This window comes from Monodelphis domestica, chromosome 5 (genome assembly GCF_027887165.1).
Source record: "Monodelphis domestica isolate mMonDom1 chromosome 5, mMonDom1.pri, whole genome shotgun sequence".
NCBI classification, from domain to species: Eukaryota; Metazoa; Chordata; class Mammalia; order Didelphimorphia; family Didelphidae; genus Monodelphis; species Monodelphis domestica.
The window spans coordinates 193,623,436-193,692,717 of NC_077231.1; the positions used below are offsets into that span (position 1 = coordinate 193,623,436).

General features: G+C 36.3%; 1 long non-coding RNA gene across 1 annotated transcript; it reads left to right on the top strand.

The window, feature by feature from the left end:
• Nucleotides 1-41,997: 41,997 nt before the first annotated feature.
• Nucleotides 41,998-59,488, top strand: LOC103104811 (uncharacterized). The gene is made up of 3 exons (XR_008912286.1): nucleotides 41,998-43,084; nucleotides 43,498-43,675; nucleotides 56,594-59,488. It is a non-coding gene; the product is annotated as an uncharacterized LOC103104811 (long non-coding RNA).
• Nucleotides 59,489-69,282: the final 9,794 nt, after the last annotated feature.

A 69,282-nucleotide genomic window follows, 5' to 3' on the forward strand; every position in this document is an offset into this window, starting at 1 on the left:
AGATTTACCTTTCAAATTCTAGGTGGTGGGTTATTTTTGGAAAATTTGTAGCTTTTCTGATTTTGAAAATTTTAAAGTATAAAACGACTTCTATGAACTGATGTAAAGTAAAAAGAGCAGAACCAAGATAACAATGTATACAATGACTGAAACATATAAGCATCAACTAAGAAGGACTAAACCTTTATCAGCAAAACACATTTCTAATATAACCTCAAAGAACTCATGATGAAAACACTATCCATAGCCAAAGAAGAAACTATTGGAGTCTGATTATAGATCAAAACATGCCATCTTTCATTTTATTGCCTTCATGAGTTTTTTATTGTATATGTGATATGTGTCTTCTATCACAACATAAAAAATGTGGTGCATGAAAATACTTGTATAACCTACATCAGACTTTACTGCTAAGGGAAAGAGGGGGAAAAGGAGGAAGGAAGAAAATAATTTGTTCCTACATGTAACTGAAAAAAAATAAATAAAATTTTAATAAATAAAGTTTAAAACTTCAATAAGACTTTTGAGACACCCTGTAAGATCATCAAAGAAGAATTTGTATCAATTCCTTCCCTCTTCTTCCGCCAATCTATTTTCCCTACCTAGGTTGGAAGGCTGGGGCATTTGTAGCCATCTTCTTGTTTTCTCTGGATTCTGCATGAATTGTGCCCACAGCATTATCTCACTTCCTTTACCTCAGGCTCTCTGCAAGAATTACTTTCAGAAGATTCTGCTGTGCCTCTCTCCCATATGGCCACAAGGCCCACATTTCCTTCTCCCCTTTCCTGGTTTAAGGAGCACTACCTTCATTTACAGAAGAGTAAATATAAGGTCTTATATGTTCTTTTAGTTTGTTTTCTAACCTCTGATATTTTGCTACTGTCTAGGCAAGTCTAATTATTTCCAGATTATTTTATATCATATGTATCTTGTGTACAATAATTTGAGCACTATTCCCCATCTCACTTGATGTCAAAGGATGCAGTCACAGATGACTGAAGGAGCAATGTGACTGGTTAAGCTGGAAATTGGCATTAACCCTGAGGGATTTAACTAGCTAAACCTTGGGATCAGTCAGAGGCTTGAGAACACTTCCCTGCTCCCGCAAAAGATACAGAAATCATTCCCTTTGCACATCTCTGCCTGTGTCTTTGCAAGTTCAAAAGACTGAAGAGCTTCTGTAAATAGGAGAAAAGCGAATCCTTATGGATTTAGATTCCTTCTTCTCCGTGCCCTCTTTTTCTGTTAGGTAAACTGCCTCTGCTATGTCAAGATATAATAACACTTAATTTGAGGGGGAAGGAGGGATCAGGACCTGTGATTTCATTGATGTGGAAATTGCCTCCATTGGTGCTGAGCAGCAACTTATCTGAAATATATACTTCTTAGAGTGCTTCCTGGAATACTAAGAGGCTCAAAGCCATGGTCCCACAGCTAGTAATCTGTTAGAATCATGAGATAAACTCTGTTTGCATGTTGTCCCTCATTAGAATGTGAGCTCCTTGAGGGCAAGCACTGTTTTGTGCCTTTCTTTGTATGTCCAGCACTTAGCACAGTGCATGGCATATAATAAAAATTTAATAGTTGACTGTGACCAACTTGAAGACTTCTTGATTCCAAATCTGATTCTCTAACCACTATGGCATGCTGTCTCTTGGCTGACAAATAAGTAAACACATGTTGTATTGTCTCTTGCCCAGAAATGTGGACAGCTCAAAAGTAGGATTAAGAGGATTTTTTTTCCTCTTCAATTAAGTTCAATTGTGTTGGCCAAAATTCTTTCCAGTTTTAATTTCAATTTCAATGCTTTACTAGCTGCTAATTGAGAAAGGAGAGGAGAAAAAGCAAAATGCTTTTGGATGGAAAAGAATTTTTTAAAATGTGTCCTTTAAGAAACCTCATTTCTTCAGCAAATGCAAATAACAATCTGATTACATATGTAGTCACTGATCCCATGAGCACAAACAATTGGTAATGTAGCTGAACAAATGTAATACCTTGAAATGTCTTTTAAGATTATCATCTGATCAAACTCTTACCATTTAGGCTCTACCTTGAACTACATGCATGTGTTTAAAGACCTCAGCTATTAAATATGAATATGTTCCACTAAAGTCCATGTGTTCTTGTGGTAAAAAAGTATATATCTCTTGATCACTGAATGCTACAACCAAAGAGTAGTCTGGTGAGTCCCACCAAACTGAAATAAGCTCAGGTATGAGTTGGTAATAGACTGCACATTTGTTTTCTGAGCTCCAGCTCAGGTTCAAAGACTCACTGATAAACTGACCAAAGCAACTCCCAAGCACCATATATGAAGAAGTAGACGGGATCCAACTCTATCAGTATGTATATTACATACATATTGAGCTTGCAATTGTTTGCATGGAGGTTTTTTCATATGTACTTCAGTTTTTTTTAATTGTTGCTAGAAGGAATTTCTCACAACTACTGCCTCGAGCTTATTAAGATCTCAAACTAATTGTGGAATCACTAGTGACTGAATTAGCAAAAGATTAGAGGGTTTAGGGAAGGCACTGAGAGATTCCCAAAAAGACATTCCCTTTGGTCCCAGGAGAACAGAACTAGAAATAATGGGTAGAAATTGCCAAGAAGACAATTTCATCCAGATGTAAATAAAAACTTCCTAATAATTGTTGTTTTTCAGTCATGTCCAACTCTTCATGGCCCCATGGACTCTACTGTCCATAAAGTTTTCTAATAAAAGATACAGAGTGGTTTGCCATTTCCTTTACTAAGGGACTGAGGCATCAGTGGTTAATAATAAAGTGGCAGAAATGATTTCTCACGTGGCTGTATAGACTATATACTATATCTGATCTCTAAAGAAACTTACTAGTGTTGCTTTTCCTTAAGTATAATTCAGTCTTTTTTTTCTTCTTTTTAAAAAGTAGTAAATTGGGAGAGATAATGGTTTGGGGAACCTTCTGAAAAATACAAAGATGAAATTGTATTATTTGGTCAAAATAACTTTTGTTTGAAATATGAAAATAAAAAGACTCAGGGTCACACAACTAGTAAGTGTCCGAGTCTGGATTCAACCTAGAATTAGAGTTCTTTTATGAGCAAAACAAGCTGCCTAAAGACCAAGTAGCTTCCCCCTACTGGAGGTCTTCAAACAAAGCCTAGCTGGCCACTAGCTACAAGATAGGATTTATTTGTCAGTTATGGTTTGGCCAAGATTTTCACTGAAATTTCCAACACAGATTCCATGATTCTGTCTTTGGGCATTGATCCCAGAAGACTGTCATTAGAACTATAGTATAAGGCTCTAACTATTTAAAGTGCTATGGTAATGAGGCAGACGGAAATTTCAAAGAAAAAGCATACATACACAAATGTATCGGAGGAAAGACATTCAAAGAAAGATTTTTAACTTCTATTTATTTCATCCCTAGGGAAAAGGTAGGGGGAGAATATAATTTTAAAGCAAATTATAGTCCCTAGTTAAATGCCTCTGGACTATCAGTCAAATGCATTATTAATATTCTTGGGCATTGAAATTCACATGGCAGAAGCAAATTGTAAAAATGATAGAGAAACTTTACACTTTCACTGATATTATTTAGTGGAGATAGTTTTCTGCAAGCCTGGGCTTTATAGAATAGCATCAGATTGCTTTGCATTGTTTCTCTGCTATGGAAAAAAAAAAGAAAAAGAAACCCTTTTTAAAATTTTTCAAAATAGGTGATTCAGAGAGTTCCTTTAAAACAGATAGGAAAAAAATGGATTAAATATCTTCTGTTATATTTCATTTTTAGATCTTTTTAATAGGTATAGCTAATCCAGCCCCTTGGTATAAATTTGTTTTTTTTAAAGTATTTTCACTTGGAATGCTTTCAGTTTCATGGGTTTTCTGTCAAGAAAATTCTATATTTAAAAACTTTATTTTAGGATCAACACACAATTGTTGAAATTATTTATTCAATTTCATCCAACAAGTATTTTTGTGATTGTCTGTTATGGAACTGCTCTGTGCTAACAAGGTCCAGGGGATACAAAGACAATAACAAAACATTCCCTGCCTTTCAGGAGCTTATGTTCTCCTAAGAAGGGGGTAAAGGGAAGTTGCAAGTTGTAAGGATGATATTAGAAAATAAGTACTGTTTTATTAGTTTAGGGATAAAAAGTAAAGTGGCTGCTTGAGAAAAGAACTGGAGTTTGAAGCAGAGCTGACAGAGCATGTTAATTTCAGATGTGACAGCTATAGACATTTTTCCATGTCAATTCTCTCTCTGGAAGTTGGCAGAGACACACATTCAGAGACTCTCTCAGGGCTGGAGGAGGTAACATCTTTGCCTCTTTCTCTTTCTGAGGGAAAGATCTGAAGGAGCTCAGTGTTTTTCTTTCCCAACTTAGGAAACACTATTGAATATCTATTGTGGTTTTTATAGTTCGTTTAACTCTGAGAAGACCAAAGAAAAACCTAACTTGATTCTTGTTGAGACTCAACCAGCTAGCCTTTGCTATTTTATCATTTGAAGGCAAAGTTAAGATTTATAAGGATAATAGTGGTTGTTTTTATTTAAATAGTATAAATCTGGGTTAGTCAGATCAGGGAGGATTAATGTAGCCTATGAAACACAGGAGAAGAGGTTCCTTGCAGAACCTGGGAGATTATTTGGATGGATTTAGAATCCCTTAGAATTAGAAACTCTTTATTTATCCTTCTCTATTTCAATAAATATTTTAGGTTTATAATAAGAATCTCTTTAGTGTCCTTGAGCCTGGCTCTGAAGGGAAGTTCACATTTGAGCTTCACTTCATCACTGAGGATACTTTTGCTTACCTCTATCAAAAGTATCTGAACAGTTTGAAACTGATTGGTGAGTTAAAAAGTTTTGAACCTATAGTGGAACTGTTTTTCCATCTAAATGTTTTATTTTTTATAACTCACCAAATTTTATTTTTAAAGTTTGGTGAGCTAAATAGGACAAAGAACCTAACTGTCTGATTTTAAGGGTCCAATTGTCAATTTAGGCAACCTTTATCACAGCAGGGAGTCTGTGGAAGCCGCTAGAGCTGAACTCTAGGTGGATACAAAATCCATCTCCCACTCAACTTGATACAAAGAATCTGTACTCTCAGAAAACCTGGTGAATTAGCTACATAAAATACCCATGGGATTTTCTCCATTAGATATGACTTCTCTTACTTTCACTATTGTACCAGAATTTATACAAAATGTAATTGCCTATGACTTTTTAATGCCATTACTCTCATTGACTCTTCTACAACTAATCTCTTATGTCCCTGTGCTACTATTATTTATCATGTGCTTTTACATGATGATCAAATCTTTGGCAGTTGTGTTTAAACATTTAAAAGTAAGCATCAAGCAAGCTACTACAAAGAGTGATCTAATGTTAAAAGTGAACTATCTAGAGACTAAACTAGATAGAATGCAAACTCTATATGAGAAATTACTTAAGGCTAAAGGGACAATGGAAGAAACTAAAGAATATGAAGCAACTAAATTAGAGAATGCAACTAAATCAGATAATCCAACTAAATTAGAAATGGAAACAGAAGCATTAGAAAGCAAACCAGCTCATATGTTTCCTCTATGGGAAGTACCCATAGTGTCCCCAGAGTGTGGTATAGTGAATCTCATGTGCCACAAAAAGTTTATACAGGCTGATATAGACAGTTCTAAGAAAAATACTCCATCATATGAAGAAGAACCCATGGGTGTTGTAAAGCAGTTCAAGCATTTAGTTAAGCCTTACAGTCCTTCTTATGTGGACTTTGACATACTTATGAATGAATTATTAACAAAAAAGGAGAAACAGCAGATTATATAGGACACTAAAAATAACCTCCTAATTGCTGATTGGCCAACTCTGGATCCTGCTTGGGACTATAACTCTTTTGCGGGGTAGAGAGACTTAACTACAGCCAAGGAGGCAATAATTGAAACTATGAGGCAAAATTCCAGGTGCCCAGGAACCTGGTCTAAATTTGAGTGCCTAAAGCAGGAAGTGGGAGCAACTCCCTCCACTTTCCTTGATAGGATTATTAACTGTGCAGAAAAATGGATTGGGTTGAATACTTCAACAGATGAGAATGTAAATCACATTTGCAGGCAGTTTGTGAAAAATGCATGCCCTGTGGTCCGAAATTATTGTCGGAGTAACTGTCCAAATTGCTTTGACATGGGTCTTGATGAAATTCGGAGGACTGCTAACTATGTTTTCCAAGATGATTAAGATAGGCAATCAGAAGAGAAAAACAATATAATTGATAACTTAACCAAAGAAATCAGAGAGATTAAACAAAAACTGAAATCCAGTGAAGTTCAGGAAAAAACAATAGCTGCACTAAGAACTTATAGACAACCCAGAAATAATTACAAGCCCAGACAATACAGACAAACCCCAAGATGTTTTCTTTGTAACAGACCTGGTCATCTCATGAGACAGTGCAGATTTAGGGGATAGTTCTTTTGACAAAGCTTTAGGGGAAACCTAGGCAATAGATTTAATCACTTGAATGGATTCAGGCAAAATGAATATAGAAATTATGGGTTTAATAATGGATTTAATAATGCATTCCAGTATGGGAGGCCAAACTACCCAAATTATTTTGATACTGGATGCTACCATAATTCACAACAAGTGCCAGACCTGAATACCATGCAAGAATATATCAAAGCAGGTGCTTGTCCAAAATATTCCCAAGTAGCTAGTGGGAATCCCCCAAAACTTGATATGCAAAAAGGTGTAACTTCATTATAAAGGTGTGCCAAGGTCTGGGCAGTTAAAAATATAGTATATGGAGAGAATGGACTAGGAAGTATGGGCAATGGAATGAAAATGACAAAGATTTTAAAAACATGGGAAATTAGTGCAGGAGAAATCAATGAAGAATTAAAGAATGAGGAACAGGAACAAGTGTTGAGTTTTCCTGATCCTAGTGTGTTAGCTACTGTGATACCTGTCCCTTCTCCAGAAAATAGCACAGAACCCCATGTAACCCTAAAAATAGGAGTTTATGATTGTCTCTTGATACAGGTGTTGCCAAATCTGTGTTGCAGAAATCCCCTGAAGTGAGCAAAGCAGTAGGTTACATGGAAGTTGTAGGTGTGATAGGTATCTATTAGATTATACCCTCCATATGATAAAACCAGGGTATTTGGTTTACATAAAAAAAACTTTAAGTATTAAGTGTGTTAGAGAAAGAATCATGACTGCATTGCTCACATGTTGAAAAAGCAGCAGCATCAAAAGAAAAGATTACTTCAGATAACATGGCTACAGTCAAAAAGATTTCAAAAGAACAAATTATTCAAGAAGACAAAGAATAAAATGAAGACAGAGATCAAGATCAAGACAAAGGAGAAGACAACATAGAAGAAACACAGATGACAGTAAGGACAATTGAACTGTAACAAAGACATTGCAGAAAAATCAACACAGAGAAGAGGAACACAGGCTGATTATGGACATGAACTGTAAGATTTTTGCGCCATTCTAACACTACACACTTTCACTATTGTAAAGGATAATTTTAGAGTTGTGACCTAAATTATATTAATTATTGGTCACCATGGATATCCCAAATAATAAAATAAAAATACCCAAGTCAGTCTGAAATTTTATGGTGATTTAATTAATATAGTGGAAAGAAATTAAGAAGAAGGGAAAAGGAAAAGGTGTAGGACTTTCTCCTGCCTGGCTTATACCAGGTGGGAAGATTAGGGGATCTAGAAAGTAAGGGTTCGAAGTGTGAAAGAGGAAGGAATCAGCCTGAACTCCAAAGGGCTCAGCCAAGTTGCCTGAACCTGAATTAGCTCAAGGGAAAACTCACCACCAAAACCCAGACAAATAGCTGCCACCACACCAAAATGCCAGAGCGCTTAGCACAGTCAGCCAGAGACACCTCTCTGGGAAAAGAGACCAAAGAGAGCAAATGACTTGCCCTATATAGATGGTTTTACACCACTTTCCTGCATCTCATCTGTACCAATGTTAGCTTAGCTTGACTTAGGACAGCCCAGGGGTCTGTCTGCTATTTCTGCACATGTCTGCTGAAGGTCATTTTCTCAAATACTTAATCCTTGAGTATGGTGCAATTGTTAAACTAAGTAGGGTGGAGAAATGTAGAGTTACCAAGACTTGATTCTATTAAACCAAGTGTCTCCATTGTTACTAATCAGGAGATAGCTAAATCAGATCTTCTAAAGTACGGTCTGAGTAGGGTGGAGTAGTTTTAAAATTCACACTATACTTGCAAACAAACACTATATAGTAACAACACGTAGACAGAAGACAGTAGCAGAGTAGATAACTTTAAAAATTTAGTAAGTATTCACTACAAAATAACATACACATATAGGACACATTTCTCACAAACCGCAACATCATAACCAGGTGATGAGTATCCATAGAAATAAATAAATACAGATAAATTACCTTGGGAAAATAATGATTGTATACATTAAAATAATAAGATCTTATCTCACAGGAAGACTTTATGTGTTCCTTGGAGATAAAATCAAGAAAACATACATAACTTTCTAAAGAAAATCTTTAAGGTTTTCTTGGACTATCTTAAGGGGGGGGTTATTTTCCTCCTTCAATATATAAATGGTTTATACATAACATATAGAGAGCTATAGAAATTGTACAGATCTGTATATTTATGTATGTGTGTATATAGTTAAATTATCACAGTGTTGATGTTATTAGTATAGTAAGTAGATTTTGAGTTTTCATGTAGTTAGTTTTGGTTTTCTATATTAATGATAGGATGAGGTTTAACATAGTAAAAAGTTTCATTTGAATTGTTCAAATAGGATTTGTAAAATGAAATTTGCTTGAGTTTTACATAGTTATTATTTTAGGTAGACTTTAGTTTTTTGTAAAACATAAGTTAGTTTGTAACTGTATTTTATTGTTTCTAAAGTTTTTCAAAAGCTTACATTTTGTATTTATATTTTGAATTTCTGTTTTGTACGTGCATTTGTACAAATATGTTTTAATTGATTATTTGTTTTCATTGAAATTTTCTTTTCTTTCATTTATATCCCTAGTACAGGATAGCATAGATAAAGTGTAGCAATAAGAATAGGATAAGATAAACATAAGATTAAGACTATTTTTAGGAAATATAATAATAATGTTAGGTATAGCTTTAGAATTACATAGAATAGTGAGCATACTGGAGAGATTTTTCATCTTTCCATATGCTCAAAGGGGGAATATTGTAAGGATAATATTAGAAAATAAGTACTGTTTTATTAGTTTAGGATAAGAAGTAAAGTGACTGGCTTGAGAAAAGAACTGGAGTTTGAAGCAGAGCTGACAGAACATGTTAATTTCAGATGTGACCATTATAACCATTTTTCTATGTCAATTCTCTCTCTGGCAGTTGAGAGTTGGTCTCTGGAAGTTGATAGAGACACTCACTCTCTGAGATTCTCTCTCAGAGCTGGAGGAGGTAACATCTTTGCCTCTCTCTGTCTGAGGGAAAGATCTGAAGGTGCTCAGTGTTTTCCTTTCCCAACATGGGAAACACTATTGAATATCTATTGTGGTTTTTATAGATTGTTTAACTCTAAGAAGACCCAAGAAAAACCTGGTGTGTTAAGACTCAAAGTCCTAACTTGATTCTTGTTGAGACTCAACCAGCTAGCCTTTGCTATTTTATCATTTGAAGGCAAAGTTAAGATTTATAAGGATATTAGTGGTAGTTTTTATTTATATAGTATAAATTTGAGTTAGTCAAATCAGGGAGGATTAGTGTAGCCTGTGAAACACAAGAGAAGCAGTTTCTTGCAGAACATGGGAGTTTATCTGGGTAGATTTAGAATCCCTTAAAATAGGAAACCCTTTATTTATCTTTATAGATTTCAATAAATATTTTATGCTTATAATAAGAGTCTCTTTAACATCCTTGTGCCTGGCCCTGAAGGGAAGTTCACATTTGAGCTTCACTTCATCACTTAGGATACTTTTGATCACCTCTATATATTACCTCTAAATAAGGGGAAAGGGTCTATTTGTACAGAAATATTTCTTGAAGCTCTCTTTGTGGAAGCAAAGAATTGGAAATTGGGGGATTATCCATCAATAGAAGAATGGCGGAGCAAGCTGTGGTATATGATAGTTTGGGAATACTTTTGTGCTATAAGAAATGACAAGCAGGATGATTTCAGAAAAATCTGGAAAAACTAACACAAGCTGATTCAAAGTGGAATAGAACCAGAAAAACACTATATGTAGTGACAGCAATACTTGATGAAAGTCTGTGAATGACCTAATTATTCTCAGAAATGCAAAAATGTTCACTATCCGATGAAAAATGCTATCTGCCCTCTAAGAAAGAATTGATGGAGTCTGAATGTAGACTGAAACACACCATATTTTATTTTCTTCTTCCTCTTCTTTTTATTTGAGATTTCTTCCATAAAATATCTAATAAAGAAGAATATTTTACATTAGATATGTAAAATCTAAATAGGATCGCTTTCTATCTCAGGGAGGCGGAGGATAGAGAAGGGGGAAAGTCAAAGAAAGGAGAGAATTTGTAACTCAAAACTTTTTTTAAAAAGTTTCTTGAGTTGTTTTTACATATGAAAAGGAAAAATAAAACATGATTTCAAAAAAGAACATTTCAGTCAGAAAGATCCTAGAGAATTCTCCTTGTTGCACAAAGGAGTAGGCAAAGGTTGATAAAACTTCAAGACCAGGATTCCTACCCCTACAACCTCAATGCCAAGCAAAAGACATATTATGGGTACTTCCAAGCACTGTATAAGCTTCTTTCCTATAGTGAGGAATCTGAGTTAAGCATGATTAAGTAGACCTCAAAAGATTTTCTGGTACTGTGGAAATTTTACTAGTGGTAAAAGTATAAGGATGAGAATGAGACACTTGTGGCTACATTCACAAGAGATTCAAAATATTTGTTTGATTTTTATAGTGATTAATAAACTATGGTCCACTGAAAATTCACATTTTAAAGGAAAACCATTAAAGTCCTTCTTTTGAGCTATCACTTCACTTCCTTGTTACAACGTGAGCTAAGCACCTTACTTAATTTAACAATTAGATAACTTCTTCAGGACCATGCTGGAAAACACAAGTTCAGGAAATAATTCCAACCAAATCTGAAAACTGCAATTGAAATAAGAAAAATATTAATCTATTTTGATAATTACTTAATAATAAATAAATAATATAAATAATTTCACTAATATTGAAAATCATTATTAAAACTGATCTTCTGGAGATGAAAGCTAGACTTCCTAATAGCTTCCCCCTAATTGACTGAACTAATAAAAATTGAAACCTGAAGTCCGTATTTAAATATATGGTCTTTCATGAAAAGCAATGTGGCCTAATAAGTAAAAGCCTGAAAGGTCCAGGTTCAATTCCTACTTCTAATAACTTCCTGATGGGCTTACTGTAGGCAAATTAATTAATCTCTCAGTGGTCTAGCAATTTTATTTGCATCAATGGAATGAATATCTACACCAAGAGTTCCTAGACTGATGAAATCAAAGGTTCAGACCAAAATCAAAATCATCTACATGCTGATAGTATTCATTAACATAAGATCCTTGGGATTAATTAAAATGCCAATTTGTTTGGTAGCATCATCAGAAAGAATTCTTAAGAATATTACCATATCTTTTGATTTCTTTTAGATTCAGTATAATACCACTTCTTGAGTCACTTAGAGTTTTAAGCTTCGCATTTTCACAAATGCAAGATGACCTCTGAGGAAAATGAAACATAACTGGAAAAATACTTTTTTTGTCATTTTTGAGTGATGAAACCTTTTACTCCTTCTCTTTTGATTTCCTGAGCATCACAGTTTTTTTAGCAGTGCTTGAAAGGGTATACAAAACTAGATTTTAAATGTGTGTCTAAAAACCATATTTCATACCACTGAATTAATTCATTTTAAAATCTACTCATTATTAAAAATTATACAAAGGTACACAATAAGTGTCCCTAATATAGGAGCTAACTAAAACATTAAGGTATTGGAAAATTGGGTGCTGTGATAGAGTTTCTTCCTTACAATAGTTTTTTTAAATATTTTTTCAATCTCTTTAAAAACATTTTTTAATATTTTTCTATGGTTAGATGATTCATTCTCTTTCTCTCTCCCCCTCTTCCCTCCACCCCTCTTGGAGCAGATAAGCAATTCAACTGGGTTATACATGTGTGTGCGTGTATATATATACACATATATTATATATACATACATATATATAATCATTGGGACAGTTATTTAGCCATGCCTAGAGTCAAGAAGTCTCATCTTTCTGAATTCAAATCTGGCCTTAGACACTTACTAGCTTTGTGACCCTGAGAAAATAATTTAGCCCTGTTTGCCTCAGTTTCCTCATTTGAAAAATGAGCTAGAAAAGAAAGGGGAAAACTACTTCAGCATCTTTGCAAGATAACCCTAAAGAGGATCACAAAGAGTTGGACAAAATTGAAAAATTACTGAACAACAAATAGCTATTATACAACTAGAAGAATTAGAATTAGAATTTAAAAAAGTATGGGGACAGGAATTTACATATTTTGTTAAATTTCTAATACAGTTTTCTATTTTCCTCCTGCTTACATTATTAGTGGGTTAGGCAAATGGTGAAGTATTTGGGCTGTCTCCAGAGAAATAATCTGACCACATCTAATTTAAATATAGCCAAGATACCAGATCATGACGCTATGCTGTTGTCCCAGCCCAGCAGGGAAGGAAAAAAACATAAAAATAGCATAAATGTCAGTATTACTCAAATTTAAAGGTACTAAAGCATCATATTAAGATGAACCCAGGCAGTTGATTAATTTAATTACAGATAAATACATTTGAAATGATAGCTCTAAAGTGATCTGAAAGAAAATATCTTCAAATTTTCCTCCTCTCACTCTTCTCAACCCTTTTCTCTAGGAAGCATAAAATGAAGCACTGTACAAGTATGAATCATTAACATTTATATAAAAATTACCTACTATGTGCCAAGAACTGTATTAAGTACAGAATGACTTTACCAAGAGAGAATGACTTTACCAAGCTCAAGTCCAAGGATCATGCTATGAGAAATTTGAAGGAGAGATCACTTTCACTCTTGTCTGGGGAAGAGAAGAGAATCAGAGAAAACTTCATGAAACATATCATTTACGTCTGATCTTAGAAGAATAAAGGAACTTAAATAAATGAATGTCAGGATCTCAAAGGGAAAGGATGGCTTATTCCAGAGCATGGGGGATGGTAGGAGCTGTTAAATGTATTGGTTTTATGGTTGAATTGAACTATTTAATTGGTGGTTGCCAGGGATTTAATTTCTAAATCCCAAAATTCATTACTCCAATAAATGAAATTTATGGTAGTTTATTTTACAATAGAGAGAATATATTAAGGAAGAAAAGGGGAGAGAGAGCGAGAGAAAGTTCCAGCTTCCTCTGAACCAGTTAGAAATTCTAAGGCACCAGTCAGGCGAAAGGAGTCTCAAGATGATGGGCCTTTCTATAAAGGGCAAGGAAAGAAGTCAGCCTTTATACTAACCACAGTGACCATCTAAAAGGAAAGCAGTCTGAGGTATCCTGCACTAGCTCCTCCAGGGTTCCAGTTCCACAGCCAAGGGTCTTCACTCCAAGTCTGAGTATCTGTCTTCCAGTTGCTCCTCAAGTGTTTGTCTTCCCTCCAGCTCCGAGTGACTGTTCTTCCACTCCAAGTCAGAGTGACTGTCATCTAGTCCAACTCTGAGTGATTGATCAATTTCTGTGTGTCTCTGTTTCCACTATTTAAAGACCTTTTCTCTTGTGTCACCTCCCCTAAATTTTATGTTTACCAATCACAACAGGTGCTCCTCTCTAGGACTGCCCACTTTTTCACACGTGGGTCACATCTCTCATACATTGAAATGTATGAAATTGGTGTCCATATCTTTTTGTGGTTAGTTCACACCTTTTTTATAGTTAGTTCATACCTTTTTGTGGATAAAATGGGTAGATCTACTTTAAGTACTGGGTTTACACTTTGGGGATTAAAATCTAAAAATAGACAGGGGATTACAATTTAATCTTCACAATAAAGAAAGACCTTAGTACCTTTATTGTTACAATCAGGGGAGAGCCAAATCCAATCTTCACAGAGCAAAGGCTGGGAAAAACTGAAGAGGAAAGACAATAGCTAGATATGGAGAAGAATCAGGTTGGATTAGAACATAGAATATGTAAAAGCGTGTAGTTTGAAATGACTTGACTATCAAGGTAGAATTAGACCATGGATCTAAAAGAGTTACTGCTTTATTCAACAGCAATGATGATCCACTAAAGACTTTTAAATTTGATTACAGCATTATCAGAACTATATATAGACAAGGTTATTCAAACAGCATGGAGAACAGATTGAAAAAAATTATACTCTGGAGCAAGAATACTAATGGGAAGGTGACTGCCATAATCTCAACCAGAAGAAATGAGAGCTTCTGTTGGTGAACTGTGAATTGGTCCAACCATCCTGGAAAGCAAGTGAAACACTATTTGCAAAAACTATACTCAGTAAACTATGCAAACTTTGACCCAAAAATACCACTGCTGGGAATATGCCCAAAGAACTGAAAGAGAGGGAAACAAGATATATGTTCAAAAATAATTCTAAGGGCAACTAGATACCACAGTGGAGAGTATACCAGGCCCAGATTCAGGAGGATCTAGGTTTAAATCTGGCCTCACACACTTCTCAGCTGTGTGACCCTGGGCAAGTCACTTAACACCAATTACCTAGCCCTTGCTGCTCTTCTCCCTTGGAATCAATATTTAGTCTTGATCCTAAGAAATAAGGTAAATAAAAGAAATAAGGTTTAAAAATAATAATAATTCTAGCAGATTTTAGGGGGCATAGCAAAGAATTGGAAACCAAAGTGTATATCAAGGATTGTGGGAAAATGGAAGAGTAAGGCATGAAACTTCTTCTACTTCCTAAACCTGCCCCCCCAATCAAAAATAACTCCACAGAATCAATTCTAAAAGCAATAAAAACAGGAGTCAGGAGAGAAGTAAAATATCCAGGGATAACTAGTAAGGAGAGTTTCTGACTTCCCTGGTCTCAAGCCTACCTGAGGGCCCTGGGGGGCAGAAGGCAACTTCACCTTTTTTTGCTAAGCCCAGGAGCTTGTATCCTCAACAATATCCTTGGAACTACAGGTGGAAGGCCCTGAGAACAGCTTATCTACTGTTTCCTTCGATCTGAAGATCTCTCCTGGCCCATAGCTGGAGATTGAAGGAGTGGACACTACAGAGTCTGGGAATGCCAGGCTCTAAGAGCAGAAAGCCAAGCCAGGCTGCTAACAAATGAGGGACTTTGGAGGTCCAAAGGACATGGAGTACATAACAGCTCTATCCCAGGCTGCAGCAATAGGAGTGGAAGAATGAGAAAGTATGCATCAGTGAGTATGGTTGCTAAGAGACTAATGCCCCTAGCTGTGACCAGGAGAGTTTGGACCCTAGTGTGAATGAGTAAATTAAAGAAAACCTGCAACAGAGGCAATGGATGAAGATTTTCAGAAGCTGTCAGTCAAGGAGCATTCCAGAAGATAATGTGACTAGGAGAAGACTGTTGAAGGAAAGCATCCAAACTGTTGGAGGTCTCTCTTTCACCTGAGACAGGAAGGAGTAAGGACTGAGAAGATCCTCTTCTTACTGATTTCTCTCTTTTGTATCAGAAAGTGACTCCAAGATCCTCAACCCTGTTAGCCACATCCCTCATTCACGACCCTACAATATTATTCTTTAATTCAGCATTATTTTAAGATCAGGAAAACTCTAAACCCTCTCTCCCATCCAATTTCCTTTTCCTCCCCCTTTCCTTAAATAAACTTCTTGTTCTAACCATTCAAAGAGTGAGTTAGATATTAGATATATCAAGAAACTTACTCAGATGTGACTTCCAGTTGTCACCAAGTGCAGAGACTAACTGAAGGGGAAAGGATAAGGGAGGAGGGAGACAAAGGAGGAGGGTGGCAGATATGATTCCCCATTACCATAATCCTTAAAGATCAACCACCTACTACACTAGTTGCTTCCAAAGGGGGAGGTGGACTAGCTGCTTGCAGTTGCAGTGGTAGAACTACCCACAGTCTCTGGCTGGGAACACCTGAAGTCAATCACAGACTGGGGTTTTACCAAGGGATTTGGATTCCAATAGATCATGGACTATAAAAACTGAAATAACTAAATAGAGTCTATGAAAAAACAAGCACAGAAATCCCTGAAAACCTAGATAACATACCCTAGCCAACCAAGAACCCTGGGAATCCAGCAAAAAGTCAATAACTAATGCTATTGCTCTAGCCCCTAAAATATAAGAATAAAACATAAAAATAAAAAATAAGCAAGCAAAGGAGGAAAAATCCAACTATTAATTCCTATTATGGGGACAGAGAAGGCCCAGTTCAAACTGAGAGGACAGTGAAGTTAAAAGACCAAATTTGAAAACAGCAAAGAAATACGATAAATGACCACAAGCTCACAAAAAACTTTTGGAAGTGCTTTAAAAAAACCCAAAAAGCAAATAAAGAAGGGTGAGGAAAGATTAAGAAAAAATAAGCAATGAAAGAAAATCAAGAAAATTATGAAAGAAAGAATGGAAAAATGGAAAAACAGATCCAGAAACTCATGGGAGAAAATAATTTATTAAGAACTAGAATTGGACAAAGAAAAGCTAACAATTTCCCAAGAAAACAAGAAATCATAAAGAATAATAAAAGAATAAAATAATACAAGATAACATGAAACATCTTATCATAAAAACAGCTAACATAGAAAACAGATCAAGGAGAGACAATATAAGAATAAGTATGATCAAAAAAGGCGGTTAGACACTATATTCCAAGTAATCATCAAGGAACACTGCCTAGAAAAATCTAGAATCAGAGGATAAAACATAAATTGAAAGAATTCACTGATCACTTCAAAGAGATTCATAGATAAAAATGCACAGGAACATAATTGCTAAATTCCATAACTCCCAGGGTAAAGAGAAAATACTATAAGCAACAAGGAAAAAATTAATGCTTTGGAGCTACATTCAGAATAACACAAGACTTAACAGTCATATCATTAAAAGAACACAGGGTATGGAATACAGTATTTCATAGAGCAAAAGAACTGGGCTTAAAACCAAGAATAATATATCCAGCAAAACTCAGCATAATTATAGAAAGTAAAAAATTAATGTTTCGTGAACTAAGGGAGTTTTAACTATTCCTGGGAGAAAATCCAGAAATCAGAAGAATCTGCAAGACCTATAAAAATATACAACAGTAATGAAAGATTAATCATAAGCAACCCAAAAAATCAAAATTATTTGATTCCCATATTGGAAAATATGACCTATGGCCCCTGGGAATAGCGGTATTCTCTGAGTATTTTCAAGGCAAATGGATGGATGGAAGACTTGAGGTCAAGGTGAATGGAATGAGCTGAAATGGTAATGGAGTAGATCAGGAATAGGTAGGGTGAAGTGTCTATCTTATATGGAAGAGCAATGAAAGGAGGAAATGCCAAAGAGAATGAAAAGAGAGGGTAGGGGGCTGGCAGTACTAGAACCCAACTCTAATCAGACTTAGGAAAAAGAGAGAGCAACATAAACAATTAGAAAGGTAAAAATCTTCTTAATGTACAGAGAAACAGGAGGAAAGATGAATGGGATAGGGAAGGGATTGGTAGTTCCCTTGGGGGACTGAGGGAATAAGAAAAGGAAGGAAGAGATATCTAGAGGGGAGTACATTTCAAGAGGAAGGGTGGTAAGGTGAGGGGATAAGAGAGGGGCTGGTAGGACAAGATAGGGGAGAGATTTTTAGACACAAACATACCGAGAACTAGAAGGGAATTGATGCAGTTTGAAATTAGCAGAAACAGAATAACATTGTACTAACAACAATATTGTGGAATGAACAACTGTAAAAGACTTAGCTACTCTCAGCAATACAATGATCTAGGACAATTCTGAGGGACTTATAACAAAGAATGCCCTCTAACCTCCAGAGAAGCAACTGTTGGAGTCAGAATTCAGATCAAAGCATGTGATTTTTCACTTTATTTTATTTGGGATTTTATTTTGGTGTTTGGGCTTTGTGAGTATTCTCTTACAACAATGGAACAATATGGAAATAGGTTTTGCTTCAGATTCTTCCTAGTTATATGGCCATAGGCAAGTCACAATTCCAATTGCCAACCTTTACTACTCTTCTGCCTTGGAACTAATACCTAATATCAACAGAAGCGAAGAGATTTTAAAAAGTTATGAAAGAAGAAAGAAAGGATCTCAAAACCAGCACTTTTAGTGGCAATAAAAGTTTAAAAGATGGAAACGGGATAAGGAGCAGTTCTAGATAAGCTTGAGAACATGGAGTCACAAGAAGTTAATGATGAGAGCAACCTCAGAGAAGCCAATGAGGAGGTGTAACTAGTTTTCACTGTAGTTGTCACCCAACAAAAATTTCTAGGGATTTTTAACATCACTTGTGTTCTGTCCTGTAATTTAGGTTGTCTGTTCCCCCTTGACACACCTATTCTTCTTCAGAAATGGGAACTAGAAGCCAGAAACAAGATCAGCTGTGGCATGATTCAGATGAGCAGTGCTTGACAAAAATCTAATCTTAGAGCTCTCCACGATGTTTGCTCTTCGTCAGTATGTGCTGTGTGAGGCCACTAAAAAAAAAAAAGCAAGCTACTGAATCCTTACTACAAAGACAAAAGACCTTTGCAAATGCTCACCCACAGCATAGTGAAATATATGGAGGAAGCAAGTTCAAGGCAAAACTTAACTGGGCTTCTCAGCCTCTCGGTAAGACTTCATACTGTCATGTGGAATGAGGCACAAGTCATCAAATTACAAACTTTCCTACAAGGTTCTAATACTGTCCCCACAAAGTATAGTCATTGATCCACTACCTTTCAGCAATCCAGCTACTTTCTGAGACTCCTAATGCATTTTCCCCTCTCCCAGACCATAATTACAATTAAATACCACTCTCGCCAGCTGCTCTTTCAGTGAGTGCTAAGAGCTTTGGAGAGCATCTTTTTTTGGGAATTAGAGAAGTTGGACCTCACCACACCACCCATTCCAGTCCTCTAATAGCCCAAATTCCTGAACACTGGATTTGTGTAAATGACCCCGTTTGTTTAACTTAAAGAACTTTGCATTTAAATTTAATCTTTTTAGGGGAGGCGGAGTCAAGATGGTGGCTTAGAAGCAGAAAAAGTTCAGACCTCTGAAAACCCTTCCTTACCGATCACAAACTGAATGCTCCTAGGGGACTGAAATTCAAACTTAACAACAGGACAGAGACGGGGAACCCTCCTTTTGGACTCAAATCAAAAAGTATGCCCCACAAAAGCCTGAATCCAAGAAAACTCAGGTCTAAGAGGAAGGCAGAAGGAAGGTCTCAGGACCCCTTCCCCCCAACCCAGAGAGCTGATCCCCCAGCGGTAGCAGGAACCTCTGGGCGGGCAAAGTGCTGGTTTAGAAGGTCTACCTTGTAAGCAGCGGGGTGTCGGGCTCAAAGCATCCAGTGTGGGCAGCCAGGAGGAAGCCAGGGAGAGACTGGCTTGGTCTCCCCATGGGGTCTCCTCCCCATGGCTTGGTCATTCCATTTGGCTCCAGTCTCAACGGAGGTTTTTGCCTCCAGGCATATCCAGACCAACCCAGTTGAACCTAATCCCATCAGGACTCCTTGGAGCCCAGAGAGGCCAGGACCCCTCCCTGCCTACAGTGGAGGGCCTCCCACAAGGACAGGAACCTTGGGGTGGGCAAAGGCACTGGGGAACCTTGCCTACAACAGAGAAGCAGCTGGAGAGAACTGGAGAGAGCCTGGGCAGCACCAGCTTTCCAGGAGTTTTAGGCCTCAAAGTACATACAGCTCCCCCCCAGTTGAACTTAATCCAATCAAAAGTCTCCAGAGGACAGGGAAGCTAACATTCCTCCCCCAGAGACTGTACCAAGAAATCTGACAAAGCTCCAAGGGGGTAGACTGACAGCCCCAAAAACAAAAAAACAAATGAGAGGAGCAAGAGCACAGACAAATAACGGGAGCAAAGAAGGGGTAAACTCAAGCAAACAACAGAAAAATAATAAAGAAATTACAATAGACAGCTTCTGCACAGGTAATGAGCAAAGAGCAAATGAAACAGAGGGTGAGGGATCAGCAAAGGAAAAATCAGAAAGCCCAGTGAATTGGATACAGGCTTTGGAAGAACTCAAAATGCAATTCAAAACACAATTAAGAGAGGCTGAAGACAATTGGGAAAAGAACTTAAAAACTAAGATAAATCATCTGGAAACAGAAAACAGTGTCCTGAAAGCCAAAATCAACCAGCTGGAAAATGAGGCAAAGAAGATGAAAGATGAAGTGAAGAAGATGAAAGATGAGAAAAAGGAGATGAAAGACAAGGTAAAGACGATGAAAGATGACCTCCAAAGAAAATCAGACCAAAAGGAAAAGGATGACCAAAAATCCAAGGATGAAATCCAGTCTTTAAGAACCAGAATACAACAACTAGAATTAAGTGACCTCACAAGGCAGCAGGACACTATAAAACAAAGCCAAAAGAATGAAAAAATTGAGGAAAATATGAAGTATCTCATTCACAAAACAGAGGATTTAGAAAATTGTTCAAGGAGAGACAATTTAAGAATTCATTGGTCTACCAGAAGACCATGACAAAAGAAAAAGCCTGGACATCATACTACAGGACATTATTAAAGAAAACTGCCCCAAATATTAGAACAAGAGGGAAAAGTGGAGATTGAAAGAATCCACAGATCACTCCTGTACTTAATCCCCAACTGACAACACCAAGGAATGTTATAGCTAAATTCAAGAACTATCAGACCAAAGGAAAAATATTACAAGCTGCCAAGAAGAAGTCATTCAGATACCACAGAACCACAGTGAGGATAACTCAGGATCTGCCTGTATCCACACTGGAAAAAAAAGAAAGCCATGGAATATGATATTTCAGAAAGCAAGGGAAATAGGTCTACAACCAAGAATCAACTAACCAGCAAAACTGACTATATTCTTATAGGGGAAAGAATGGTCATTCAAAAAAATAGAAGAATTTCAAGAATTCATAAAGAAAAGACCAGACCTGAACAGAAAATTTGATGTCCAAGCACAGAACTCAAGAGAATCATCAAAAGGTAATTTAAAAAGAGGGAAAAAAAGAAAAACAACACGAAACAAAAAAAAAAATTTTAAGAGACTCAATAAGTTAAAATGATATGTATCTCTATAAGAAAAGAGGTCATTGGTAACTCTTAAAAACTGTTGTTATCACCTGGGCAGCAAAAAGAAGTACACTTAGAGGGAACAGTGACAAACTGTATAGGATGAAAGGACAATACATAAATAGGTATATAGATATATACATGCACAAATACATACACATGAGCATGCATATATACATATATATACATATATGTAACTAGAGCTTAAAATAGGTTAATATTAAAAGAAATGGGAAAAGAAACAAATGGGTAAGTTTATATGTCACAAAGAAGCTCATGGTGGGAGGGGGAGAACATCAATACACTGGAAGGGTAAAGAGGTCGGAGACAGGAAAGACTCAACTTTTATGTGCTTTGAAATTGACTCAAAGAGGAAAAAACAATCCAATCCATTAGGGGCAGAGAATAGATTTGCACCCTATAGGGGAGTAGAAGGATAACAAATGGACTGGTGGGGAGGGAAGTAGTACAGTGGAGGGAGGGGTGGGGGGTTAATTTTAGAAAGACTACAAGGAAAATAAGGGGGGAATAAGAAGGGAGGGGTAGAAAGAGAAGTAAAATAAGGGTGGGAACTAGGGGGACTGATTAAAAGCAAACATTGGTGAAGAAGGAAATAGTGAAAGAAGAAAAGGCAGGAACAGGACTAGAAAACAAAATGCTGGGTAATACACAGCTAGTAATCATAACTCTGAATGTGAATTGAATGAACTCACCCATAAAACGCAAGCGAATAGCAGAGTGGATTAGAATCCAAAACCCTACCATATACTGTCTACAAGAAACACACATGAGGAAGGTAGACACTCATAGGATAAAAATAAGAGGATGGAGCCAAATCTATTGGGCATCAACTGAGAAAAAGAAGGCAGCAGTCACAATCATTGTATCTGACAAAGCCAAAGTAACAACAGATCTAGTCAAAAGAGATAGGGAAGGTAAATATATCCTGATAAAAGGCAGTATAGACACTGAGGAAATATCATTACTCAACATGTATGCACCAAATGGCATAGCATCCAGATTTCTAAAGGAGAAACTAGAGGAGTTCAAGGACAAAATAGATAGAAAAACCATACTAGTGGGAGACCTGAACCTTCCTCTATCCAAACTAGATAAATCAAACCAAAAAATAAATAAGAAAGAGGTAAGAGAAGTGAATTAAATCTTGGAAAAATTAGAGTTAGTAGACATGTGGAGGAAAATAAATAGGGAAAAAAAAGAAATATGCCTTCTTTTCAGCAGCACATGGTACATTCAAAAAAATTGACCATGTATTAGGGCATAAAAACATTGCAAACAAGTGCAAAAGAGCAGAAATAATAAATGCAACTTTCTCAGATCACAATGCAATGAAAATAATAATTAGTAAGGGAACATGGAGAGGTAAATCAAAAATTAATTAGAAATTAAACAATACGATTCTCCAAAACCAGTTAGTTAAAGAACAAATTGTATAAACAATTAATAATTTCAACGAAGAAAATGACAATGATGAGACATTCTTTCAAAACCTATGGGATGCAGCTAAAGCAGTACTCGGGGTGAAATTTATATCCTTTAGTTCATATATTAACAAATTAAGAAGGGCAGAGGTTAATGAATTGGGCATGCAAATTAAAAAATTAGAAAGAACAAATTAAAAATCCTCAGATGAAGACTAAATTAGAGATCCTAACACTCAGAGGAGAAATTAATAAAATTGAAAATCAAAGAACTATTTATTTAATAAATAAGACTAGAAGCTGGTACATTGAAAAAATAAATAAAATAGACAAAGTACTAGTCAATCTAATTTAAAAAAGGAAAGAAATAAACCAAATTGACAGTATCCAAGATGAAAAAGGAAACCTCACCCCTAATGAAGAGGAAATTAAGGCAATCATTAAAAACTACTATGTCCAATTATATGGCAACAAATATGGCAATCTAGGTGATATGGATGAATACTTACAAAAATATAAATTGCCTAGACTAAAATAGGAAGAAATAAATTACCTAAACAACCCCATCTCAGAAAAAGAAATTGAAGAAGACATCAAAGAACTCCCTAAGAAAAAATCCCCAGGTCCAGATGGATTCAAAAATCAATTCTATCAAACATTCAAAAAACAACTAATCTCAATATTAAACAAACTATTCGACAGAGTAAGCCAAGAAGGAGTTCTACCAAATTCATTTTACGAAATAAACATGGTACTGATTCCAAAGTCAGGCAGGTCAAAAACAGAGAAAGAAAGCTATAGACCAATCTCTCTAATGAATATAGATGCAAAAATTTTAAATAGTATACTAGCAAAAAGACTCCAGCAAGTCATCACATGGGTCATCCAATATGACCAGGCAGGATTCATACCAGGAATGCAAGGATGGTTCAATATTAGGAAAACCATTCACATAATTGACCATATTAACAAGTAAATTGATAAAAAACACATGATTGTCTCAATAAATGCAGAAAAAGCCTTTGATAAAATACCACACCCATTCCTATTGAAAACACTAGAAAGTATAGGAATAGAAGGGCCTTTCTTAAAAGCAATCAACAGTATATATCTAAAACCATCAGCAAACATCATCTGCAATGGGGATAAACCAGAAGCTTTCCCAATAAGATCAGGAGTAAAACAAGGATGCCCATTATCACCTCTATTATTTAACATTGTACTAGAAACATTAGCAGTAGCAATTAGAGAAGAAAAAGAAATTGAAGCTATTAAAATTGGCAATGAGGAGACCAAGCTATCACTCTTTGCAGATGATATGATGGTTTACTTAAGGAATCCTAGAGAATCAACCAAAAAGCTAGTCGAAATAATCAACAACTTAAGCAAAGTTGCAGGATACAAAATAAACCCGCATAAGTCATCAGTATTTCTATATATCTCTAACCCATTTCAGCAGCAAGAATTAGAAAGAGAAATTCCATTTAAAATCACTCTAGACAATATAAAATACTTAGGAATCTATCTGCCGAGACAAGCACAGGAACTATATGAACACAACTACAAAACACTCTGCACGCAGTTAAAACTAGATCTAAACAATTGGAAAAAATTGATTGCTCACGGGTGGGACATGTGTAACAGTTAAAAGAGTGGTGGTATAAACTGTTATAGATAAAAAAAGTGGTTGGCATAAACTGTGACCACAGAAATATGGTTTCAAGACAGTGTCTTGAATTAAATCAAAAATATAATGGTCACCAGGGGAAAATTCCCAAATATTAAATATACCCAAGTCTGCTGGGTTTTGTGGAGATTTTAATTATACAAATTAAGGAATAAATGAAAGGGAGAGAGAATAAGAGGAAATAATGAGAAAGGGGCTAGACCAGGCCAGGCCAGTCTAGGCCAGCCTAGGCCCAAGCCCTAAGAGAGATCAGTCAGTCTTTAATCCTCTCACTACAAGATTTGTCCCAAGCAAGATTCTAGTGTTCAGAGAGACCCACCAGTTCAGCTCCTCAGCTCCACTTCAGATTCCAAGGCTGAATCCCCTTCAGAGGCCTTCTGATTCTCCTTTTAAAGATAATTTTCTCCTATGTCACCTCCCCTAAGTCCTCACATCTACCAATCACAGTAGATGTTTTCACAGGACTGACCATTCTTAATTCACTCCTTCTTTAGTTCTCAACTTCTCTTGGTAGACTAAAACTTCTGAGTAACTTCACACTTCTTTGCCCCTTGCAAGTTTGCAAGTTGCCTAACCTTTATAGGTACTTAGCACCTTTTTGTATTAGATCTAAAAATAGACTTAGCTTAAGGTTTTTTAGATTTACTTTAAGTATGGGTTAAGTACTTTTCATTGTTCAGTAAAGAGTTTACAACTTTACCTCCCCCTAAGGCACTGTCTAAGTATGGGTGGAGTAATGTAAAGTTCTCACATATATTCCTAAGTCCCTTCATTGTTTAAAATGGGGAATGGTCTTAACCAAATATTCTAAGGTAGAGTCTGAGAATTTTTAAGATTCACATGAGCTAACATAATAAAAATAAACATCCTACCCAAATTAATTTACTTATTTAGTGCCATACCCATTGAACTACCAAAAATTTTCTTTACTGAATTAGAAAAAACATAACAAAGTTCATTTGGAAGAACAAAAGATCAAGGATATCCAGTGAAATAATGAAGAAAAAAAGGTAAAGGAAGGAGGACTTGCAGTCCCAGATCTCAAACTATACTATAAAGCAGCGGTCATCAAAACAGTTTGGTACTGGCTAAGAGACAGAAAGGAGGATCAGTGGAATAAACTTGGCATAAATGACCTTAAAAAGACAGTCTATGACAAAACCAAAGACCCCAGCTTTTGGGACAAAAATCCACTTTTTGATAAAAACTGCTGGAAAAATTGGAAGATAGTGTGGGAGAGATTAGGTTTGGATCAACACCTCACACCCTACACCAAGATAAATTCAGAATGGGTGGATGACTTGAATGTAAAGAAGAAAACTTTAAGTAAATTAGGCAAACACAGAATAGTATACATGTCAGACCTTTGGGAAGGGAAAGATTTTAAAACCAAGAAAGAGTTATAAAGAGTCACAAAATGTAAAATAAATAATTTTGACTACATCAAACTTAAAAGCTTTTGTACAAACAAAACTAATGTAACTAAAATCAGAAGGGAAGCAACAAATTGGGAAACAATCTTCATAAAAACCTCTGACAAAGGTTTAATTACTCAAATTTACAAAGAGCTAAATCAATTGTACAAAAAATCAAGCCATTCTCCAATTGATAAATGGGCAAGGGACATGAATAGGCCGTTTTCAGATACAGAAATCAAAACTATTAATAAGCACATGAAAAAGTGTTCTAAATCTGTTATAATCCGAGAGATGCAAATCAAAACAACTCTGAGGTACCACCTCACATCTAGCAGATTGGCTAACATGACAGTGAAGGAAAGTAATGAATGCTAGAGGGGATGTGGCAAAGTAGGGACATTAATTCATTGCTGGTGAAGTTGTGAATTGATTCAACCTTTCTGGAGGGCAATTTGGAACTATGCCCAAAGGGCAATAAAAGACTGTCTGCCCTTTGATCCAGCCATAGCACTGTTGGGTTTGTACTCCAAAGAAATAATGGAGAAAAAGACTTGTACAAGAATATTCATAGCTGCGCTCTTTGTGGTGGTAAAAAATTGGAAAATGAGGGGATGCCCTTCAATTCGGGAATGGCTGAACAAATTGTGGTATATGTTGGTGATGGAATACTATTGTGCTAAAAGGAATAATAAAGTAGAGGAGTCTCCATGTTCCATGGAGACTGGAACAGCCTCTAGGAAGTGATGCAGAGAGAAAGGAGCAGAACCAGGAAAACATTGTACACAGAGACTGATACACTGTGGTACAATCGAATGTAATGGAATTCTCCACTAGTGTCAATGCAATGTCCCTGAACAATCCACAGGGATCTAGGAGAAAAAACACTATCCACAAGCAGAGGACAAACTGTGGGAGTAAAAACACTAAGGAAAAGCAACTGCTTGACTACAGGGGTTGAGGGGATATGACTGAGGAGAGACTAAATGAAAACTTTAATGCAAATACCCACAACATGGAAATGGATTCGAATCAAGAACACATGTGATACCCATTGGAATTGCGCTTAGGCTATGGGAGAGGTGGTGGGAGGGGGGAGAGGAAAAGAAAATGATCTTTGTTTCAATGAATAATGTTTGGAAATGACCAAATAAAATAATGTCTAAAAAATTTAATCTTTTTAGTTTTAGGTCATCAGTTCTATACTACTGAGATCATTCTGAGTTCTCATTTTGTCCCCTAATAGATATCTTAATGCTAAAATTGTTTCTGATATCTATAGAGGCAGAGCAGTGGCTTTATCTATTTGTATCACAACAGAGGCAACTATTATCAAATCCCAACCTTTGCTGATTACCTGTGCATCTTTGCCCTCAGCATACCAAGGGTTATTATTTGTGTGGCACACACACTCTGTGAACCAGCTAGGTGGTTCAGTGGATATAGCATTGAGCTTGGAGACTGGAAGACCCGAATTCAAACCTCACCTCAGATACTTACTTGTTGTGTGACTCTGGGCAGGTCATGTAACCTCTGTTTCCCTTAGTCTACTAGAGAAGGAAGTGGTAAACTACTACTAGATACTTGCCAAGAAAACCCCACATATGGTACAGTCTACATGGTCATGAAGAGTCAGACACAACAAACATGCTTTGAAGCAACTCTCCCAAATCCCAGAAGCAACTGACTGGTCACTTCCCCAGAAGTGTGGCTACTACTTCCTTCAAGAGCTCTAGGAATAGGAGACTTCTGGTCAAGATGGTGGGCTTAGAGAAAGCTAAAGTTCAGATCTCTGGAAACCCTTCCCTACTGAACTCAAACTATATGCTCCTAGGGCACCGAAATTCAAAATGAACAACAGCATAGACCCCGGGAACCCTCCTCCTGGACCTGGATCAAAAGGTACTCCCCCCCGAAAACCAAAATCCGAGATCACTGAGACCTAAGGGGTAGGCAGAAGGAAGGTCCCAGGACCCATCCCCCCCCAACCCAGAGCTCCGAGTCCAAGGCAGCAGAGGGAACCTCAGAGCCTCAGGGCCTGCTATTCTGAAGGCTGCTTCCTGAAAACAACCTGACTCAGTCACGGGGGCACAAAGACAGCAGGGAAACAGAGAGAGGAGGGGGGAGCTTGTAACCCCCTGGCTGGATCCCTCCATCCGAGTCTCACGGGAGGTCCCTGCCTCAAAGCATACTCAGTTCAACCCAGTGAAAGCTAATCTTATCAGGAGCCCTCTGAGCTCCAGGAAGCCATGGCCCCTGCCCCTCAGAGTGCAGCCTTGGCTGGCCGGCAAAAGCAGTGAAACACCTCGCGGAGAGTGCCAAGCCAGGCTCAAAGCGTGGAAGTAAGGCAACGGAGAAGCATCGGGAGAGAATCAAGGAGGGCAGTAACACAGAAACACCAGCAATTCCTGGCTTCCCCGGGAAGACAGAACAACAACTGCATAGAACAAACAATCTGCCTAGGGCTAAAACCTCTGAACACCAGACAGAGATAAGAAAAGTTAGTCCTCCCCACTCAGATAGAGATGGCAAACTCCACAGAAGCACAAAAGCCCCAAAATTCCAAGAAAAACAATAAGAAGGGGGCGAATTTGGACACATTTTATGGAGCAAAAATACAAAATACAGAGGAGATAGAAGAGGAAACACAAGTAAATGCACCGAAACCTTCCAAAGGAAATGGAAACTCTCCACAAACCCATGAAGAATTTGAATCGGAAAGGATTAAAAAGATGGAAGCCCTCTGGGAGGAAAAGTGGGAAATAATGCAAAAGAAATTCACGAATCTACAAAACCAGTTTGACCAAAGTGAAAAGGAAAACCAGGCTTTAAAAGTCAGAATCAGGCAACTCGAAGACAACGAGCAAGAATTAATAAAGCAAAGCCAAAAGACTAAGAAATTAGAAGAGAACATAAAATATCTCACTGACAAGGTGACAGACTTGGAAAATAGAGGAAGAAGAGATAATTTAAAAATAATTGGACTTCCAGAAAATCCAGAAATAAACACCAAACTCGACACCGTAATAAAAGATATAATTAAAGAAAATTGCCCAGAGATTCTAGAACAAGGGGGCAATACAGCCACTGACACAGCTCACAGAACACCCTCTACACTAAATCCCCAAAAGACAACTCCCAGGAATGTAATTGCCAAATTCCAAAGCTTTCAAACAAAAGGAAAAATCCTACAAGAAGCCAGAAAAAGACAATTTAGATATAAAGGAATGCCAATCAGGGTACACAAGACCTTGCAAGTTCCACTCTGAATGATCATAAGGCATGGAACATGATTTTGAGAAAGGCAAGAGAGCTGGGTCTTGAACCAAGAATCCGCTATCCAGCAAAACTGACTATATACTTCCAAGGGAAAGTATGGGCATTCAACAAAATAGAATAGTTCCAATTTTTTGCAAAGAAAAGACCAGAGCTCTGTGGAAAGTCCAATATCGAAAAACAAAGAGCATGGAATACCTGAAAAGGTAAATATGAAGGAAAGGGAAAAAAAGAAAAATGTTATCTTTTTCTTTTACTCAAACTCTCTTCTATAAGAACTACATTTATATCAATATATATATATATATATATATATATATATATATATATTTTTTTTTTTTTTTTTTTACTTAAACCTTACTCTCAGGGAAATCAATTCTGAGGGGGAAGAACATCCAGATCCATTGGGATCTTGAATTCTATCTTACCCAACAAGGGAAGGGAGAAGGGAAAACCAAGGGGGGAAGGGGGAAGGGAACACAAAAAAGGGAGGGAAGAAGAGGGGGAAGGGAGGGAACAAAAAGGGGGTGACTAGAAAGGGAAACATATCAAGGAAGGGGACAAGGAGGACTGATTTAAAGTAAATCACTGGACTAAAAGGTAGAGCTGAAGAAGAAAGGTTAGAATTAGGGAAGGATATCAAAATGCCAGGGAGTCCACAAGTGGCGGTCATAACTTTGAACGTGAATGGGATGAACTCACCCATAAAACGTAGACGAATAGCAGAATGGATTAGAATCCAAAACCCTACCATATGTTGTCTTCAAGAAACACACATGAGGCAGGTAGACACACAACAGGTCAGAATTAAAGGATGGAGTAAGACCTTCTGGGCCTCAACTGACAGAAAGAAGGCAGGAGTGGTAATCATGATATCTGATAAAGCCAAAGCAAAAATAGACCTGATCAAAAGGGATAGAGAAGATAATTATATTTTGTTAAAAGGGACTTTAGATAATGAGGAAATATCGCTAATCAACATGTATGCACCAAATAATATAGCACCCAAATTTCTAATGGAGAAACTAGGAGAATTGAAGAAGGAAATAGACAGCAAAACCGTATTAGTGGGAGACTTAAACCAACCATTATCAAATTTAGATAAATCAAATCAAAAAATAAATAAGAAAGAGGTAAAAGAAGTGAATGAAATCTTAGGAAAATTAGAATTAATAGACATATGGAGAAAAATAAATAGGGATAAAAAGGAATACACCTTTTTCTCAGCACCACATGGCACATTCACAAAGATTGACCATACATTAGGTCATAAAACATGGCACTCAAATGCAGAAAAGCAGAAATAATAAATGCATCCTTTCCAGATCACAAGGCAATAAAAATAATGATCAGTAATGGTACATGGAAAACCAAATCAAAAACTATTTGGAAATTAAACAATATGATACTCCAAAATCGTTTAGTTAGAGAAGAAATCATAGAAACAATTAATAATTTCATCGAGGAAAATGACAATTGCAAGACATTCTTTCAAACCCTTTGGGATGCAGCCAAAGCAGTAATCAGAGGTAAATTCATTTCCCTGAGTGCATATATTAACAAATGAGGGAGAGCAGAGATCAATCAATTGGAAATGCAAATAAAAAAACTCAAAAGCAATCAAATTAAAAACCCCCAGCAGAAAACCAAATTAGAAATCCTAAAAATTAAGGGAGAAATTAATAAAATCGAAAATGATAGAACTATTGATTTGATAAATAAGACAAGAAGCTGGTACGCTGAAAAAAAAAACAAAATAGACAAAGTACTGGTCAAACTAATTAAAAAAAGGAAGGAAGAAAAGCAAATTAACAGCATCAAAGATGAAAAGGGGGACATCACCTCCAATGAAGAGGAAATTAAGGCAATCATTAAAGATTACTTTCCCCAATTATATGGCAATAAATACACCAATTTAGGTGATATGGATGAATATATACAAAAATACAAACTAACTAGACTAACAGAAGAAGAAATAGAATTCTTAAATAATCCCATATCAGAAAATGAAATCCAACAAGCCATCAAAGAGTTTCCTAAGAAAAAATCCCCAGGGCCTGATGGATTCACCAGTGAATTTTATCAAACATTCAGAGAACAGGTAATCCCAATACTATACAAACTATTGGACATAATAAGCAAAGAGGGAGTTCTACCAAACTCCTTTTATGACACAAACATGGTACTGATTCCAAAACCAGGCAGGTTAAAAACAGAGAAAGAAAACAATAGACCAATCTCCCTAATGAATATAGATGCAAAAATCTTAAATAGGATACTAGCAAAAAGACTCCAGCAAGTGATCAGAAGGGTCATCCACTATGATCAATTAGGATTCATACCAGGGATGCAGGGCTGGTTCAATATTAGGAAAACCATCCACATAATTGACCACATCAACAAGCAAACCAACAAGAACCACATGATTATCTCAATAGATGCAGAAAAAGCCTTTGATAAAATACAACACCCATTCCTACTAAAAACACTAGAAAGCATAGGAATAGAAGGGTCATTCCTAAAAATAATAAACAGTATATACCTAAAACCATCAGCTAATATCATCTGCAATGGGGATAAGCTAGATGCATTCCCAATAAGATCAGGAGTGAAACAAGGATGCCCATTATCACCTCTATTATTTAACATTGTACTAGAAACACTAGCAGTAGCAATTAGAGAAGAAAAAGAAATTGAAGGCATCAAAATAGGCAAGGAGGAGACCAAGTTATCACTCTTTGCAGATGACATGGTCTACTTAAAGAATCCTAGAGATTCAACCAAAAAGCTAATCAAAATAATCAACAACTTTAGCAAAGTTGCAGGATACAAAATAAACCCACATAAGTCATCAGCATTTCTATATATCTCCAACACATCTCAGCAGCAAGAACTAGAAAGAGAAATCCCATTCAAAATCACCTTAGACAAAATAAAATACTTAGGAATCTATCTCCTGAGACAAATACAGGAACTATATGAACACAACTACAAAACACTCTCCACACAACTAAAACTAGACTTGAGCAATTGGAAAAACATTAACTGCTCATGGATAGGACAAGCCAATATAATAAAAATGACCATCCTACCCAAACTTATTTATCTATTTAGTGCCATACGCATTGAACTCCCAAAATATTTCTTTACTCATTTAGAAAAAACCATAACAAAATTCATTTGGAATAACAAAAAATCAAGGATATCCAGGGAAATAACGAAAAAAAAAACACATATGATGGGGGCCTTGCAGTCCCAGACATTAAACTATATTACAAAGAAGCAGTCATCAAAACAATTTGGTACTGGATAAGAAACAGAAAGGAGGATCAGTGGAATAGACTGGGGGCAAGCGACCTCAGCAAGAAAGTATACGATAAACCCAAAGATCCCAGCTTTTGGGACAAAAATCCACTATTCGATAAAAACTGCTGGGAAAATTGGAAGACAGTATGGGAGAGATTAGGAATAGATCAACACCTCACACCCTACACCAAGATAAATTCAAAATGGGTGAATGACTTAAACATAAAGAAGGAAACTATAAGTAAATTGGGTAAACACAGAATAGTATACATGTCAGACCTTTGGGAGGGGAAAGACTTTAAAACCAAGCAAGACAAAAAAAAATCACAAAATGAAAAATAAATAACTTTGACTACGTCACATTAAAAAGCTTTTGTACAAACAAAACCAATGTAACTAAAATCAGAAGGGAAGCAACAAATTGGGGGGAAATCTTCATAGAAACCTCTGACAAAGGTTTAATTACTCAAATTTATAAAGAGCTAAATCAATTGTACAAAAAATCAAGCCATTCTCCTATTGATAAATGGGCAAGGGACATAGATAGGCAGTTCTCAGATGAAGAAATCAAAACTATTAATAAGCACATGAAGAAGTGTTCTAAATCTCTTATAATCAGAGAGATGCAAATCAAAACAACTCTGAGGTATGACCTCACACCTAGCAGATTGGCTAACATGATAGCAAAGGAAAGTAATGAATGCTAGAGGGGATGTGGCAAAGTAGGGACATTAATTCATTGCTGGTGGAGTTGTGAACTGATCCAACCATTCTGGAGGGCAATTTGGAACTATGCCCAAAGGGCGACAAAAGAATATCTACCCTTTGATCCAGCCATAGCACTGCTGGGTCTTTACCCCAAAGAAATAATGGAGAAAAAGACTTGTACAAGAATATTCATAGCTGCGCTCTTTGTGGTGGCCAAAAATTGGAAAACGAGGGGATGCCCATCAATTGGGGAATGGCTGAACAAATTGTGGCATATGTTGGTGATGGAATACTATTGTGCTAAAAGGAATAATAAAGTGGAGGAGTTCCATGGAGACTGGAACAACCTCCAGGAAGTGATGCAGAGCGAGAGGAGCAGAACCAGGAGAACATTGTACACCGAGACTAATACACTGTGGTATAATTGAACGTAATGGATTTCTCCATTAGTGGCGGTATAATGTCCCTGAACAATCTGCAGCGATCTAGGAGAAAAAACACTATTCATAAGCAGAGGACAAACTATGGTAGTAAAAACACCGAGGAAAAGCAACTGCCTAACTACAGCAGTTGAGGGGACATGACAGAGGAGAGACTCTAAACGAACACTCTAATGCAAATATTAACAACATGGCAATGGGTTCGAATCAAGAACATATGTGATACCCAGTGGAATCACACGTCGGCTATGAGGGTTGGGGGGTAGGAAAAAAAATGATCTTTGTGTTTAATGAATAATGCTTGGAAATGATCAAATAAAATATTATAAAATTTTAAAAATAAAAAGAGCTCTAGGAATAGATAAACTCAGAATGGGTGAATGACTTGAATATAAAGAAGGAAACTATAAGCAAATTAGGTGAACACAGAATAGTATACATGTCAGATCTTTGGGAAAGGAAAGACTTTTAAAAACAAGCAAGAGCCAGAAAAAAAATCACAAAATGTAAAATCAATCATTTTGATTACATCAAATTAAAAAGGTTTTGTACAAACAAAACTAATGCAACCAAAATTAGAAGGGAAGCAACAAATTGGGAAATAATCTTCATAACAAAAACCCCTGACAAAGGTCTACTCAAATTTACAAAGAGCTAAATCAATTGTACAAAAAATCAAGCCATTCTCCAATTGATAAATAAGCAAGGGACATGAATTGGCAATTTTCAAGTAAAGAAATCAAAACTATTAATAAGCACATGAAAAAGTGCTCTACATCTCTTATAATCAGAGAAATGCAAATCAAAAAAACTCTGAGGTATGACCTCACACCTAGCAGATTGGCTAACGTGATAGCAAAGGAAAGTAATGAATGCTAGATGGGATGTGGAAAAGTAGGGACATTAATTCATTGCTGGTGGAGTTGTGAATTGATTCAACCTTTCTGGAGGGCAATTTGGAACTATACCCAAAGGGTGATAAAAGACTGTGTGCCCTTTGACCCAACCATAGTACTTCTGGGTTTGTACCCCAAAGAGATAATAAGGAAAAAGACTTGTACACGAATATTCATAGCTGCGCTCTTTGTGGTGGCCAAAAATTGGAAAATGAGGGGATGCCCTTCAATTGGGGAATGGCTGAGCAAATTGTGGTATATGTTGGTGATTGAATACTATTGTTCTAAAAGGAATAATAAAGTGGAGGAATTCCATGGGAACTGGAATGACCTAAAGGAATTGATGCAGAGTGAGAGGAGCAGAACCAGGAGAACATTGTAGACAGAGATGGATACACTGTCACACAATCGAATGTAATGGACTTCTCCATTAGTGGTAATGCATTGATCCTGAACAACTCAGAGGGATCTACGAGAAAAAAACATTATCCACATTCAGAGGAAAAACTTTGGGAGTAGAAACACAGCAGAAAAACAACTGCTTTGATACATGGGTCTAGGGGATATGGTTGGGGATGTAGACTATAAATGAACATCCTAATGCAAACACCAACAACATGGAAATAGCTTCTGATCAAGGACACATGTAACACCCAATGAAATTGTGCATCGGCTACAGGAAGGGCATGGGGAGGAGAGGGAGGGAAATAATGTGATTCTTGTAACCAAGGAATAATGTTCTAAATTGAGTAAATAAATTAATTTTAAAAATTAAAAATTAGAGCTCTAGGAATAGTCCTGAGGGGTTGGGGGTTATCTTCCAAGTGCTATAGCTCATGAGGCCCCCAGTGGTATGCTTCCATCCTTAATTATTAGTTAATATCAATTAGTCATCCAAACTTAATTTGCTTTTAGAAAAGGTATCTACTAAGATGGTATAGCAAGAGCCATTGGTATAAAACATTCCCCTCTAGAAGTCTATGATACATTCTCCCAAAATATATTGAATCTGAGAGAAAGGCTCAGGTTCAGAGAGAACGTGTTTAAAAGGGGCTAACTCATAATTACTGGAATCATCTTTGTGGAGTTTTCAGGATGTTCCCCTTAGTTATGGTGTAGGCCTCCCCTTCCCCCCCCCCACTCATGTCTTTGTAGACTTTTAATCTTGTTGCAGGTGATTTGTGGTTTCTGATGCTGATACTTCCATAAGCTATTCATGGAACTTGTAGGATGCCAGGGGAGAAATGAGAAGTCCGAAATCCCTCCGGATCCTTTGAGGTATGGCCAAGTGGATAAATAGGCACAAATAAAGCCTCCAGGTAATTGTGACATGGGAGGGTGGTGGTGGTGAGGTTCAGCTTCTCTCATTCCCATTAGAAGGTTCTTTCTACCTCTTGCTACACACCAAAAGAGCAGCTGAAGAAAGAAGTGCTTAATTGTAATTGTGGTTCTGGAAAAAAGAAAATGAGACCAAGACCTACTTGAGGGTCCTCTTCCTCCCTACTAGTTAATTTCTTATCAGAAGCTTGACTAAAATACTCTACTTTCCCCTATGAGCCATTTAAACATCTTTTTCCTATTAGTTGTCTTGTCTTATATAGGAGCCAGAGGGCATAACTAAGTTCCTCAGCTAGTCAGAAGACTGTTCACACCTAATGAGAAATCAAGATTTGTTCTTACCTGATAAATGGATCAGGGTTAAAATCTTACCACTAAATTTAGTGGGGTGATTTGTTCAAACTACTATATTCATTTTAATCTTGCAGCCCCATCCAGGTCCAGAGAGGAGATCCTTTCAAACTTCAGTATCCTGAGAAACTCTGCCCATTTAGTGTTTGGTGTCCTCAAGTTCAATCAGTACAAAATTGAGTTTATTTATTTTTTCCTCCAAACTTGTTTTGCCTCCTTCTGATTTTAGCAAACCGCAACCTGACAAGAGAATAGTTTATTCTTCAGAATTAGTAGAGGCCTTCCATAAGTGCCAGGCCTCAAATGGTACACAAATGAATGGGAGCAAAGTAAAAGAATTAAATTTGATGTATGCAACAAACCTCAAATGTTTATATCTTTAAAAAAAAGTTTAATATGCAGTATGTCCTTCTCTGAGACCCAATTTATCATCTATAGACTAAAGAGTTGGATTAGATGTCCTACAGGTCCCTTTTAGCTCTAACTCTATGATCCCATCATCACATGAACTTTTTTCTTCAATTATTGTATTATGTAATTTAACAAGAACTTGTGAAATTTTGACTCATATTCTTTAATCCTTGATCATCATGTCATACATTACAATGCATATAAAGCATACCTTTCAGTGAGTCAACCAGTATTTAAGAGCTTGCTTGCTATGTGTCAGACACTGTGCTGGTGATGCAAAGAAATATTTCGATGTAATTTCTGCCTTCGCAGGACTCATATTCTAATGGGTGAGATAATATGCAAATAACTGCAAAATAACATGTATAAGTGGAAAACATAGTCAGAGGAAAACTGAGCTAAACCTTGAAGAAATCCAGGGAATCTAGGAGGCAGAGGTGAGCAGAGAGAACATATAAGGCATGAGAGACTGCCAGTAAAAAGCAGAAAGTTGACAAGATTCTGAATGAGGAATATTTTTTTGTAAATAGCCAAATTTATTTATTTGTTTGTTTGTTTTTTGGCTATGTATATTTGTTATAAGGGCTTTGTTTTTTTTTTCTTTTTTTTCTTTTTTTTTAATGGGGAATAGCTAAAAACAGGAAAAATACCAATAAGGTAGCAAAAAAAGGGAGGGGAGGTCATTGAGATTTTTTTAAAGCATGCAAAGGGGCCTTTAATAAAAATAATAATAAAAGGGGCTGAGTGGATAGCAAACCAGGCTTGGAGTTAGAAGAACCTGGGTTCAAATTTGATCTCAGTCGCTTTCGAGCTGTGATACCCTGGGCAAGTCACTTAACCCCAATCTCCTAGCCTTTATTACTTCTAAGGCAGAAGCTAAGTGTTTAAAAAATAAAAACAAAAAGCAACAAAAATCACTAAGTATATATATATATATACATATACATATACATATATATTAGCAATAATAATAAAAGACTTTCATGATGCCAACCCTGCAAAAGAGAATAACTCAAAAATATTTATAATCAAAACTCAAAGAAAAATAAACTTGTTCACAAGAATGATTAGAATCCTCAAAGAAAAGATGCAGGAATTAAAAAAATATGTCTTATAAAAGGAATGAGAGCTATGAAGAACTATGGAGGAGAGAATTTTTTCAGAAGGATTAACAGCTTAGTGGAAGAAATATAAAACCTATTCTAATGAAAAACTTCCTAAAAATAAGACTGGACTAAATGGAAATTAATGATTCCAGTGACAAAAGAATTCTTAAAACAAAGTCAAAAGAATAGGAAAAAGGAAGAAGATTTAACATCTCATTTCAAAAAAACTGACCTAGAAGGACAAATAACTTTAAATACATAGGATAGCCATAATTCATGGACAAAAAAAGAACCTGAACATCACATTTCAATAAATCATTAAAGGATATTGCTTAGAAATATTAGAGCAAGGGAGCAATGTGACAATAAAAAGAATCCATTGATCTTCTAAAAAAACTACAAAATGAGAACTCCTGGAATTTCATTACCAAAATTCAGACCTATGATTAAAGAAAAATATACTAAGAGCGGCAGAAAGAATTCAAATATCAAGGAACCATAAGCAGGATTGGACAACACTTAGTAGCTATCATTATAAGGAGGTAAGAATAATGAGATAGTCCAAAAAGTAATTTAAAAAAAGATGAACAACCAAGAATAATTTTATTTAGGAAAAATGAGTATACTTCTACAAGGGATATAAATCTTTAGTTATTTTTTAATATTCCTGATTTTTAAAAGGTGACAATAAATTTGAAATATAAATAAGGAAGAAAAATAAAAAGACTACCATAAGTAAAGGATCAGAAGGGATTTCATAAGTATGAATTGCATACATTTTGGTGAGAGGGGAGTATTAAAAATGTTTTTTTTAGAATCCTAAAGTCCTAAAAGATCATAGAAGTAGTTAAGTAGACAGGAGACCAGAAATCATTTTGTTTTGAAGATGCAAAAGAAAGAAAAATCAGAATGGGGAGGTGATATATTAAGGAAAAATGGTAGAAAAGATGGAGTAACCTTGTTAAGACACATAATCTGGTTGTGCCAGTTGAACTATTACACTCATAGAATAAGAAAAGGAAGCTTCTCTTAAATCTTTTCATCTATATTTTCAAAGAAGGACACGACACACACACACACACAGAATTTGGTACAAATATACTTCAAAATGGATATAATGTTTATATTAAATATTTTATACATTCAACCCAAAAAGGATATAAATAAAAACAACAAAAAAAGGGGAAATGGGACTACAAAGTCGAAGACAGCGTAAGGGAGGAATTAAATGAAAGCACATCATACTTTAAGTTTGAAGAGGGATAGCTAAGAGAAGTTTTAAAGGGGGTTGGAAGAAAGGTTAATAATGTGAAATAAACAAAAAGGGTAATATAGAAAAAAGCTATGAGAGAATAGAGTAAAAGGAATGATTATCATAATTATGAATGTGAATGGGATGAATTCATCCATAAAAGGAAGATGTTAACATAATGGATTAGAAAACAAAATCTAATAATCTGTTGTTTACAAGAAACACAATTGAAACTTAATGGTATATACAAGTTAAATTAATGTATTAGAGAAAAATATGCTTTGGCTGAATGCAAAAAAAGTAAGAGTAGCAATTATTATATTAGGCAAAGCAACATAAAAACAAAAATAAGAAAACTACATTTTACTGAAAGGTAACATAAACAATGAATGGATTTCAATATTTAACATGTATACACCTAATTGCATATCTTCTAAATTTTTTAAAGAAAAATTAAATGACTTAGAAGGAGAAATAGACAATAAAACTATAAGCAGAGGAGACCTCAATTTACATCTAATATCCTGCCTGACATAAATTGCAAAAACTGAAGAATATTGGAACTAAACTAACAAACATAATAAAATACTTCAAAGTTAAAATTTTCCCCTTCAGCACAGTCATCTTGGTAGGTTATAAATTTATTCCAAGGATTTTGTCATTTTAATGATGCTTGCTCCTATTAGTATTAAAAAAATTCATTAATTTAGTAGTTCAGCAATTAGTTTTCCCACTAATTTCAGTCCTTGTATTCAACATGGACTGGCTTTTCAGTTTATGTATGTTCTTTTCACTTGAATCCACCTCTTCACCTCTGTGTGAAGATTATCCTTCCCTTAAGCAGAGATTTACTGAATCAACCACACATGCTGGCTCTTCCTAAGGCAAGATATGACACCATTATTACTGGTAAAATATTGCAGATATATCTTACCAGTTAGATAAAGTTGATAGCCTGAAGCTAGTGATATGTCAAGGTCTTTTGTCCTTGCCCTGGCAGGGTCAAGTATATTATAAAGAACAAATGGGGTTATGGTCTATAGTTAGACTGTTTGAAATATACCAAGACATAAGGAACTCCTTGCCTGAATATTTGGAGCACTGTTCCCTATTTCTGATTGTATGAGTGTGTCTGTGAAAACATGCCCACTCTACCTCACCCTTCTTCTTCAGATCAGCATTTTCCCTCCATCTTATTGGTTCAGGAAATGGAGACTTGTCTCTGATTTCCTAAAAAGGAAAAAAAAAATCTTCTTGAAAAAGAATTGATTATGTAACTATCTTGGGCACAAAAAGAGATTATTATAATAGGGAGTAGAAAGAAAAGTATATTTGAAGACAGCAGACCTAAGTTTTAATCCTTGCTACCCTAGTGAATTAAGGCAAGTCATCACCCTTTCTAAGCTCCCTTTTCTTATCTTTAAAAAGAGGGCATTGGTCTAGATCAAGGGTTCTTAGCTTGGGATTCATGAACCTATATATTTTTATATATTTGATCATTTTTCCAATATAGTTAGCTTCCTTTGTAATCACATATATTTCAGTTTATACATTTTTAGACATTATTTTAAAAGAGGTTCATAGGCTTCACCAAATAGGTGAAAGGACCTACCAAATAGGTCCATGACCTAAAAATATATAAAAAACCCTTGGATTGAAGTCCATGGTCCCTTCTAGTTTTTAATTTAATGATTCAGTCAATCAGACATCAAGTCATATTGATCCTGTCTCCACAATTTTCTCACACCCTTTCTCTCAGTCTATTTGCCTCTTAAATCACAATTGTAACTGTAATTTTTTGTGGCTTTCTGTGAAATGCTTCCAATAAACTATGGCATTAAGATACCTGTTTACAATTTATTTGCCACTCTGGTCATAGGCTCCTTCTGAAGCTTCTTTTATGCTGTTTTTCTATTCTCTGAGCCACCATGCTGACTTACTCATGTACTGATGGTTGGTATTAATTTGCTCACCCCATCATGACAACCTTATTAAGCAATGACTAGACTGAGTGAAACACACCAAGGTACTTGATCATAACGCCTCTATTCTTCTCTCTTTTGCCAAAACTATGATAACATTAGACCAATGAATTCCCCAGACGACTGAAATAGCTATGTCATAATTCCTCCATTCTATACCTAATTAAACAAAGGCTCAAAAATGGCAAGTGATTTACATAAGCTCCTATTGTCAGATCATCCAGTTGGCAGGAAAACCTGAATTGTCTTTCTGTGCTGTGCTCCCACCTACACAGTCACAGCACAGATCTGAGAAAACTCATGCTATAGTCCCATTTTAAAATAGAACTTGTGTCTACACTTGCTCTGAAAGTCACATTGGTGATGTGAATTCTATTTAAATGCCTGTAGTAATATATATATACACATATATGTATGTATGTATGTATGCATGCATAAGCATACTATATACATGTATATGCATGCATATATACATATATGTATCATATATGTCTGTGTGTTATTGTTCAATAGGTTCAATCATGTCCAACTCTTCCTTACCCTATTGAGGTTTTCTTGGCAAAAATACTCTAGTGGTTTGCCATTTCCTTCTTCAGCCCATTTTCCAGAGAGGATACTGAAGCAAAAAGGGTTAGGTAACTGCTGGCCCAGGGTCACACAGTTAATAAATGTCTATATAACCAATTTTGAACTTGTCTTCCCAAGTCCAGGAACAAAATCCCATCTACTATGCCATGTACTTGCCCTTATGGAATAATAATATGCCATTTATATAGCACTTTAAGGTTAACAAAGTATTTGACAAACATCTCATTTGAAAAGCAATATGGTACAGTAGGCAGGATATGTAATTTGGAGTCAGAGTACCTGGATTCAAATGATCTTTGAAAAGTGACTTGGCCTCTCTGGCCTCATCTATAAAATGAGAGGAATGGACTGAATGCTTTCTAATGGCCTTTCCTAGGTTTTGTAGTAAGCAAAGGAAGATTGCAAAAGGATTTTGCAATATGAACTTCATTTGATTGACAGGGACATGTGACAGAAGGTCACATGGGAGCCTGAGTCAAGATTCTAAGGTCCCAACTGTAAAAACACTCTCCTGGAGGAAGCTTTTGGAGGAGAGTGGAGATTTTCCATCTTTCTACAAGATTTCTGGCCCTTTGGAAGATATCAGCTTGAGTGAGAGAAAATCTGCTTGGACTGCCTGCAAGCAGCTGGACAGAAGGCCAAAGAAGAACTATCACTTCTCTGCTGGACCTACTTTGGCCACTTCTTCTGGGATCTTGGCTCATATACTGTACTCTATTTTGTGAGATTGTGTTTGGGGAAACTTAATTTATTTAGCATAGATAAGTTAGCCATTAAGATAGTTTTAAGGGACTTGGGGGGTTAAGATCAAGACCCTTCCCTTATCCTTTTACTCTCCTTCCTCTCAATCTTCCCATCAATAAACTTTAAAATATTTAGATGTTTACTTCTTGTTTCTTCCCCTTAACAATCCCACCATACCAGTTTAAATCTATGAGCCTGTAGAGGAGATGTTATTATTCTCATTTCAGAAATGAAGAAACAAGCTAAGAGAGTAAATGATCTGCCCAGAATCACAGAGTTAGTTAATATGTCTTCCTGACTCCTGATCCAGCATCCTATTTACCATGCCAACAGGAATAGATGGGAAATAAATATAAAGAAAATAATGCAAATTCTTTTGTATCCTTACCCCTTCTTCTTAGACTCTTTTTGAAAATTTGCATGAGGCACAAAGGTTTTATCTGAATGAATTAGAAATGCATCCATTTAGTACAACTCTCAAGGTTCATCATGACATGAAAATAAGTAAACCAAGGTTCTAGGAAACTATTCCATGAAGCTCAAGCATGGACTGTTTATATCTTTTGTTGGAAGATAAGCCTAGTAGATTTGGGTAAGATGCATTGCCAGAATGTTGGCGATCAGGTAATGATATTTCTGTTTGTTTGTTTATAGCAACTCATTAAACTGTTTATTCAGACATGAAGGAGATGTGGTCTGCATCAGTGAATACAATATTCCATACCAATGGAATTATGGAATCTTTAAAGTATTAAAGTTATTGGAAAGTCTGACTTTTTGAAGAAAAATTCCAAGAGTGAAGACTAATTTCATCCAGAAAACCAACAACAACCACCCTGCTGGAGTTCAACTAGAACAAAGTAAATAGATTATTTTACTTACTCACTGTCCTAACTATCCCTGCCCTCGGGGCAAGAGGATCAAAAGGAGTCATTTAAATGAGGGCTCTAGGGGTAGCCCAAAACAAAACATCTATATTGCTATGAAAATGAATATTTTGGGAAGGAAACTTTGTAGAGTAGTAAATGTACTGTAACATGAGCAATTATAGCAAGAGTTATTGCAGTTTGAAAGTTCAGTGTTCTGTCATGGAAGGAGAACACAAAGTTATTAGCACATGGTCCATTGGGAGTGAACTTAATGGAATCTCCACAGGAAGGTGCTGGGCAGTCATGAGAAACATCATCTTTCTTTTCCTGGCATGGTCTATAACCTTTGAATAGGATGCAAAGTATTGTTCCTATGACTTTTTTCTTTGTATTCTGTTGGGCAGGATTGGGACCTTGGCTCCCACTAGAAACATCCAAGTTGACTTCGGGGTAAACATGGATACAATCTAGACGTGACTCGCTTTCCCTCCCAAGCACTAAAGGAAATAGACTACCTCAAAAGAGCATAAAAATCATCTTTGGAAGAATGGAGGGACTCTCCAGTACCCCACAGAAATGAAGGTACGTGGGATTTGAACATTTCCACACTATAAGGAGGAGGAAAAGCTCACACAAAAACGTGAACTGAGGCACCCCTCCCCCACACAGACACCCCCAAACCAGAGTAAGCTATCAGAGTGCTCACTGGGACAGCAGGTGAGTGAGGAGCATCTCTGTCTGGGGGGAACACCAGGGTCCTTGGGTTCTAAAGACTGCAAGGAAACAACCTCTCAGGGCTCTTTCACAGGAGAATCCTGTGCTGAGCACAGGGGGCTGTGGAACTGAAATCTGGGGCTGTTCACTGAGAACCTGGGTGGAGCTGAACACCTGGGTGGGCCACTCTGAATGCTTGGGCAGTTGGGATAAACACAGGGGCCCATGCTCTAAGAAACCTAGGAGGCTGGGAAGAACTAGCCTAAGGCAACTTACTAAATTCACAGGAAACCCGCCCATATCACCCAAACCCCAGACCAAAAAAGAAAGTGGAATAAAACCACCAAAGGGATGGCTCACATAGCCCAAAATCAAGCCTCCAAATAGGAAGGGGGGGGGGTGACTATTGAAAACTTTTATGGAGGGAGTACCCAAAGAAAAGAAGAGAATAAGGATGAAATCCAAACAAAATCAAAACATGCCTTGCAAAATGGAAACTATCCACAAGCTCTGAAAGATCTCAAACTGGAGGTTACCCAAAAGATGGAAACCTTTTGGGGGAAAAAATGGGAGAAAGAGATCAGGAGTCTGATAGAAAAGACTTCACAATTGGAGAAGGAGCTGGAAGCATCTAATAGAAGGGCAGACAAAGCTGAAAAGCAAACCAGTCAATAACAACCAGAATTAAGCAAATGGAAGACGAGATTACAGCAAGAATCAATAAAGCAAAGCCAAAAAATTAATGAATTAGAAGAAAACATAAAATATCTCACTGAAAAGGTCACAGACTTGGAAAACAGAGGAAGAGACAACCTCAGAATTATTGGTCTCCCCAAAAAAACAGAGATAAACAAAAACCTCGATGCTGTTCAACAGGAGATTATAGAAGAAAATTGTCCACATGTTCTGGAGTAAGGGGGCAAAATAGAAATAGAAAGGGTTCATAGAACACCCTCTATACTAAATCCCCAAAAGACAACCCCCAGGAATGTAATCGCCAAATTCAAGAGCTTCCAAGAAAAGGAGAAAATCCTACAAGAAGCAAAGAAGAGGAGTTTCAGATATAGGGGGGCTCCCATAAGGATCACACATGACTTAGCGGCTAACACACTAAGAGACCACAAAGCATGGAACACGATATTTAGAAAGGCAAGAGAGCTGGGTCTCCAACCAAGAATCAACTACCCAGCAAAACTGACTATATACTTCCAGGGGAAAGTATGGGCATTCAACAAAATAGAAGATTTCCAAGCATTTGCTAAGAAAAGACCAGAACTTAGTGGAAAATTTGATATCCAATCACAGAAAGCAAGAGAAACATGAAAAGGTAAATATGAAAGAAAGGGAAAAGGAGATAAAGCTTATCTTTTTCTTTAAGTCAAACTCTATTCTATAAGGAATACATTTATATCAAATTATATATATTAATATGTGGGGAAAATGTATTGTGTAACTCTCAAAAATTGTATGCATCATAAGAGTAGTTAGAAGAATCATGCATAGGGAAAGATTGGGGCATCAAGAAGATTTGGTGAAAGGGGGGGCAAAGAAAGAAAAAGCGAGGGGGAATCGTCGATAATACTAACATTTACTTCAAGAAATGGGGGGGGGGACTAAAAAGAATAATCTTTCCCATACAAAGATACACATGGGAAGGGGAGAGGAAGAACTCTCATATGAGAAGGAGAGGAAGAGAGCATGAAGTGGAATGACTTAAACCTTACTCTCAGTGAAATCAAATCTGAGAGTGAAGAACATCTAGATCCAGTGGGATCCTGAATTCTATCTTATCCAACAGGGTAAGAAAGAAAGGAAAATCAAGGAGAGGGAAGGGGGAAGGAGTATAAAAAGGGAGGGAAGGAGAGGGGGAGGAGAAGGGAGCATAAAAAGGGAGGGGCAAGAAAGGGAAGCATATCAAGGGAGGGGACTAGGGGGACTGACCTAAAGTAAATCACTGGTTCAAAAGGATATAGCTAAAGAAGAAAGGTCAGAACTAGGGGAAGATATCAAAATGCCAGGGAATCCACAAGTGACAATAATACCTTTGAACGTGAATGGGATGAACTCACCCATAAAACATAGACAAATAGCAGATTGGATTAGAACCCAAAACCCTACCATTTGATGTCTTCAAGAAACACATATGAGGTGAGTTGATACTCACAAGGTTAGAATTAAAGGATGGAATAAGACCTTTTGGGCCTCAACTGATAGAAAGAAGGCAGGAGTTGCAATCATGATATCTGACAAAGCCAAAAAAAAAATAGACCTGATCAAAAGGGATAGGGAAGGTAAATATATTCTGTTAAAAGGGAGTATAGACAATGAGGAAATATCATTAATCAACATGTACGCACCAAATGGTATAGCATCCAAATTTTTAATGGAGAAACTAGGAGAATTGAAGAAGGAAATAGACAGTAAAACCATATTAGTGGGAGACTTGAACCAACCACTATCAAATTTAGATAAATCACACCAAAAAATAAATAAGAAAGAGGTAAAAGAAGTGAATGAAATCTTAGAAAAATTAGAGTTAATAGACATATGGAGAAAAATAAATAGGGACAAAAAGAAATACACCTTCTTCTCAGCACCACATGGCACATTCACAAAAATAGATCATACACTAGGTCACAGGAACATGGCACGTGAATGCAGAAAAGCAGAAATAATAAATGCAACCTTTTCAGATCATTAAGCAATAAAAACATTGATTGGAAAGGGTACATGGAGAGCCAAATCAAAAAGTAATTGGAAATTAAATAATATGATACTCCAAAATTGGTTAGTTAGAGAAGAAATCATAGAAACAATAATTTCATTGAGGAAAATGACAATGGTGAGACATCCTTTCAAACCTTATGGGATGCAGTCAAAGCAGTACTTAGAGGAAAATTCATATCCATGAGTGCATATATTAACAAATTAGGGAGGGCAGAGATCAATGAATTGTAAATGCAAATCAAAAACTTGAGAACAAACCAATTAAAAACCTCCAGAAGAAAACCAAACTAGAGATCCTAAAAATTAAGGGAGAAATTAATAAAATCAAAAGTGATAGAACTATTGAGCTAATAAACAAGACTAGAAGCTGGTACTTTGAAAAAACAGACAAAATAGACAAAGTACTGGTCAATCTAATTAAAAAAATGAAAGAAGAAAGGCAAATTAACAGCATCAAGGATGAAAAGGGGGACCTCACCTACAACGAAGAGGAAATTAAGGCAATCATTAAAAACTACTTTGCCCAACTATATGACAATAAATATACCAACCTAGGTGATATGGATGAATATTTTAAAAAATATAAATTCCCTAGACTAACAGAAGAAGAAATAGATTTCTTAAATAATCCCATATCAGAAAAAAAATCCAACAGGCCATCAAAGAACTTCCTAAGAAAAAATCCCCCGGACCTGATGGATTCACCAGTGAATTCTATCAAACATTCAAAGAACAACTAACCCCAATACAAACTATTTGACATAATAAGCAAAGAGGGAGTTCTACCAAATTCCTTTTATTACACAAACGGGGTACTAATTCCAAAGCCAGGCAGGCCAAAAACAGAGAAAGAAAACTATAGCCCAATCTCCCTAATGAATATAGATGCAAAAATCTTAAATAGGATACTAGCAAAAAGACTCCAGCAAGTGATTAGAAGAGACATTCACCATGATCAAGTAGGATTTATACCAGGAATGCAGGGCTGGTTCAATATTAGGAAAACAATCCACATAATTGACCACATTAACAAGCAAACCAATAAAAATCACATGATTCTTTTAATAGACGCAGAAAAAGACTTTGATAAAATACAACATCCATTCCTATTAAAAACACTCGAAAGCATAGGAATAGAAGGGTCGTTCCTAAAAATAATAAACAGTATATATCTAAAACCATCAACTAATATCATCTGCAATTTGGATAAACTAGATGCATTCCCATTAAGATCAGGAGTGAAGCAAGGATGCCCATTATCACCTCTATTATTTGACATTGTACTAGAAACACTAGCAGTAGCAATTAGAGAAGAAAAAGAAATTGAAGGCATTAAAATTGGCAATGAGGAGACCAAGTTATCACTCTTTGCGGATGACATGATGGTCTACTTAATGAATCCTAGAGATTCAACCAAAAAGCTAATCAGAATAATCAACAACTTTAGCAAAGTTGCAGGAAACAAAATAAACCTACATAAGTCATCAGCATTTCTATATATTTCCAACACAGCTCAGCAGCAAGAGATCCCATTCAAAATTACCTTAGACAAAATAAAATATTTAGGAATCTATTTACCGAGACAAACACAGGAACTTTATGAACACAACTACAAAACACTTTCCACACAACTAAAACTAGACTTGAACAATTGGAAAAACATTAACTGTTCATGGGTAGGACAAGCCAATATAATAAAAATGACCAAATTTACAAAGAGCTAAATCAATTGTACAAAAAATCAAGCCATTCTCCAATTGATAATTGGGCATGGGACATAAACAAGCAGTTCTCAGCCAAAGAAATCAAAACTATTAATAAGCACACGAAAAAGTGTTCTACATCTCTTATAATCAGAGAGATGCAAATCAAAACAACCCTGAGGTATCACCTCACACCTAGCAGATTGGCTAACATGACAGCTATGGAAAATAATGAATGCTGTAGGGGATGTGGCAAAGTAGGGACATTAATTCATTGCTGGTGGAGTTGTGAATTGATCCAACCTTTCTGGAGGGCAATTTGGAACTATGCCCAAAGGGTGATAAAAGACTGTCTGCCCTTTGATCCAGCCATAGCACTGCTGGGTTTGTACCCCAAAGAGATAATAAGGAAAAAGACTTGTACAAGAATAGTCATAGCTGCATTCTTTGTGGTGGCCAAAAATTGGAAAATGAGGTGATGCCCTTCAATTTGGGAATGGCTGAACAAATTGTGGTATATGTTGGTGATGGAATACTTTTGTTCTAAAAAGGAATAATAAAGTAAAGGAATTCCATGGAGACTTGAACAACCTCCAAGAAGTGATACAGAGCAAAAGGAGCAGAACCAGGAAAACATTATACACAGAGACTGATAAACTGTGGTACAATCGAAGGTAATGGACTTCTCTATTAGTGTCAATGCAATGTCCCTGAACAATCTGCAGGGATCTAAAAAACACTATCCACAAGCAGAGGATAAACTATGGGAGTAAAAACACCGAGGAAAACAATTGGAAAAACATCAACTGCTCATGGATAGGACGAGCCAATATAATAAAAATGACCATCCTACCCAAACTTATTTATCTATTTAATGCCATACCCATTGAACTCCCAAAATATTTCTTTACTGATTTAGAAAAAACCATAACAAAATTCATTTGGAATAACAAAAGATCAAGGATATCCAGGGAAATAATGAAAAAAAAAAAAACACATATGATGGGGGCCTTGCAGTCCCAGACCTTAAACTATATTAGAAGGAAGCAGTCATCAAAACAATTTGGTACTGGCTAAGAAACAGAAAGGAAGATCAGTGGAATAGACTGGGGGAAAGCGACCTCAGCAAGACAGTATACGATAAACCCAAAGATCCCAGCTTTTGGGACAAAAATCCACTATTCGATAAAAACTGCTGGGAAAATTGGAAGACAGTATGGGAGAGATTGGGAATCGATCAACACCTCACACCCTACACCAAGATAAATTCAAAATGGGTGAATGACTTAAACATAAAGAAGGAAACTATAAGTAAATTGGGTAAACACAGAATAGTATACATGTCAGACCTTTGGGAGGGGAAAGGCTTTAAAACCAAGCAAGACATAGAAAGAATCACAAAATGTAAAATAAATAATTTTGACTACATCAAATTAAAAAGCTTTTGTACAAACAAAACCAATGTAACTAAAATCAGAAGGGAAACAACAAATTGGGAAAAAATCTTCATAGAAACCTCTGACAAAGGTTTAATACTCAAATTTATAAAGAGCTAAATCAATTGTACAAAAAATCAAGCCATTCTCCAATTGATAAATAGGCAAGGGACATGGATAGGCAGTTCTCAGATAAAGAAATCAAAACTATTAACAAGCACATGAAGAAGTGTTCTAAATCTCTTATAATCAGAGAGATGCAAATCAAAACAACTCTGAGGTATGACCTCACACCTAGCAGATTGGCTAACATGACAGCAAAGGAAAGTAATGAATGCTGGAGGGGATGTGGAAAAGTAGGGACACTAATTCATTGCTGGTGGAGTTGTGAACTGATCCAACCATTCTGGAGGGCAATTTGGAACTATGCCCAAAGGGCGACAAAAGAATATCTACCCTTTGATCCAGCCATAGCACTGCTGGGTCTGTACCCCAAAGAGATAATAGACAAAAAGACTTGTACAAGAATATTCCTAGCTGTGCTCTTTGTGGTGGCCAAAAACTGGAAAAGGAGGGGATGCCCATCAATTGGGGAATGGCTGAACAAATTGTGGTATATGTTGGTGATGGAATACTATTGTGCAAAAAGCAATAATAAAGTGGAGGAATTCCATGGAGACTGGAACAACCTCCGGGAAGTGATGCAGAGTGAGAGGAGCAAACTAGGAGAACATTGTACACAGAGACTAATACACTGTGGTATAATCGAATGCAATGGACTTCTCCATTGGTGGTGGTGTAATGGCCCAGAACAATCTGCAGGGATCTAGGAGAAAAAACACTATTCATAAGCAAAGGATAAAGTATGGGAGTGGAAACACCAAGGAAAAGCAACTGCCTGACTACAGCGGTTGAGGGGACATGACAGAGGAGAGACTCTAAACAAAACTCTAATGCAAATATTAACAACATGGCAATGGGTTCCAATCAAGAACACGTGACACCCAGTGGAATCACGCGTCGGCTATGGGGTGTGGGGGGGAGGAAAAGAAAATGATCTTTATCTTTAATGAATAATGCTTGGAAATGATCAAATAAAATATTATTAAAAAAAAACACCGAGGAAAAGCAACTGCTTGACTACAGGGGAGAAGGGGATACAACTGAGGAGAGACTAAATGAACACTCTAATGCAAATACCAACAATATGGAAATGGGTTCAAACCAAGAACACATGTGATACCCAGTGGAATTATGCATCGGCTATGGGAGAGGTGGTGGGAAGGGGGAGGGGGAGGAAAAGAAAATGACCTTTTTTTCCAAGGAATAATGTTTGGAAAGACCAAATAAAATAATGTTTAAAGTGAAAAAAAAAAAGAAACATTCAAGTTTTAATGATAGAGTAGGAATTGTAGATTTAGACTTGAAAGAAATATTTGGTTTTTATATAGTCCTTGCCCCTCATTATACAAATGAGGAAAGTGAGGCTCAAAAAGATCAAATAACTTGCCCAAAGTCACACAGTGATCTGGAATTTGAAACCAATCTTCTTCTTCCAAATCCCTTGCCCTTTCCACTAAATGCAGCTGTCTTTTTAGGAACAGGACTATAGCATTTTAATTGAGAAAAAGGGTAAACAGAGGAAGATCTCTGAGTAAGATAACATTTATTAGGAGGGGCATGCTACCTGTCAATAAATGAGTCAGAAGTTTGTCTCCATTTATGCCAAGACCCAGAATAAATAGACAGTTCCCCTTACATAGTTTTTGGGCCAGAGTAGGATTGGGGTACAGAACAAAAAATAAAATGAGGTAGATGACATCATGGGATTGAAGGAAATATGACTAGTTATAAAGCTGAGAAGCAAAGAATAACATGAATGGTTAGAAATTTGATAATGGGAGCTAACACTGACTGCCCTTCTTCTCTCATGAGACTAAATTTTCATTGTTGGAGTCCAGGTGCAAGGTAGTGGTCAGACTTCTAGACAGCAAATTGGATGTCTTTTAAGGATAGCTTGGTGCTAGAACATTATCAGGCCTGATTCCCTCACTTTTGCATACATTCCCCAAGGTCACTTAATCTCTTCAGCCAAGAAGAGCCAGATTTTTAAATTTAACCAAATTATAGACCATCTGAACTCAGAACTAAAATCATAGACAAAGAACCATGACTTAAGCAATTATTGGACAAAAGCAATTATAGGACAAAATCACTTGTAAATGGCATAATTTTAAAAAAAAAACATATACAGAGTCAGTCTTAATCTTCTCAAGACCCTACTTCTGTGGGATCAGGATTTTTAGAGATATGTATTTCATAATTAAGAGGACAAACTTCCCTAACTTTAGTATTAAAACAACTGAAAAAATGATTATAAACCTCTAATCTACTCACTAAAGTAGGTCCAAAAGGAACTCTACTCCAAGTATTTTTTAGTCTTGGTTAAGTTGCTATGTCTAATTATAAGTAATACAGCCTTATTTAATTTTTAAAGTATTCTATGATTCTGTTTTTAAGCTTTGTGATAACCTTTCTTCATTTAGTCTGAATTAGTGAAGTTTTTCATGTTTGGTGGTCCTGATGGTGGGTAATCAATTTTGACCACAACCTCAAACAAATGAAATTCTGAGTATAATTTACCATATCACTTTAGGTGATCTAAACAGGGAGAAAGGGACCAAATAGGACTTTAGATTCAGAGAGATAGAAACCACTGAGCAGTCCTTGAGGAAAATGAGCATTAAAGGTAAAAAGGAAAACTTTTCTAACTAAAGGTACAGTTGTTAGATCTGGCTAGGAAGCTGCTAAAAACTGTTTTGTGTCACTAACAAGAAGTTGAACAACCATTTAATTCAATCTAACTTTGGTATTAGAATTTTGAATAGCTTTCCACACTGGAGTGAAAATGATCAGTGTTTGAAAAGTATTGGCTCTCCACTGATCATTACTGGTAATATCATTCATCTTTCAACCAAAATTTTCCTGTTTCACTCAGGCCTGCTATTATCTCACTGTTTAGAAATATAATTTATTGATATTTGAATTGCTAAATCTTACAAATTGAGTTTTTGGGCAATGCATCCCATACTGGAAGTAATCAATAGGGGGAATGAGATTCAAAGCCTTCATTTCACTTCTCAGAAGTCATTTTCTCTAATCTGGGCAATTGTAAATCCTCGTAGACCTGTGAATTATAATGGTATGATATAAAAAGCAATAAATTTGTAGGGAAAGAAGTTCTAGGGTCCCAGGCTGTCTCTGATTCTTATTAGCTATGTGTCTATCTCTGACCTTCAGCTTTCTAACCTAAAAAGCAACTTTCATACTATCTACAGTACCTGTTTGAGAAACAGCAAGGCATAATGAATTGAGACATCACCTCAGAGTAAGAGGCCCCTGTTTTCAAGTCCTATCTCTGACATATATTGGCTATGTGACCCTGAGTAATCCAATTAATAATTTAAAAGCATTTAATGCCACTCCAATAATTTCCTCTAAGTTGAAGAACAGTTAGTGATCTGCATTGGTAGAGAAAATTTCCTTACCAGGAGTTACCTTTTACCAATGATTTTAGAGGTCTATTTTTTTCCCAAGTACTTATCCAAGTATGTTTTACTTAAAATATTTAAAAAGGAACTCCAAGAGTTATGAGAATCAAATGCAATAAAGTAATAAAAAGCAATATAAATGTCAGCATCATTATTAATTTCCATAAGAAAAGTAAACAAAAGATGGGCTAAAAATAAGGAAATCATAAAAGTGTTTTAGCAGGGAAAATAAGTATTTATGATTTCAGATGGAAGACACTACCATTAAGGAGGACAGGAAAGGCTTCTTGGAGAAGGTAGAATTTTAGCTGAGACTTAAATGAACCAAAGAAAGTCAATCAGATTTGTGCTTTAGGAAGACCAATTTCATAGCTAAGTAGATGATGGAGTAGAGTGTGGCAAGAATCTTAAAGTAAGGAGACCAACCAAAAAGGCTATTGAAGCTGTATTGCTGTGAGGTAATGAAAGCATAAACCTGAGCAGTAGCAAAGTCAGAAGAGAGAAGGAGATTTATATAAGAGAGATTTTGAAGGCAGAATCAATAGAAATTGGTGAAAGATTGACTATGGCAAGGTGAGGGAATTGCAATGAGGGATTGAGGAAGATACTATCTAGGTTTTGAACCTGGGTGACTAAAAGGATGGTCCATGATCCTATTTAAGAGGGAAGTTAGGAAGAGAGAATGATTTTTAGAGGAAAGATATGTTTGGTTTTGGTCATGTTGAACTTAAGATGTCTCAGAGATATCCTAAAAGTTTCAGTTGGCCACTTGGCAGTTGAAATTTTGACGGAATGATAGAGTGAAGATTGATGGACAGCGAGGACAGTTGGAAGGGGGAAGGGAGAGTTAAAGAGTGACAGTTGCTCTCAAGGTCTCTCTTTCCTGGCCCTTGGACTGGAAGGAGCTCTCTCTCCCTGTATCAGGATAGAAGTACCTCTATTGCTGGATAATTCTCAACTGTGTGCTCTACCTGGATTCCTGTGATCATGTCATCAAACAAAAGGATTTAAGAGGAGCAGTTTGAACTGTAAGGCCAGTCTTTAGGGCTTTAGCCTTAAGAGACAGGCCCAACTAGCTTTGAAAGTCAGAACCTTTCTTCCTCTTGCTGTCTACTGCTTGAACTTAAGAAGGCTAGCACAGATATAGCATAGACAGGAATGAAAAAAAAAAAAAAACCTCCACAAGCTTGTGAGGCCTGGCCTCAGCTCAAAAGCTGAAAGAGACTCAAATCCAATCTGTGGAAAAGTATAGGGCAACCCCTATTCCCTCTACCCTGCTACCTTCCCAGTTTGAACTTGTTATTAAATTAAGTTTTAGTTAAATAAACACAAATATCCTTGTAAGAGTGAGGGGACCCTGAAGGGAATAAGGGTATTTTAGGGGAGAAGGTTCTCTGTAACCTCAAGTACCTCAAATCTTGAGGTGCCTGTCCATGCCTCTCCCCCCCCCTTTCAACTGTGGTTAATATATGTAAGAAGAGTATTTTCTTACAGCTTGATTGAGGTATCAGTGGTACATCTAAGAGAGATGTTCCTATAGTCATTTAGAATAAAGATCAAAAATTAAAGACTAGATAAAAATAGGAATAAACTGAACACAATTACAAAATACTTTTCACACCAATATGTCAGATCTAAATAATTAGAAAAATATTAATTGCTCATGGGCAAGTCCAGCTAACATAATAAAAATGAAAATTTTACCTAAATTAATTTATTTATTCAGTGCCACATCAAACTACCAAATAATTATTTTATAAAACTGGAAAAATAATAACAAAGTTCATCTGGAAGAATAAAAAGTCAAGAATATCAATAGAATTAATGGGAAAAAATATGAAGGAAGGTATTCTAGCAAAACCATATCTCAAACTGTAGAAAGCAGTAATCATCAAAAGAGTCTGGTACTGGCTAAGAAATAGAATGGTAGATCAATGGAATAGATTAGATACACAATATACAATGGTAAATGACCTTAGGATTCTAGTGTTTGATAAAACCAAGGACTCCAGCTTTGGGGATAAGAACAAACTATTATAAAAAAAATTGTTGGGAAAACTGGAAAATAATGTTATTTTCCAGACAGAAATTAGTTTTAGACTAATATCTCACACCCGATACCAAGATAAGGTCAAAATGGGCATATAAAGAGTGATATCATAAGTAAATGAAGGGAACATAGGATAGTTGACCTGATGATCTATAGAGAAGGGAATAATTTGTGACCAAACAAGAGATAGAGAACATTATAAGATACAAAATGAATAAATTTGATTATTCTAAATTTAAAAGCTTTTCTACAAACAAAACCAACATAAAGATTAGAAGGAAAACAATAAACTGTGGGAAAATTTATTATAAATTTCTCTGATAAGGGTCTCATTTCTCAAATCTATTGATAACTAAATCAAATTTATAAGAATACAAGCCATTCTACAATTGACAAATGGTAAAAGTATATGAACAAGTAATTTTCAGATAAAGAAATCAAAGTTATCAATAATCATATGGGGAAATGTTCTAAATCATGTTTGATTAGAGAAATGCAAATGAAAACAACATTGAGGTACCACCTCACACCTATCAGACTGGTCAATATGATAGTAAAGGAAAGTGATAAATGTTGGAGGGGATATGGCAAAATTGGGACACTAATGTATCATTGGTGGAATTGTGAAGTGATCCAACCATTCTAGAGGACAACTTAAAACTATGTCCAAAGGGCCATAAAATTAAGTAATCTCTTTGATCCTGTAATACCACTACTAGGTGTGTTTCCCAAAGAGACACTTTAAAAAGGGTAAGGACCTACTTGTACAAAAATATTTATAGCAGTTCTTTTTGTGTTAGCAAAGAATTGAAAATTGAGGGAATATCCATCAATTGGGGAATGGCTGAAGAAATTGTGGTACATGTTGGAAAGGAATACTATTGTGATATAAGAAATGATCAGCTGGATGATTTTAGAAAAAGCTGGGAAAATCTACATGAATTGATACAAAGCAAAATAAGCAGAACTGGGAGAACATTGTACATAGTAAAAGCAGTATTGTACAATGATCAGTTGTGAAAACTTGGCTCTTCTCAGCAATGCAATGATCTGAAACAATTCTGAAGGACTTATAACAGGGAATTCTATCTACCTCCAGAGAAAGAATTGTTGGAGTTTGAAATAACTATAATTGAAATACTAGGTAGAAGAAGTAATTATATCAAACTAACTGTTTATTTAAAACTAAGGGAAGGAAAGGAAAGGAATTGGAAAATCTAATCTTAATCTAATCTTAAACCCCAAAGTCAGGGTACTAAATCCACTAACAACTTTCTGTACTATTCTAATTAATTCCTTTATTACTATTTAATATTTAGAGGAGGGCTTGTAGGAACTGGAACAAGGGCGAAGGAAGTCTCACAACTGATGTCCTCTTGGGTCTGGAGAAGTCGCAGTAGAAAATCAGCAGCAGGAGCTCACAGGATCAGGAAGGGAAGAAATGGCTTCACCCACACAGTCCACCTGGGTGGAGTGTTACCACTCTCTCTACCACTTCCAGAAGATGATTTTGATTGAAGTAAAGTCCCAGTCTCCTGGTAGCTTCAAAATGTCCTTCTTCAGAGAGCAATTCCACTAACTTTTCTCCAGAGAGAAAGTCTCCTCTGCATTCCAGAATTTTCTCTCTCTGCCTCTGTACTCCCTGCTTTCAGCTTGCTCCTGCTAAAATCCCTTACAAGTTGTATGGATGTGGATCAAAACATACTTTCTTTTACATCCATGTATTCACAGTTTTATTTAGGGGGTTTGGTTCTATACGTGTGTTCTTACAACAAAGACAAACATGGAAATGTTTTGCTTGATAATACATGTATGGTCCAGATCAAATTGCTTACTATCTCTGAGTGAGTGAAAGGAAAAGAGAGAGGGAAATGGTTTGCATCTCATAATTTTGGAAAACTTATGTTTAAAATTATTATTACATATAATTCAGAAAATAAAATATCTTTGAATTAAAAAATAAAAGAACTAAAGACTGAAAATGGCAGGTAAACAAAAGCAACAGCCTAGCCTACAAAGTTGGAGAGGATTTGAGCATGTATCTAATGTGAGTATTGTCTAAAGATCATAATCCCCAAGTTCAGAAATGTCCATCAAGAGAAGTTTGGTTACCAGATGAGTAGGTTTTGTGGTAGTTGTTTTGTTTTGTTTTTCCTACTCCTCACAAAGACAACTAAGTCTTGTGCTGTGTCTCAGTGGAGATAATACCCAAACCAATGAATCCAAAACACTTTTGAAATATAAGAAAAATAATTAAAAATAAAACCTTTTATTATTCATTTCCCACTTGAAACACCTTTCTATCTCATTTTCTCCACTCTTACAGCCACAACCCTTATACAGAAGTTCAACACCTCTTGTGGGGATTGTTGCAAGACTTCTAACTAGTCTCTCCTCTCAAGTGTCTCCCCTCTCCAGTCCATTTTCCAAATTCAGCTGCCAAAGTGGTTTTTCTAAAGTACAAGTTTCACTGTGTCACCCCATCCCTGTTACTCATTAAACTAACAGTGGCTCCCTAGTATTTCCAAGATCAAATAGAAAGTATTTGGGTTTAGCATTTAAAGCCCATCACAACCTTGCTCCTTCCGAGCTTTTAAATCTCCTTATACTTGACTTCCCTCCATATATACCCTCATAGTAGTTGCACTCCCATCCTCATCCCTTACCCTGCCTCCTAGATTCCTTGGTTTCTCACTCAATTTAAATCTCACCGTTTTCAGTAGACATTCCTGGTTTTCACAGCTGCTAATCCCTTTCCCCCTCGGATTACTTTCCATTTGCTCAGGATCTTTTGTAAACACCATTACCCATTTAAAGTATCAAGATACCATGTATCTTGATACATTTATCAGATGAGAATACATCTTATTCCCAAAATATGAACAAAGCCTCAGTAACAAATTGAAAGGAAATATTCTGATTTTGTGTAACAGGAAGTCTTTTATGATTAGATGAGGGACTTATTCACAGCCTGAAGAGCTTGTACATAACGAGGACCTAGTTCAGAGCTCAGGAGAGATTTCAAGGGGCTGACAGTGAAGAGGATGGAACAGGGACTTCAAAAGCTGAAGAAGGAAGAATTAACAACACAGAGGCAACCAGGCATAGTAGAAAGAGAAAGGAATACTTCACTATGGCAGAGAAGGCAGGAGTCAGGTCAGTCTATAAACTCTACAGGTATCTCAAAGCAAAAGACTTCAGCAATTGTTGCCTCCAATTCTGCCCTCTCTTCCTTGAGGCCTGAGGAAAGTTTTTTAAAAATATACTCTTCTCCCAAATGCTAGGGTTGTTTACCCAAACATTTCTAATAACCCGAACTTAGCCTCCAACATAATGATGCCAAAGGTTAGCAAGAGATAAACATAAATGTAAATTAAGGCAGAAAGCCAAACCTTTGCTTAAATTGTTAGAAATTTTCCTAACTGGGGGCTCAGAGAGTTTGTTGTGGTGATCCTAAGTTTTAGTTTAATAGAAATTATCTAAGACAATGGCATAAGAAACCTTAAGGATTAAAAGAGCCACTGTTGCACAGGCTTAAAATGAGATAATTATTCTATTGGAGTGTTACATATCTACCTAGTTATTGTTGTCTTTCCCATAAGAATAGAAGTTCTTTGAAGGCAAAAACCATTTTGCTCTTCTTTTTTACCCCTAATGCTTAGCTCATTCCCTGGCACATAGTAAGCATGTAATAAATGATTATTGACTAAACAATTATTGACTAACCTAAGCTGATAACTTATATCTTCATGAGTTGTTGTGACTAAAGAAAATTCATTACCTAATAGCAAGTCTTTCAGTAATGAACCCCTTTGAATTCCTCTGAACTAAACTGATGCTAGAAATAAAGATATTTTAGTCCTTTTTGAGAGCTAATTCCCAAAGTTTTTTTTTTTTATCACTGTTAAGACTTACATAGCTAACATAGTTGACAGTATAGCCTCTTTCTTCAAAGAAAAAACAAACTCAAAAGTCTCTACCTAACTTGTGAGTCAGTATTTTCATACAAAACAGTGGGGTAGGAGGTGTTGGAAATGGCAACTGGACTAGGCCAAATGTGAAATATCAATTAGATTGATCTCATCAGGTGTCACTATGAAATTTGATAGGCAAATGGGGATTAAAATTTTAAAAAAGATTGTTGGTCTTACACAGGGGGCAGAAAATCATGAATGGTTTCAGGGCAGAAAATGTTGAAGCCATTGAGAAACCAACATCCTGGGCCAATGCTATACTAACGTGCCAATTATAAGTTAAGAAATAGAATTTAATCTAAAGTAGAAGAGCTTTATCTTTGGCCACCAGGTGTGCACTGACCCCAAAACAGAGCTGGCTTAGGGGCAAAAAGAGAAGTTACCAGTCTGTGCTGATACAGAGCCAAGTAGTTCTTTGTTGTTGTTCAGTCCTTTTTAGCCATGTCTAATACTTTGAAACCCCAATTGGAGTTTTCTTGGCAAAAATACTACTTTGCCATTTCTTTGTCCAGCTCATTTACAAATGAAGAAACTGAGACAAACAGGGTCAAGTGACTTCCCCAACATCACACAGCTAGTATCTGAAGTCATATTTGAACCCAGGAAAATGAGTCTTCCTGATTCCATGTCTAGCACTCTATCAGCTGGACCACCTAGCTGCCCTTACAAGTTCTTACTGAAGATGAATTTAATATCTATAGCACCTGATATTCCCTTTACCTAGAAGATTACCCTATTCAAAACCATAGGACACAAGCCCTCTCCAATGCATTTATTTTAACCAGACAACCAGAGTTGTTCTGATTAAAAGAAAGACAATCTCACAGTACCATAAATTGACAAGAAAACATTCTCTTGTGGACATGTAGGGAATATTCTCTATCAACTTACAACATTGCTAATAAGGAGGGCGCAGATGAAAAAAATATATGTGAGCAACGAAAATGCTTGGACTAAAAATACCAAGAGCCCATGTGACCAGGACACATGTGAAGCAAATACACCAAGGGACATGTGTGGCCACTATACACATATGGCTAGGAGAGCTCATACCTCTGACACTTCAGAGCTGCCAACTTCTCTGTTGATGTCATGCTTCCCTCTGCTGGACAGCATAAACCTCTGTTAAATCTCTTCTTATTATCTCTATGCTCTGAATTATCATCTTTTTCAGTTGATTGTCAGGTCTGTTTATACAGTCCTAACCTCTCTGCTGACCTGCAGTCTTACATGTCCAACTGCCTATTAGATATCTCAGACTGGATGTCCTATAAACATCTTAAACTCATCAGTGCCACCAACTTCCCACTCACCTAAGTTCAAAACCTAGATGTCATCCTTAATATCTCTCTCTCTCTCTCTCTCTCTCTCTCTCTCTCTCTCTCTCTCTCTCTCTCTCTCTCTTTCTCTCTCTCTCTTTCTCTCTCTCTCTCTCTCTCTCTCTCTCTCTCTCTCTCTCTCTCTCTCTCTCTCTCTCTCTCTCTTTCTCTATCTATCTATATATCTCTATCTCTCTCTCTCTCCTCTCTCCTTCCTTCCCTCCCTCTCTTTCTCCCCTCTCCCTTCTCCCCTCAGTCACACACATATACACAGAAACATATCCCATATTCAATTCATTGCTAAAAGTCCATCAATTCTACCTTCATCACATCTCTCCAATACTTTCCATCCTGTCCTCAGACATTGCCAGCATCCTGAGGCAGACTCTCATTACTTCATGCCTAACCTATTGCAACAGTCTGCTGATGGGTCTTCCTACACAAGACTCTCCCCTCTCTAATTTATCCTCTAATCATCTATCACAGTGACTTTCCTAAACCACAGGTCTGGCCATGTTCCTACTCATTCAATAATCTACTGTGGCACAAACCATTCATAATCTGTTCCCCATCCTGACCTCTCCAGTTTTATTATGCCCTAAACTCCCTCCTCTAAATATATTCTATTATCCAATGACACCAGCTTCTTTGTTCTTCCTCAGCAACATACCCCATTGTCTAACTCCAGGCCTCTTCTCTGGCTTTCTCTCATTCCTGGATTGTTCTCTCTCCTCATCTCCATGTCCTGGCTTCCTTGACTTTTAAGTCTTAACTAAAATTTACCTTCTAAATGAAACCTTTCTCAACCACCCTTAATTCTACTGCCTTCCCCCTCCTGATTATTTCCAATTTATTCCTGCATAAATCTTGTTTTCATGTTATGTTGCCCATTAGACTATGAGCTCCTTGAAAGCAGGAAATATTTTGTATTTCCTAAAACAAAACAAAACAAACAAACAAAAAAAAAACCTTAGTGTGATTCTTGGAAGACACTTAACAAATATTCATTGATTCATTATGAGTCTGTAACTTTAAAATCCCTTTCTGGGCCTTTATTTCTCCCCCCAAAAGAGGACCACAGGTGCAGGAGATATGAGGAATAAAGTATAAAGAGGCTTCTCTTATTTGCTGGATCTTTCATCGTTGGCATATAAATGAAAGTAAGTACATAAACAAAAGGCTAGGTGAGATGTGCAGAGATGTAGTCTTCTGCTTGGGTCCATAAGCCTCCTTATGTATATAAATGCCTAAATTTCTGGTCATCCTGGTTGCAATTTAACTAGCATAAACCTCTCTGGTCTCTCTACAAGCCCAGTAAACTTGAGACTTTAAAGTTTCCATCCTTTAGCCTTATTTTACTTTTCTTTTCTATATAATTCCCTTGCAAAGCATCTTGAGCCTGACCTCTCAATGGAATTAAGGAAAAGCTGGCTTGTATTCATAACTGAGCAAGTAGGTTTATGGAACAAATCAAGCATCCCAGAAGTCAGACTCTAGGGGAAGTCTTTGGGGATTCTACAAGCAGATCCTGTTCCCACCTTCCCCAGGTTTATTCACTGGCAGCCTAATAGAAGAATCTAACCTGGAAATTAGGTATTGGGAGAGCCCCAAGAATCAGTAAGGAACAAATTGAGAACCCAGTCAGATTGCAGTCTCCCTGAGTAGAAGGAGCTTATGGAAAAGCCTCCCCAGGAAGTTAGAATTCAAAAGAAAACCACCCAATCACTAAATAGACTATTAAATGCAATACTCCCAGTTTTACTTTCTTTAGTTGCTTGCTGACTTGGCTAACTATTCCCCACTGTCCTTCACCCCAAGGTTGTATCATTTTCTTTTCCATCACTTTAACTAAACAACTGACAGGCAGACCCCCTAAAGGCAAAGGGGGCTTATTATGTCAAATATATGCCTTATATAAAATAAAGTAGATAACATGTTATCCCCATGGGCTCCCAGAGAGAGGTTAAGGCCCTGCTGTCCTCAGATATCCTACTCCTTTACAATCGTTTTGAAATTCTACCACTCCTTCCTTGAAGTTAAGATGTTGCCCTCTCCTGGGACCCTTTTATAAATGCAAAATAAAGCAGTTCCTGGGTCAGATAACACATTAAGTTGCTTTCCAGCCATTAAATCCATTAAGGAAATGAGTGAATTGGATCCTCTGAGAGAGTAAGGAATGGAACACCTAAGGACTAAAGGTTTTTGTTGAAAGCTACTGGAAGGATTCAGGGAAAGGGAATCTAAACTAAATTTTTGAGCAAAGACAGGGTTCACAGATGATAACTTGAAGGCATTGAGTGCCAGGGACTTGGGAGGAACTTTCTGAAAGGAAAAGGACACTAAAGGGCAAAATGAATTGGGTTAAGGGTGAATTTCGCATCTTCCTACAATTTTTGCCTGAGGCCAGTCCTACTGCCAAGTTCTTGATGGATTTTTGAACTCCACAAGAAAATCTTTTGGCAGAGATTGTGTGAGCTGCAAGAGAGAACCCAAAGAAAAATCGGAAGGTCTAAGTCCCATAGGCAAAATAAGTATTGCTAAAGCCTAAAAATAAAGTGATGCTTTACAGCAGAACTCCTGCTGAATGCAGGATTGTGAAATCCTCCTCATCCACACTCTTTCCATCCATCATTTCTGGCAATAAATGCAAGGAAATCTCCTAGCTAGTCAGCAAATGTTCAGATCTCAAAAAGGGATTTTAAAAAAATCCAAATGATGATATAGCCAGATGTTTCACAGGCAATTCTGGAACTGAATCATTCATTCCATAAGCATTTAGTAAGCATCTACTATGTACCATGGATTATGCTGAGTATGAGAGATAAAAATTAAGGCAAAATAGTTCTTCTCAAGGGGCAGCAGAGAAGACAGTCTGAACATAAATTAGTAAAATATAGCCGATACATAAAATAAATTTAAAATAATTTGGGGAGAGGATGCTAACAGCCTCATGTAGGATGGGGCATTTGATTTGATCTTTAAAGGAAATCTATGAATTCCACTAGGCAGAGGTGTGGAGGCAATGTATTCCAAGCATGGGGGAGAGTCAAAGACAAGAAGAAAGGAAATGTCTTATATAGAGATTCCAACTTCAAGTCATCAAATTGGAAAAGATAGCAGAAGGCCATAAAATTCAAAGGTAGTGTAGCTGTAGAAAAAGAGTGAGCTGTTAATTGGTTCAAATTTTGAATAAGCAATTTGGAATTATATCATTACAGTTAGTGAAAAGTTCTTACCCTTTGACCCACTGGAGATTTCCAAGGATATGCTTAGAACAAGCTCCTACCAGCTTAATGTGTGATGATTAAGAATGTCAAAAGATTGGCTTCCAGGTAAGAAAATCAATGTATTGATCAGGCTAACATTAACCAATAAATTCATTCATCAGAGATCTTTGCAGAGATCAATGATTCTGAAATACCTCCACGAGGATCCATAAACAGTTTTGGAAGCCCATTTTTCCGCCCTCCACTAGACATTGCATGACATCTTTAATTGGTGAATAGTCACTAAGGAGATCAAACTCTGAATTCTTAAGTGTTGGTAGACTTATCACATGCCTGGTCCCATGAGCCAGCATTATTTATAGCAAAAAAATAATAATAATAACAGCAAAAAAGCTAAAAAGAGTGTGCCTAATGATTGAACAAAGTGGTATAGGAATTCAGAAGAATATTATTATACCATAAGAAGTGAAAAATATAAAGAATTTGAATAAATATAGGAAGAATATGATGGAAACAAAGGACAGCTGAACTAAAGTGATACTATAAACACTGACTACAACTATGTGAATGAAGACAAAAATTTTTTTAATCTCACATTAAAAATACAGAAATCCAGAGAAGCTCATAGAAACATGCAGAAAGCTTTGGGGTCATAGATTTAGGACTGTAGGGGACCTTAGAAGTCATTAAATCCAACATTCTCTATTACAGATGGGAAACTGAGGCATAGAGAGTAAATCACCCTAAGGTCATCTAGGGATTAAATGACAGAGAGTTGAGACATGAACCCAGATCTTCTGATTCTAAATCCTGTAATCTTTCCACCAGGCCATGCTGGTTTGATTACCAATTGGATTAATCAATATACAAATATTTTGTAGTCGGGGGGGTTTTTTTGTGCCTTTTTTTGCTCAGTAAACAACATAAATTTACTGTTACAAATACAAATTTGACAAAATCTCTCTAGCAGGTAAGAGCCAAAGGCCAGAGACTGTTCCATGATCTTTCCTGTAGGTAAGATTAAGAAGAAGGCTCCTAGTTTAGTTACCTGAAAAAAATAACTCCAGGGAGTCATGCTGCTAAGCCCCAGCCCACAAAGCTAGCCTTGCCAAGAGCAAGATAAAAATATGATTTGAATGTGCAATAGAACCTATGAGGGTGGATTTTTAAGAAGTTTTTCTAGCTAGCTCATCAACAGGAACCAAAATATAGTCTTGATAAATGATGGGGGAGGGGGGAGATGATGTACCATAGATAATCACAGGAAATATCTGAATGCAGACTTGAAAGGTGAATGCCTGCCTTCTTGTGATATGTTAGCACATTGTAACTTGATTGTGACAAAATATGGCATATCTTGTTATACCATTCAGAACCATATATATTATTTATATCAATGAGGATAGAAAAAAAAGCTGAAACAAAAAAACTTCATGACTGAATTTTACCATGTTTCATTTCCTTTTTCCTGTCAAGATTTCTAAAACTCTTGGAAAGCTTTCAAAATGAAAGAAAAAAGGCACAAAAGATATTGGATGTATAAGATTTTTTTTAAAAAATAGAATCGTGGGCTCAGTGGCAATTAATTTTCTTAAGATTAATTATTAAGCTCTTTCTAATTCTTGCCATTTCCTCACACACACCTAAATAATGGGAAAAGACAGTGTGCTACAATAGATTGACTAAGAGATTTAGAGTTTTTCCTCTCTGGACACCTCTTGTCTATAAGCCCCCAAACTCTACTGTACATCAAAAACTAAACACACATGCACAAAACAGTATAGCAACTAAATTCTTAAAGGAAACATTAAATGAATTACAAGACACAATATTGAGAGATCTCCATTTTCCCCCTCAGAACTAAATAAATCTAACCATAAAATAAGCAAAAAAAAAAAGGAGTGAAGGAGATAAACAGAATTTTAGAAAAGTTAGAGATGATAGACCTCTGAATAAAATTAAATGGGGATAAAAAGGAATACAACTTTTTCTCAGTGGCACAACACAAAAATTAACTATGTATTAGGAGATAAAAAATATGACATATGAATGTAGAAAAGAAGAAATACTAAATGAATCTATTTCAGATTATAATGCAACAAAAATTACAATTCATAAAATGCTATGGAAGCATAGGTTAAAAATTAATTGAAAACCAAATAATCTAATCCAATAAGTGAGTCAAAAACTGAATCATAGAAACATTCAATAATTTCATTAAAGAAAATGATGAGACCACATGCCAAAATTTATGGGATGCAGCTAAAGCATTATTTATTTATTTATTTGTTTTCATTTTTTTAAGCCCTTACTTTCCATGTTGGAGTCAATAGTGTGTATTGGCTCCAAGTCAGAATAGTGGTGGTAAGGGCTAGGCAATGGGGGTCAAGTGACTTGCCCAGGGTCACATAGATGGAAAGTGTCTGAGGCCAGATTTGAACCTAGGACCTCCCATCTCTAGGCCTGACTCTCAATCCACTGAGCTACCCAGATGCCCCCTAAAGGAGTAATTAGAAGAAAACTTATCTCTCTAGATGTTTAAAATAGAAGAATAGATCAATGACTTGTGCATGCAACTAAACAAAGTAGATAAGAACAAATTTTAAATCTACACATAAATAGCAAATTATAAATCCTGAAAATCAAAGGAAAGATTAATAAAATTGAAAGTAAGAAAATCAACAAACTAATAAACCATTAGCTAATTTTATTTTGAAAGAAAACCAAATTACCGGTATCAAAAATTAAAAGGGTGAATTCATCAACAATAAAGATTAAATTAAAAAAAACTATAAGGAACTAGTATGTCCAGTTATATGCAAATAAATGTGACAATCTAAGTGAAATCAATAATATTTATAAAAACATAAATTTCCTAGATTAAGAAAAGGAAATCGGATATTTAAATAGACAAATCTTAGGGAAAAGGGGTTGAACAAATTATCAATAAATTTCATAAGAAAAAAATAGCCAGGATCAGATGAATTCAAGCAGATTCTACCAGACTTCCAAGAACAATTAATTCCAATATTATATATTTTTTAAATAACCAAAGATGTCATACTATCAAACTCCTTTTGTGACACAAATATGGTGCTGATATATAAACCAAAAAGAACAAAAACAGAGAAAGAAAACTGTAGATCAATTTCCCTAATTAATATTGACACAAACATTTTGAATAAAACACTAGGGAGGAGCACATAGCAATATATCACAAAGATTATATAAAGTCAGATTTATACCAGGAAGGCACAGTTGATTTAGCATTAGAAAAACTATCAGCATAATTGACCACATCAATAATGAAATCAACAGAAATTATATGATTATCTCAATAGATGCCGAAAAGGCTTTTGACAAAATGCAATACTCATTTCTACTAAAAACACTAGAAAGCATAGGAACTAAAGGAGTTTTCCTTAAAATTATAAGTAGAATCTATGTAAAACCATCAGCAAGCATATCTGTAACCAGGTTAAGCTAGAATCCTTCCCTTAAGATCAGGAGTGAAGTAAGAATGCCCATTAATACAACTATTATTCAATATCGTAGTAGAAATGCTAGCATTAGGAATACAATAAGGAAAGAGAAACTGAAGGAATTAGAAAAGGCAAAAAGCAAACAAAACTATCACTCTTTGCAGATGATATGATGGTATACTTGGAGAATCAAATAAAAAAATAGTTGAAATAATTAACAACTTCAACAAAGTTGCAGAATACAAAATAAAACCACATCAATTTTTAGCATTTATATATAGTACCAACAAAGTCTAGCATCAAGAGATAGAGAAATTCTGTTTAAAGTAGTTATAGAGAATATAAAGTACTTCAGAGACTATGTGCCAGGACAAACTCAGAACTATATGAACATAATTACAAAATACTCTCCACAAAAGGTTAGATCTAAACAATTAGGAAAATATTAATCCCTCATGAGTAGGCTGAGCCAATATAAAATGATGATTCTTCCTAAATTTATTTATTTATTCAGTTCCATACCAATTAAACTATTTTATACAGCTAGAAAAAGTAGTAACAAAATTCATCTGAAGGAACAAAAGGTCAAAAATATTAAGGGAATCAATGAAAAAAAATGTGAAGGATGGTGACTAAGTCATATCGAATCTTAAACTGTATTCTATAGAGACCATCATCAAAATGGTCTGGTACTAGCCACAAAATATAAATAGTAGATCAGTAGAATTGTTTAACTCCATAAAACACAGTAGTAAATGGCCACAATAATTTAGTGTTCAATAAACTCAAAGATTCAAGATTTGGGGACAAAATTTACTATTTGACAAGAATTGCCAGGAAAATTGGAAAGGAGTTTGGCAGAAACTAGGTATAGACCACCATCTCACAATATATAACAAGATTAGGTCGTTTGCAAGATTTGGACATAAAGGGTGTGTGAAAAGATTCTGGAATCTAACTTTGTGTTAAGCTGCCTCGCCCTCCTCCCAACTTGCAAGAGGAAAAGAATTCAATTATAGGTGCCAGGAGAGATATCTTTGACATAACAGCAATCTTTTGTGTGGGCACTACAATTGACCCCAGATGTCTACAGCTCATGGGCAACCACAGAGTTGATTCAGACCAGCTTCAGGTGCTTCCTGCCACCATTGTGTCTTTGGAAATTGCATCTGGTGGCAATATCCTTAGGAGTGTTTAAGACATTTGTGGCCTGAGTACAGTAATGTTCCTGTCATTGGTCAAGCAGTATTCTGAAAAGTCCCCTCCCCCCATCCTCCTTGACTCTGCTTCTCCAGTTGGCTTTTTTCTCTGTAATTAGTAACCAGCTGCAGTCTGTCTTTGAGCAGCTGTGTCTAGGTTCTTTCTCTGCTCCACATATACATTTCTGTATTTTCATAGAATAAATACTTTTGCTTTCATATCAACAGGACTTAGTATTTTCCTCCATCTCTTCTTTGGGGCGGGGGGAGGGAGGTTCAGAACCAGGCTCTTTGACAGGTGATGCAATAAGCAAATTAGAGGAGCTTAGAATAGTTCACTTGTCAGATCTATGGAAAATGGAGGAATTGGTGGCCAAACAAAAGATAGAAAATAAACAGGATATAAAATAAATAGTTTTGATTACATTAAATTTTAAAAGGACTATACCAATAAAACCAATGCATCCACAAGTTAGCAGGACAGCAGAAAAGTAGGGAAATTTTTATAGTAAGTTTCTCTGATATAGGTCTCATTTCTCAAATATATAGAGAGAGACCTGGGTCAAATTTCCAAGAATACAGGTCATTTTCCAATTAACAAATGGTCAAAGGAAATGAACAGGCAGTTTTAAAATAAAAAAAACAAAGCTACCTATAGTCATCTTAAAAAATGCTGTATATCACTGTTGATTAGAGAAATGCACATTAAAACAACTCTGAGGTACCACGTCACACCTATCATATTGGTTAATATGGAAGAAAAGGAAAATGACAAATGTTAGGGGGCTGTAGGAAAATTAGGATACT